The sequence below is a fragment of the Dermochelys coriacea genome, chromosome 3, assembly GCF_009764565.3.
Source record: "Dermochelys coriacea isolate rDerCor1 chromosome 3, rDerCor1.pri.v4, whole genome shotgun sequence".
NCBI classification, from domain to species: Eukaryota; Metazoa; Chordata; order Testudines; family Dermochelyidae; genus Dermochelys; species Dermochelys coriacea.
This window is the reverse complement of record NC_050070.1, coordinates 105,268,480-105,327,008: the sequence shown is the minus strand read 5'-3', so window position 1 is coordinate 105,327,008 and position 58,529 is coordinate 105,268,480. Positions and strand designations below refer to the sequence as shown.

Sequence of the window (58,529 nt, the reverse complement as noted above, 5' to 3'; positions counted from 1 at the left end):
AGAGCATAGCATAGTTTGCATATACAAATATGTGTTTGGAGGAATGTGTGTTTAATAAAACCTGGTTTTTACATAAATAAAACCTCACACACACACTGCTTTCTGTGTGTTCAAAAAGATACATGCAAAGTTTAGCTAGTATTGGATATTTTATCAGCCATGTACATGGTAGGAATGTAGGTGTAGCCATTAAACATTTTAACAGAGTAAGTTGACATGTTTTTTTCAAACCTTTTTCTAGACCGTACTGATTTCCATTATCAAAACATTAAGGCTGTATAAAGTACATGATTCCACCGGGTCATTATGTGTTGGGTGGAACTGCAAGTGGTAGGAAAATATTGGCTATTTGAAGTAATAACGAAAAAAAAAAAGGTTACCCTTTCTGAGGGATCAGGCTGCAGGCTGGGATAGCATTTCATGAGGTGAGTAAATAAAATGTTAACTGCCTTTGTGGCTGATAACCATCTTAAGGAGCTCCTGAGTTTCTTCTGTCTGTTGACGGATTTGCTCAAGATGCTCTATCAATTGACTCTGGCTGAATGCAGATGAAAATTCTGGATCTGAGAACAGAGGAAAACCAGGGTATGATTGTCCAGCCCACATAACTGAAATGGTCTATCCACACACACATTCTTCACTTAAAATTTCTTTAGAAATTAGATTTTTTTGTTTTGTTTGCACATTGGATAGAAAAGTACACAGTTGACTCATTATTCATGATACAAATGCACTATAGTTCCCCGTAAAATCCATCCTATGTAAACAATATCTCCTTACCACACAAGGGAGAATGATGACTATTGTTAGCCATCGGAGCACTGGGCCTTCTGCATCAGTGGAAAGTAGCACACAAACCTTCCCACAAAGGTGAGGAGCTGAGTCCAGTGTTGTATACAGCCTCCCACATAACAGCAAAGAAGGAAACAACTAGGCTGCTGAACTGGCTGACAGTTCCTATTGTTTTGTTTTTTACTATTTTGGAAGCAATTCTTTCACCTTCTTTCTACTTCCCCATCCCCAAAATACTATAAAAATGTTAAGGGGCTCAGTCAATACTAGTAGCCCTAATATATGAGACCTACTAGTTTTAGTTTGGTTTGGTAAGCATTCCTGATCAGACATTTGAGAACAGAACAGTGGTACCTTTCAGCAGTGTACATGCCAAGTAGTTTGAATTTTCTGCATATTGCAATCCTTGTTTTGCATAATTGGGCAGATGTGGAGAAAGGCTTGTTGCTAAGCCAAGTAATATTTTAGGCCCATCAGCCTGGAAAAATGTCCATAAATAAAAAAGCAAAATGGTGGTAAAGACAGACCATTATTCATTCTCTCAGCTCTTGTGCTAAGGATAATAATTTACTGCAAATGAGTGAAAATGTAATGAACAAGCACTAACGAGGAGGTTATTGGGTGTGTTCTTTGTCCATTTTGACATTTTTCTCAGACAAAGAGCAAGTCCGGTTCCATTTGGGCAAATATCAATGCACAGAGTTTCTATTTCCCATTGACTGGCTATACTTACCCAATAAAGCCTGTTCCATTTTCAAAAAGTAAAATGGCACCAGTTTGCCTTTATTTTAAAAAAATCATTTTGGTAAGTGTGTCTTAAAAGAGCCAAGGTAATTGCTGCCCATGAGTCTACTTTCTCTCTTTGATTCAGTGAATAGAGCTAATCCCCAGTAGGCAGTAGCACTGTCAGTTATATTTACTGTATGTGATGCTTTTTTACCAGGCAGTGACTGTATTACATTGATATGAGTGCACTTGGCACAATTCAATTTTTATTTTTTGGTAATTTTGACAGGTAATATCAATTTTTTTTAAAGTTTTTTACATGATTTATAGTTTGTTGTGCAAAATTCTGGGGTTTAGACATTTTATTTTTATTGATTTGAATGTTTACGGTTGCAGGAAGTGATGGGGGAGGGTCAGACAGTTATTATTTAATGACTGTCGCCATTGAGATTCAAAAAGTTAAAACTTTATAACTATTAAAACACAAATTGTCAATATCACATGTCAAAATATACAAAGTAAATTTCCTTAAATCAAACTCCAATAATTTCTCAAGCAGCATTTATCTTTCTTTGCCTATCTGTAAATTATGATTATTATCTCTGCTAATATTTTTTTCATTGGTTTGTGTGTGCACAGCAAAATCGACATTTACTGATAAAAATCTAATCCTTCCAAGCCTGGATATAAGCAGTTAGGAATTAGCTGTGCCTTGCAGTCTAGGTACTGGTAGTGAGCATTGATGAATCAAGGGACATATCTTCCAGTAATTTGCCCAGTGTAGAAATACCCAGCTGCTGAAAGCGAATCTCTTGGTGGTTGAGAAAATTCATGAGATAGCGTTGGACTTCCTCCATGTGGCATTTCAGCAGATACCTCACTTTATCTACATCAATGGGGTAGGGAGAGAGAGGCAGAAACAATTTAAAGTGAACACTTATTTGTTATGGGTTTCATAAGGCAACATTTTTAATCAAATGAGGAATTTCATACTATTTCAAAATGTGTGTTGACTCAGCTATTTTCTCTCCCCTTCCCAACTACATGTTGTGTTCCAATTTTAATAGATAATAAAAGAGCCTCCACATGTTATAAACCCAGTAGTGTCAATGATATTGCAGTTAAAATTGTATGCGAGGTTTCTACTGACCCGGCTGCTGCACTAGGAGCCTGATGTATGGTATTTGTAGAGTATACATGCTATTTATGGACTTCTCAAACTATTGATCAGCCTTTCACACACTCTGACCTAGTCTGTAAATATTTCAAAAGCTCCGTGCATGGTTAGTGCTTGCAGGCAGCATTTGTTTCTCTGGATAAGATTCTTCTTTAGTGTAAGATGTTTGATGTGGGGATTGAAGTAGGTTTGAATTTTTTCCCTTGCTAGAAACTTTCATTCCAGACTCTAATATCTGTCAGGTCAGAGTGGGAGAGAATTTGGAATTTAACTATTCCTTTCATTGGAGAGAGGTGTTGAATAAGATTGAATATTCTTGCTCCATTTCTGTTTTTTATATAATATATATAAATCCTATTTTGCAAGTTGAAAATATCTAAATTTTATGGAGCAAGTATATTCGACACACAGGTATCTATTCTCTGCAGATAATGCAATGCTCTTTTCATTATCCGTCACTGTAATTCAGAGATCACTGACTAAATTCTCACTCTTTCTTGAGTGTTCCAGTTAAGTTTTATTCCAGAACAAAGGTAATTTTGTTGGCTCAAGAAAGCTCTGTTGGTCAGAGGACGGAGTTAAATTAAACTTCCTGAGCCAAATCCTTTCTGATGCAACTACTTTGTAATAAAGTATCCAGCCTCTGCTACCTATTCTCAGCCATATTATATGGACTAAAGTACTTGGTAGGTGGGCAGGGAGAAAGAAGACTGATGATATTTCCTGTCTGGAATATGTTCAAAATTATTTCCTCCCCCCCCCAAAGGTGAGAAATGCCATACACCATCTCATCTTCTTGCCCGTCTTGCTTCAGAATAATCACTGCAGAATGTGCAAGACCAACCAGCAGCTGGTTGTAGTGGTTAGAGCAGGAGATTAAGCACCAGAGCCTCTGTTAGTGTAAATTGCTCTGGTTCCATGGAATCAGTACCTGGAGTTCTATTACTGCCTCTGCCATGAATTTACTATTTGACCACAGCTAAATCAATCTCTCAGAGCCCAAGTTTCCCCTGCTATAAAATGGGGACAGTAATACTTACCTAGTTCACCAAGGTATTTTGAGGCTCAACAGTATTTGTGAAGCATTTTGACATCAGATGAAGTGCGCTATGAAAATGTTAATGATTATTTAGTGAATGAAGGCCAAACCCTTTTTGAAAAGACAGTTGACATTTCACTTTACACAATATAAATGTGTCAGAAATGTAATTAAACTCTATGCATAACATTTACCATGACATATCATGTGTCGGACAATGGAGGCAGCTTGAAATGATGGCTCTATATGTTCCCGTTGCCCAGCCAATCTCACTAGGCGCTTTAACAGGGGTCCATTCATCCATTCTAGCAAGTGTAATGTGAAACCTTCTGGGAGACAGGAAACAACAAAAAGGCTACATAAAGATATGCAAGTAAGCTGTAAAAAAAAACAAAAAAAAACCCAGGGCTTTAGAAATGCATCATCCAGAAGGCCAAAAGCCAGACTGTCTGTCTAAACAGGACAGCCAAACACCCTTTGCACAGCTGGAGGACCAGAATGAATGCATGCAGTACTTTTTTAAAAGCATCTTCTGGGACCTAGTACCCACATCCTCAGGCTGTGAATTTGTGAAAATTTGGCCTCTAGAAAGGCTGATAATTTTTATAATGTGATTCATCTGTTCAGAACACATACTGTTTTATGTGAAGCAAAGCCATTTGGCATGGTTGTCTCAGCCTGCCCAGTCACCACTGGATAAGTGTCCACCTCACAAAACTAACCGCCACCAATCACTGGCCTTGCTGATAGTCACAGCTGGGAGGCAAAAACACTAAATGGTCATGAGACTGAAATACCCTCCCAACCCAAAGGTGCTCGTTCTGGGTCATGGTTGTGGCCTATTGAGGGCAGTGTGGGAAAGCATGTACTGCTCCTCTCGCACCCACCGCTGCCCTCCTGAGAGTAAAGGGCGAGTTTTCATCTCCGGGACTGTCCGTCTGGAACTTCTAACCAATACAAAATCCACATGCAAAAATTAAGAAAGCAGAAGCAAAGTCGCTTTGCTTTTTAGCTGTTTCCTCTTTCTAAGTTGGTCTTTGGTGCTATAAAATTAATTATCTGAAATAAATGGAAATATACATTAGGGTCACAACCAGTGGAATCAGAGTGTCATTACAATTAAACAGATAAGCCAGCTATGCTAGCAATATTAGACAAAGTGAATTTTGATCAGAGCACTTTTTAAAAGCTGAAACAGTTCAAAAGACAAGAATTCAAACAGTAGGGCCTATTTCTCCCACCAGTGGGATCAGTATACACTCACTGAAGTTAATAGCAAAACTATCCCATTGACTTTATTGGGAGCAAAAATGGTTCCCTCTGTGTGCGTGAACACACACATCTCTGTTTGCAATAATGAGAGATGTGTGCACCCTGTGATATCAGGCTGCTTGTTATGGGATTGCTCCCTTACCATGCTTTGCCAGCTCAGCAAGAGAACATGTCACGTAATTAAGAGATTCTTCTTGAATTTCCGTAGACAGGATAGCCTGGAGGAGTCCTTCCACACATGGACTTTCAATGATTCTCTATGAGGAGAAAGATGATATTTAGCTCTTTTACAATGCTTTGCAACTTCCAAGGACTTCACAAACATGAACTAATTCATAGAATACCGAGAACAAAATGGATCAATACTAACAATTGTTACCTGCTTACCCATAATAGACAAGATGCATTGTGCTGGTGGGAGAGAGGTCAAGCTTGACGCTCATCTTGGATTTTCTGGGACCATGCTGATTTCAACAGAGCTCTCACACAAGCTCTCTCTATGGGATGGTCACAGGACCTCAGATCACTTATAAAGCCAAAAAAAATTCATGTTGTGAGTCATTGTGTCAGGATGTGTTTTATTGTAAGGTCATTGTGTGCTGATGTTTTGATGTGGACCAAAAAGTCACCACTGGATAAGCGTCCACCTCAATTCAATATATTGAATCACCATATGCCATTACCTCGCAATTACCTCCACATTTTTGACAACTTTCTGGCATTCAAATGCTCAGATCTATACAAGATATTTTAGGTGTGGTCTTACCAGAGCCAAACAGCAAGGGAAGGTTACTTCTCTGGAGTGTGACATGATGGTTCTCCATATGCAGCCAAACCTTGCAATGTCATATCGCGTTGTGAATTGCTTAAACGTATTTTTGTGCATCTATTTCCTTTACGGTGCAGTGCGGGAAAAATAGCTTTTAAAAAAATTAACACGTTTATCCAGCGAGCCATAACTACCTCCAGGGTGTCATGGTCCTTGGGGCTTAGGAGGATTTAGGACACCCTGTTGCAAAGAACTGTGTGTATCCAAGGGAAAACAATTAGTAAATGTGCCATAGAATGCAAATGCTATTGTGATGTTTTGGGCCATTAGGACTAGACTTCAGTGCATACACAGTAACACTAGCATTCTATGAAACTTTTTAAGTTCTTCCTTGGATACAAGTTCTTCTAAACCCAAGGACCATGAAACCCACTCTCTGCCATAATTATCTCACTGGAAGAAAAACCCATTGGCATGGCTAGGCCACAAGGACAGGTTCAGACCACTGGAAGAGGTTTGAGGAACCATCATTCCAACCTTCAGATCCTGGTCAGATCTGGTGGGTCCTACTGAGTGGAGCTCCTGACGTGCGAATGGGCAGGAGTTCCTTCTTTCAGCTGTGAGAAGGTAACAAGAGAATAGTTGGATTCCTTGCTGCACCTAAAACAATGATAGCGGGGAGAGTTGTGATGGCTTGGTATCTGTCTGTACATGTCTGTAATAACGTGTGACCTCCAATTAACAGCATAACCATCTTTGTGAAATATGTGACCTACATTTTGAGCATGTCAGTGTAGTTTTCCCAGTTTGGACTTTGGTAAGTGCCTAACGGGAGCTTTACAGCATATGAGTTAGTCACATGATAGAGAACACAGAAATCTTATCTAAGGGCAGGATCTGTTCCAGCTTCCCTCTCTCCCATTATGGACCACTGCCAGACAACAGAAGGACCGCAGGAGAGGCCTACCCAGCTGACACACTGGCTGGCCTAGGACTCACAAATAGCTGTGAGTACAGACTCAAGGGAGAGCATGTGTGGGCTTTTTGTTATTTTTCCATAAGATCTGTAACTCCTGAGTGCTTCAAGGATAAAAAGTAACTGTGATTTTAGGAATTTCCCTGCAAAGCCTGTGTTCCTTACTCTGCCCTGTAGTTCCTGGGAAGTTAAACTATAAACTGTGGTGCATTTGGCAAGATAGAACTATAGGGGACATGAGTAAGTGACTGGGGAAGTCTCATCACTGGTTTCAGCACCTAGAGCGGTTGGACTGTGGAGTCCCACCTCCCAAGGAAGGGTGACAGCGAGTCTACATTGTGGAGTGTACCTTAGCAACCTAGACCTAGCAACAGTGTCTGGACTGTGCCCAAACCCTTCTGGTTTGGTAGCTGATGGGATCCAAAGGTTGGTTCCATTACAACAGACTGGTGACCATGCACTAAAAGGGGATTCAGCCAGGTCTGTAACAAGAGTTATCACTTAATCAGGAACTCATAAAAAGGGCAGGCACCCTTTCAGGCAGAAGGACAACTCTTCTGCAGAGTGCAGGAAAAGGCTTTCCAGGGGAAGCGCTCTACAGCTCAGTCAGGGAAAAGGGTTATTCCGAGGCAAAGCAAATGTATATTTAGCCTTTGAACATACGTTTTTGTATAAATTGTTTCCTGGTTGTCCATAGGGTGCGGGGGACCAGGTTAATCAAAACTGCTGCTTTTCAAGTTCAGCCACAATACATAAAGGGGGCTTTTTTTTGTTTTTTGTGACAAAGACCTTTAGCTGGTTTGGGGGCAATTCCTTAGGGTGGACAATGGGGTCTGACACGCTACTATTGAGGTCTAACATTTCAGTCTACATGGCAGACATTTTTTTAAGGTGAACTGCAAAGCTTTTATAAAATTTAATGAGCCCTCTATTCATCAGATAACATGCTTAGACTCAAAATTATATAAACACCTCTCCTTCTAATGTGCAAACTTTGAAAATGAGGATCTTCCTTTACTCTTCCTCCAGGGCTTCCGTTCAGGGGCATATATTTGTCTTATATATTTGGCATATATGGGTGATAGCACAACTACCAAGAACAGCTGTCGTTTTGATGATTTGTAACTTCAGTGGTTGTTGCACACACTGTGATCTACTGGAGTCTAGTTTGGCTGGGTTCATCATACGGAAACTGATTTTCATAATGTGCGGTTGGGGGAAAATCCCTTTTCGGCCCTAACTTGAGATCAGTTTTCTACCTTGAACCATGAGGCTTGTGAAACCTTATAATTTTTGCCAGATACTGTATCTGAAGAGGCTGTTATTAGACATTCAGATTTCTATGTTTTAAGATTGTTTTAATCTTGCTAAGATATTTGTCCCAATGTTCAGCAACAGTGACTTCCATAGGTGTGTATCAAAGTCTTTCTTTCACATATATCTTCCAATTTAAATGAGTGCTCTCTCATGATATGGAAGACAGGAAAGAGGAATGCAAGACTAGTTTTCTCTATATATAATAAAATACATTTTTATTTTATTTTATATTGCAGAGTTTGTCTCATAAGATGTATCCCATGCTCTACTCTATACAGTTAAATGAAGAATGAAAGCAGTGGGAAGGAGAATTTAAGATGAAGGAAAGGTAGGTTTCCAGGTTTGAAATGAGATGAGTCAGTGAGGCAAGAAAATGTGCTCAAAGTTCAGAGCTGCAGAGAAGAAGGCTCTTGCACCAGAACTAATCAGATTATGTGCACAGGCAGAAAGAAAGCTAGTGCAGCACAACTGGAGGAAGAAGGAAGGGCAGAGAGAATAAAGCAGGCACAGAGAGGTCTTTCAAAAATTAGAAAAAAATTGAACTGGATCAAATGGGAAGCCAATGGAGTTGTTTGAGAATGTGCGTAATGTGATTGTATTTCCTTGTAAAAGTAGGAAGGTGGCTCAAGAGAACTGAGTCTCAATAGTAAAGGGGTGAGGAAATGAATGCATGGATGAGGATTTCATCACAGCTGGAGATGCATCAGGCAATGCAGATGGTTATAGGCAACTTGGCAGTTATAAGTAACACATTACTTTATATACCTCTTCTTTTCATTTGAATAATCAATGCTAGCCTCTTTTTAATCTCGGGCTTTTAAATCTCTCCTCAGATGGATGCCAACACCCCAAACCTGTGCTTCTAATCTTCAATGGCTCATCTCTTTAGCTATCAAAAAACATCCTGGCTTACGAGTATGAAGCCGTGGAATTTGAAGGGGCATATGGGATTTGGGGCTATATGTTAATTTATACTGTGTAATTAGAAGACTTATTGGAATGTGGTGCTACAGCCTTTTCCAATCAGAAGAGTACAAATTATACACTTACCTACTTGAAAGTAATAGATACAGAGTAACTCTAAAATTATATGTATTGAAGCATCCTTCATCACATGGGAAGGGATGAGTGTTGTTAGAAGAGTGGTGCAAAAGCTTTGCAAAGCACTGAAGGTCCCAGGAAGAGAGCATGACATCTTGTGCTAGCTATGTTTCTGAATTTCCTCAATCATCGGCCTAGGAGAACTACAAAGTCTGGCTTTGTGTAGGCTTTTCAGCCAGGAAGGAGGATTTAGGAAAGTTTCTGGAAGGAAAAAAGCAGGACTTTGGGAAGGGGTTGAGAGGTACAAGGCGCCATAGGTGCTAGAACTAGTGGTGCTGCGGGGGCGGCAGCACCCGCTGGCTTGAAGTGGATGCCATTATATACAGGATTTACAGTTTGGTTCAATAGCTCTCAGTACCCCCACTATACAAATTATTCCAGCACCCCTGCAAGGCTCTGTTTTCTTTTGTATGGGGTTTGTGTACTTTTTTGGCCTGGCAGCAAGGCAGTGGATGAATGGAATGCTGGGATTATATTATCCAAACGTGGGGAAATCAGATAAATGTTGGACCCCACAAATATTTAACCACAGACATCCATTGTAAAAAGGAAGGATTGTCTTGTGGTTAATCCACTGGACTAGGATTTGGAAGATGAGGATTCAATTCTCACTCAGCCTCAGACCTTCTGAGTGACTTTGGCAAGTCACTCAATCTCTCTGTGCCTGCAACCTCCCTGCTATACATATCCCTAGACCGGTGATACTCAGATTGAGGCTCATGAGCCACAAGTGGCTCTTTAATGTGTCTCCTGAGACTCTTTGCAGTACATGATCTTGAAACACTGTGTGATTTAATTATTAAGCAATCAGGCTGCTTTTACTATGTTGTTATCCAATTCAAGTTGACAAAACAGTACTTGGTCAGTTATTTTGCTGTGAGAATAATGTGTTTATATTATTCTTACAGCAAAATGACTGACTGTGTGTGCGTGTGTGTGTGTGTGTGTGTGTACATATATATTTTGGGTAATGTTGATCACTAATTTGGCTCCTAAATCACTGAGGTCTGAGTATCACTGCCCTAGATGAAAAATGTAGCTATTAAAACCGTGAGACTCTATCACTGGCCTGTATGACAAGTTACATATTTCTTATTCCACAACATTTAATACTGTATAACAAAGGAAACAAAGATAAAAGACACAACTTTTAATGTGGAGCATCAGATCCTGCCCACTTGTACACTCCTGGGAATTTTGCCACTAACTTCAGTGGGAACAGGAGCAGGCTCAGAGTGTAAGACCTTTTTTTGCCTATGATTTTAAAAGCCATTCTTTGGTGTGAGTAATTCTTATCTGATAATGCTAGAAATGCAGCCTACCAGTGTGTAATTCTGCGAAGAAAAACTGCTACTCACCTGTATGTTTTTGCAAAAGCTCAGATTTTTGATGATACAGGCAGTGTGACCAACGATCCCTGGGACTGTTTGATGAGTTAACAATAGCATCCCCAGGTTCTGCAGCATCTCTCCGTGCATTAAAGCATCCTGCAAAGAGCAAAAAACCATTAAATCACTGCTGATAATAACGGTGCTAAAGTATGTGATGTGACTCCATGTTATGTCATGGGTAGGACTACCCCAGCTCAGCTTTCAACTGTTTTAAACTAGCTGTCTGGTAGCAGCAGTTTAGCGCTGTAGTTCTCAAATTGTGGTCCGTTGGCCATTCCCGTTACACAGAACACATGCTGGTGCTCTGTGGAGAGGTGGATGATCCGATGGTACTGGCTGATACTCCTCATTTCCAGCTGACAAATCCCATCAAATATTTAAAAATATTATTGTGCCTGCTAAGCAATAGCTGTAGTAACCAAAGGGAGGCATGTGATTGTGAATGAGAAGGGCAGTGCTCTGGGTAATGGTGAATGGAAGAGGTAGGTCATTCAGCAATCTTTATATTAGATTAGATATGGCCAACTTGATTTGTTTTAAACAGATTAACATTTTTAATCAGTTTGTGATCAGGCACTTTTTAAAATCACATTCCTGAAATTCCTTTAAGAAGACCCTTTTCAAAATGGTATGCTGGTTTCTCTGCTCTCCCATTGATATTTAAGGCCTTTCAGAAAGCTTACCACTTGCTGAACTTCCAGGCTTCTCTAATACCAGTGGAATCAGATCCTAGCTCCAAGTTTGGAACTGTTGGCCACCAAGTCTCCCTGGTATTAATATAACCTTATTGTTTTTCAGTAAGGTGAACTGGGGGGGGGGAGAAGGGGGGAACTCTCACACCGACTTAATCGCCTTTGGATCAGACCCATAGTTGCAAGCAATACCTAAGATCATATTGTAGCTAAAAGGTTAGCAAAGAAAACATTTCTCTGTTCTTTCAGTCTGTTTGCTTTGGGCATTTCACAGTACTTTGTGTAGAGTCAGTAATGTACTTCTTTATTCATACTGTTTAGAAACTGAGGCTTGCTAGTAAGGATGTACTAAATCTTTAACCCTGCATACATACTGAGATGAAAGACATTACTCTGGAGTTTTGGAAATGTCAGGCTTATTGAAGCAGCATCAAAGTTAGATGTCTTTAAAAATCAGTTTAAATTGCATTTTTCCTGATTTGTAGGTTGTTATAAAAGGGGTATTTTATTTTCACTTAATATTGGCTGACATCTTCAAATGCATCCATTCCAAACACAGTCACAAGGTGAAATGCTGAAGCAAAACATGAAAGAAGACAAATCCAAAGTCAGCATGATGGTTAAACTTGGGGAATAAAGTATGACTTAACGAGCTCAGATGTCTACATGTTAGGTTTCAGTTAGGGTGTGGTATGTACAGATATATGCTTCTGAATTTCTCTAGCAATGTCTTTCCCTCCCTTCATAGACACAACTCACCTAATCTTACCTAGCTAGAATGTGCTCAATTAACTGTAAAGACCATTTTGGATACTGTAAGTTTGACACTCTCTCTCTCTCTCTCTTTTTTTTTTTTTAACCTGTGTAACTCCAATTGACTTCAGTGGAACTACTCCCAACTTGCATCAGCAGGGGAGGCAGCTCGGGCCTTTTAATTGAGCACAGACCAAAAATGAACTCTTACAGTACATGATGGTTCCACTGCCAATCTTTCTCATACATGTAGGATATACATTTGATCACTATCCCATCTGATGGCAGGTATTAGAACACTAAATTCTGATGGGCCTGCAGTATTTTGCAATTATATGTGTGAGATCCAGATTTCATTCCAAGTTCATTATTGTGATCCCCTGTTCAGTGAGGGAGAGCCACAGAGGCAGCATTCTTAGTAGAAGATAGGTAAACAGATTCAGATTGCGTATTGGACATACTTCTTCCCCAGACTCAAACAGTTGGAACTGAAAAAAGATCCTAATCCACACTGGTCAGGGAAACCATTCTGGCAGCAACTGTTTTTATCATTTTAATACCTGGCCTTTTTAAAGCACTCTGAGATCCTCTAGTGAAGTATGCTAGCAAGGATAAATATTATTCCCATTTTACAGATGGTGAAACTGTGATGCAGAGAAGCAAAGTTACTTTGTGTCCTAGAACAAGTTAGTCAGTGGCAGACTAGACTAGACTAGTGACTAGAATCCATGTGTTCTGAGCCCTGATCCCTTGCTCTAATAAGCATGGCTTCACTTCATGCTGAAAAGGCCTTTTATTATAACACCCAACCTCTTTCTTAGGGCTTTGGGATTGGACTGCCCTTGACAGAACTGAACAGAATTCTCTTTGCAGTGGGGAAGCTAATACAGTGTTATGTTGCATGCTCACCATGAGTCAATGCAATAGTCAAGCTGGTGAATCACAGAGAGGTTTTCTGTTAAGGAATGAAGGCTCCTTGAAACATTCCATCTGACCAAATCCACAGTAACTAAAGGGCAGATGAATTTTACCCTATTGTATATTGGCTGGTATTTATAATGATTCAACCATTACTTCATTTACTTGTAAATGTTAGCTTTGTTCTGTGGTTTGTTTTCCTACTGCTGTTCCCAGGGAACAGTCCCTCTAATTCACTCAGAATTCAGACCAGGCCAGAGAAGGAAACCTTGAAAAGAGCTGAAAAATAGGCTAGAAAGGGGGAGGGGGAGGGAGGGAAACAAGGGACAATAGATAAGAACCTTGTCTAGATACTCAGAGTTGAATCTCACAATGCAGCAACATTCAACAGTCAGTGACAGTGATGTTTGCTCACTAAAATAAATTTCAAAATGCAAACACTTCTCACCAGAGAATATACCCTTGAGGTGACATTTCACTTCCAAGTGTCCTATCCAAGACCCACATATTACCCTTCCCCTGCTAGATGGTTTGACTGTTTCATTGTTGATGTAATCATTTGAACCTCTGGTCATGTTGGATACTCCAGCTGTGCACAGACAGCATGTGCCTTTCATGTGACTGGGGGTTTGATTGAAATACTTGACACACACATTTTAGAAGCCATGAAGAGGATAGGTTGTATGCATAGCTTGCAGGGGGGGAGGGACGGAGAAGGTTGAACTGCAAGAGGTACTTTCTTGGAAAATTAACAGCTTTATTATTGAGGTAAAATTCTGACCTGATTCCTCACATTGAGTAACACTTTAGTAACCCCACTGACTTCACTTATTTAAGATGTAAATTCTTTGGGGCAGGGACTGACTTTTCATTCTGTGCATACAATGTCTCACACAATGGGGCCAGATCCATGACTGGGATCCCTAGTGCTAATGCAATTAAAATAAATAATAAGCATAATGCCTTTGAAAGGCATCATGCCTCCAGGCACTTCTGCTTGGGCAGTGCACCTCCTCTCCTTTCCCAGCACACTACTGAGTTGTAGGAGGCATAATTTTAACTGTGCAAGATCAATTGATGTACAAAGTACCAGGTCTGCAGTTCCCAGTGGGAGTTTCAAGCCAGCATGAATTTCTTTCAGTAATTAGCCACTAAAAGCCCCCAAAACAAGCCTTGGGTAGTCAGATTATTTTGTCACTACTGTAAAAAGCTACATCATATGATAGGCTTTCATTTTTTTTCTTTCAGAGTAGCAGCCATGTTAGTCTGTATTCGCAAAAAGAAAAGGAGTACTTGTGGCACCTTAGAGACTAACAAATTTATTTGAGCATAAGCTTTCGTGCATCCGATGAAGTGAGCTGTAGCTCACGAAAGCTTATGCTCAAATAAATTTGTTAGTCTCTAAGGTGCCACAAGTACTCCTTTTTATTTTTTTTCTCGACATCCTTAAATGCTAACTGACTTAAGAGGTTGTTAGCTGAAAAATCATATTTTAAAATTTCCTTACTCAAATTACTAGTGACACCATCAGCTATTGTAATGGAAATTATTGTAAAGATGTTGCTTTTCATTGTCTTATACTTTGTTTACTTTTGCATTTCTTTCTGCATGGACAAAGAAAATACCATGGTCAGCGTTTTGTTTTGCTTGTTTTTATAATCTACTTCTAATCAGTTTTGCTTTCAGGTTCCCAGGCATGAGCAATAACATTTCACCGTTTGTGGTGCTGTTTACCTTGAACAAAATAGTCAAATCCTAACTAAGCCCTCGTCTACACTAGGCATTGAGATCGAATTTAGCAGCGTTAAATCGATGTAACCCTGCACCCGTACACATGACGAAGCCCTTTTTTTCGACTTAAAGGGCCCTTTAAATCGATTTCCTTACTACACCCCCGACAAGGGGATTAGCGCTGAAATCGGTTTTACTGGGTCGAGTTTGGGGTACTGTGGACGCAATTAGATGATATTGGCCTCCAGGAGCTATCCCAGAGTGCTCCATTGTGACCGCTCTGGACAGCACTCTCAACTCAGATGCACTGACCAGGTAGACAGGAAAAGGCCCGCGAACTTTTGAATTTCAATTTCCTGTTTGGCCAGTGTGGCAAGCTGCAGGTGACCATGCAGAGCACATCAGCAGAGGTGACCATGATGGAGTCCCAGAATCGCAAAAGAGCTCCAGCATGGACCAAACAGGAGGTACGGGATCTGATCGCTGTATGGGGAGAGGAATCCGTACTATCAGAACTCCGTTCCAGTTTTCGAAATGCCAAAACATTTGTGAAAATCTCCCAGGGCATGAAGGACAGAGGCCATAACAGGGACTCGAAGCAGTACCGTGTGAAACTTAAGGAGCTGAGGCAAGCCTACCACAAAACCAGAGAGGCGAACGGCCGCTCCGGGTCAGAGCCCCAAATATGCCGCTTCTATGATGAGCTGTATGCCATTTTAGGGGGTTCAGCCACCACTACCCCAGCCATGTTGTTTGACTCCTTCACTGGAGATGGAGGCAACATGGAAGCAGGTTTTGGGGATGAGGAAGACGACGATGATGAGGTTGTAGATAGCTTACAGCAAACAAGTGGAGAAACCAGTTTTCCCGACAGCCAGGAACTGTTTCTCACCCTGGACCTGGTGCCAGTACCCGCCCGAATCCACCCAAGGTTACCTCCCGGACCTGCCAGGCAGAGAAGGGACCTCTGGTGAGTGTACCTTTTAAAATACTATACATGGTTTAAAAGCCAGCATGTTAAATGATTAGTTTGCCCTGGCATTCGTGGCTCTCCTGGATATACTCCCAAAGCCTTTGCAAAAGGTTTCTGGGGAGGGCAGCCTTATTCCATCCACCATGGTAGGACACTTTACCACTCCAGGCCAGTAGCACGTACTCGGGAATCATTATAGAACAAAGCATTGCAGTGTATGTTTGCTGGCCTTCAGACAATATCTGTTCTTTATCTCTCTGTATTATCCTCAGGAGAGTGATATCATTCATGGTCACCTGGTTGAAATAGGGTGCTTTTCTTAAGGGGACATTCAAAGGTGTCCGTTCCTGCTGGGCTGTTTGCCTATGGCTGAACAGAAATGTTCCCCACTGTTAGCCACGCGGTGGGGGGAGACAAAATGCGACCTTGTAATGAAAGCACATGTGCTATGTATGTAATGTTAACAGCAAGGTTTACCATGAAAGAATGAACCCATTGTTCTATAAAATGTGTCTATTTAAATACCACTGTCCCTTTTTTTTTCTCCACCAGCTGCATGTGTTTCAAGAATCACAGGATCTTCTCCTTCCCAGAGGCTAGCGAAGATTAGAAGACGAAAAAACACACTCGCAATGAAATGTTCTCTGAGCTCATGCTGTCCTCCCACACTGACAGAGCACAGATGAATGCATGGAGGCAGACAATGTCAGAGTGCAGGAAAGCACAAAATGACCGGGAGGAGAGGTGGCAGGCTGAAGAGAGGGCTGAAGCTGAAAGGTGGCAGCAACGTGATGAGAGGAGGCAGGATTCAATGCTGAGGCTGCTGGAGGATCAAACTAATATACTCCAGTGTATGGTTGAGCTGTAGGAAAGGCAGCAGGAGCACAGACCGCCACTACAGCCCCTGTGTAACCAACCGCCCTCCTCCCCAAGTTCCATAGCCTCCTCACCCAGATGCCCAAAAACGCAGTGCGGGGCCTCCAGCACCCCAGTGGATTGCCCAAGTAACAGAAGGCTGGCATTCAATAAGTTTTAAACTTTTCAAGTGCTGTGTGGCCTTGTCCTTCCCTCCTCCACCACCCCGCCTGGGCTACCTTGGTAATTATCCCCCTATTTGTGTGATGAATTAATAAAGAATGAATGATTGTGAAGCAACAATGACTTTATTGCCTCTGCAAGCAGTGATCGAAGGGAGGTGGGTAGGGTGGTTAGGGAAGTAGATTGAACCAAGGGGCGGAGGGTTTCATCAAGGAGAAACAAACCGAACTTTCACACCATAGCCTGGCCAGTCATGAAACTGGTTTTCAAAGCTTCTCTGATGCGCACCGCACCCTCCTGTGCTCTTCTAACTGCCCTGGTGTCTGGCTGTGCATAACCAGCAGCCAGGCGATTTGCCTCAACCTCCCACCCCGCCATAAACGTCTCCTCCTTACTCTCACAGATATTGTGGAGTGCACAGCAAGCAATAATAACAGTGGGAATATTGGTTTCGCTGAGGTCTAACCGAGTCAGTAAACTGCGCCAGCACGCTTTTAAACGTCCAAATGCACATTCTACCACCATTCTGCACTTGCTCAGCCTGTAGTTGAACAGCTCCTGACTACTCTCCAGGTTGCCTATGTATGGCTTCATGAGCCATGGCATTAAGGGGTAGGCTGGGTACCCAAGGATAACTATAGGCGTTTCAACATCCCCAAAGGTTATTTTCTGGTCTGGGAAGAAAGTCCCTTCCTGCAGCTTTTGAAACAGACCAGAGTTCCTGAAGATGTGAATATCATGTACCTTTCCCGGCCATCCCACGTTGATGTTGGTGAAACATCCCTTGTGATCCACCAGTGCTTGCAGCACTATTGAAAAGTACCCCTTGCGGTTTATGTACTCGCTGGCTTGGTGCTCCGGTGCCAAGATAGGGATATGGGTTCCGTCTATGGCCCCACCACAGTTAGGGAATCCCATTGCAGCAAAGCCATCCACTATGACCTGCACATTTCCCAGGGTCACTACCCTTGATATCAGCAGATCTTTGATTGCGTTGGCTACTTGCATCACAGCAGCTCCGACAGTAGATTTGCCAACTCCAAATTGATTCCCGACTGATCGGTAGCTGTCTGGCGTTGCAAGATTCCACAGGGCTATTGCCACTCGCTTCTCAGCTGTGAGGGCTGCTCTCATTTTGGTATTCTTGCGCCTCAGGGCAGGGGAAACCAAGTCACAAAGTTCCATGAAAGTGCCCTTATGCATGCGAAAGTTTCGCAGTCACTGGGAATTATCCCAGACCTGCAACACTATGCGGTCCCACCAGTCTGTGCTTGTTTCCCGGGCCCAGAATCAGTGTTCCACCGCATGAGCCTGCCCCATTAGCACCATGATGCCCACATTGCCAGGGCACATGCTTTGAGAGAAGTCTGTGTCCATGTCCTCATCACTCTCGTAACCGCGCTGACGTCGCCTACTCGCCTGGTTTCGCTTTGCCAAGTTCTGGTGCTGCATATACTGCTGGATAATGTGTGTGGTGTTTAATGTGCTCCTAATTGCCAAAGTGATCTGAGCGGGCTCCATGCTTGCCGTGGTATGGCGTCTGCACAGAAAAAAGGCGCGAAACGATTGTCTGCTGTTGCCCTGATGGAGGGAGGGAGACTGATGACATTGCTTACAGGGTTGGCTTACAGGGAATTAAAATCAACAAAGGGGGTGGCTTTGCGAGAAACTGAATGGCCGCCTCAAGGATAGAACTCAAAACTGGGTTTAGCAGGCCGTTGATTTCACAGAGGGAGGGAGGGAGGAGAAAATGAATACAAAACAAATCTGGTCTATTTCTTGTTTTGAGCCACTTCATCTATCTTTATACATCTTGCTGGTAGCAGACTGTTCCGTACGACCGCTAGCCATCGTCGCCTCCTGGGTGCTCGGCAGAAGACGATGCAGTATGACTATTGGCCATCGTCTTCAGCTAGCTGGAGATTAAACAGTGCACTGCCGGTAGGACTCAATCGCCATGAGACAAAACAAGGGAAATGACCTGGCTGAGTCACTCCCATGTTTGCCCAGGCGCCCGGTTAAAAGAGCACCCAGGACTACGTCAACGACCTCTACCAGTCATACTGCACTGTCTGCTGCCAAAAGGCAATAAACTGCTGTTGTGTAGCAATGCAGTACCATGTCCGCCAGCACCCAGGAGACAAACGGTGACGGTTAGCTGAATGGGCTCCACACTTGCCGTGGTATGGGGTCTGCACAGGTAACTCAAGAAAAAAGGCGCAAAACGATTGTCTGCCCTTGCTTTTATGGAGGGAGGGAGGGAATGGAGGCCTGACAATATGTACCCAGAACCACCCGCAACAATGTTTTAGCCCCATCAGGCACTGGGATTTCTACCCAGAATTCAAATGGGCAGTGGAGACTGCAGGAACTGTGGGATAGCTACCCACAGTGCAAAGCTCCGGAAGTCGACAGTTGCCTCGGTACAATGGACACAGTCCGCCAACTACATGCACTTATAGCATTTGTGTGGGGACACGCACACTCGACTGTATAAAAACACTTTCTACAAAACTGACTTCTATAAATTCGACCTAATCTCGTAGTGTAGACATACCTTAATGGTTTGTCCACAAAGGGACAATTAAAGCATCTTAAACCCCAGTGTGGATGCTCTCATTCAGAAGTAAAGTGGCTCTATTTGCTTTAGCTTAGTGCTTCTTCAAAAGAGATTAATTCATTTGAACTTTCCTGAGTGTCCCTGTGTAGACAAGCCCTAACAAAATTACTATGCCAAGCCCTGAAGATAAGAAGTAGCTTTCTTTCTTTGACCTGATGGTCTCTGTCTCTCAGCATACTATTCTTGTGTCCTGCCATTGAACTTCCCTCCTGAAAAACCCCTTAGCCCTAAGTCACTAGCCCTGCAATGCTTGGAGTGTAGTGGTCAGTAGAGTGTGGGCTGGAGTGAGTGACCTTCTGCTTATACAGCTGCTCTTCAACACAGAGGACTAAACGCAATGTCCGCTGGGTCCCTTTCAACCCACACAGTCCTGATATTAAATAACTGTCCAGGTGCAGTTGCGGTAGCTAACCCTTGATCCCTTTGGGAAGGCCCTTTCTGCTTTTCTACGGAGATTTGCCCATTGAGTATTTATATCAGTAATTAATTATATGCAACATTAACATTCTTGCCATAGCATTACTTAGTTAGGAGTATTAAAGGTTTTATCCCAGACAGCGGCAAGAACCCCTGCTATTCAGCAACCATCATCCTTACCTGATTGGCCAGGTGTTGGGATAATATCCAGAGGAGTGCAATAGAAGCTTGTTGAACATCTGAATTGCTAGATGCAAGGAGAGAGAGCAGCTTGGGCAGGATGTCCATAACAATGATGTCAGCCTGAATGTTCACTGTTTGGAAGAATGACAAAGCCGCTCAATGAGGGGTAAAATGTTGTTAGAAGGTGTATGGCACAATTATGGTGCTGTCTTCATGAATGTTAGACTGACTTATGGCTGAATGGTGAGATATATATATCCCTGTCCAGGCAGGGCCAAATTGTGTTTTACTAAGTTATAAAAATCATGCTTTATCTAGTCTGTTTCCCTCTACCAACACTGTGTCTGGAGGAGTAGTATGGACCCAGATTTGAATATAGCTTTGAAAGCACTTTGGCCTTGTTTGTATTGGACAACCAAACCATGTTTGAAATTAGTTTAGCTGGAATGAGTTAAAGTTCATGAGGACTGTGTGTGGGGTGTATATGTATGGCAAGACAGAGCCTATCTAAACAATTTTTCCATTGCTTTAGTGCTGCCTGCCACTGCCGGAATGGTACAAAACGATGGAATGAGAGAAGGTTTTGATTCTTTGGAAGAACACTTCCCGTTTTGTAATTTTAAATCAATAAATAAACCATCTGTTTGAAGATGCTTGTCAAGGACAGGCCTAGTTTCTGTCCCAAAGCATCCAAAATGATATTTCTTTTTCCCCTTTGAAAGGAAGCCAAGAAACTGCTCCAATTTGGTGTCTTCAGTCTTGTAAAATAACTGAAGAACATCTCTTCCCAAGAGAGAAAATTTGGGAGATGTGGTCATGTGACTTTAGACAAATTGACAGAGAAGGGAAAGGGCTCATTTGTCGTACCACAAACACACACACAACTTGGCAGTCCTGGAGTAACAAACTTGAAGGCAGGCTGGGAGCTATGGGAGCAATATGAGAGGAGAGGAGAGCACTTACAATTAGTTCCCCACTGACTGAACTAAATTGCACAGTACTAAATAAGAAGTACTAGTGAAGTACTTGTTTTAGATTTACAGTTCAGAGGAGATACAGAAGAAACTGCTCATGAGAATTGCCCTAAAATATTTGTTAAACCAAATTAAAATGACACCTGTTTATGATTTAAAAATCTAATGTGGCAGAATGAAGAAGAGAAGACCCTGAATACATTTCAAAGATCTAGGGCATGACTAGTGCAGGAACAGTAATCGCACTAGCGATGTTTGAGTAATGGATGGGAGAATAGGTGGCATTTGAAAAAGGAAGAGGGAGGATGAAAACAATTGCGATCTACTAGATTCATGTACAACTGGTCTTATACCTCTGCACTATCACAGACCAATGCTTATTTTTAGACAGCTAGTTACAGCGATCAACCGTTGCAGAGAAATTTATAATTAAAATGTACACTTACATAATGGCTTTCATCCTGAAGGCTCCAAATCACTTCATAAACTATATACAGTGTAAATGCCATCATAGAAATACAGCTGCTTTCCTGTCATAGATTCCCAACTATTTCTTTAGGGAAAGATTAGTGGAAATTGTCACTGCATCCTTCATTGGCCAACACTCTTGTGGCTTTTCTGCCACTCAAACAGAAAGCAATGTGCAAATGTTACAGGGTTTGGAAGTAAAACGCCTGATAACTGGTAGGGATAGTTCTGTTCTGTTTAGGTTCTTACACTTCACTCATCATCACTGGTATCTGTTTTGTACTAGTACTTTTCTGGCAGTGTGGGTATCCTCCAGACAGCCAGCAGATGGAGTCAGAGCCTCTACTAAAAAAGAAAAGGAGTACTTGTGGCACCTTAGAGACTAACAAATTTATTTGAGGATAAGCTTTTGTGAGCTACAGCTCACTTTATTGGATGCATTCAGTGGAAAATACAGTGGGAAGATGATTTATATACACAGAGAACATGAAACAATGGGCGTTATCATACACACTGTAAGGAGAGTGATCACTTAAGATGAGCTATTACCAGTGGGGGGGGGGGGAGAAGAAAAGGTTTTTTTTCTTTTTGTGAATACAGTCTAACACGCCTGCTACTCTGAAACAGAGCCTCTACTGAAGCCATAAAGGACAGTTACACTTTTGGACTAGTACAAGCAGTGCAAAAGGCTCCCATGAGCTCTTAGTATGTTCATTCCGTATGTGAAGAAGCCCATCTAGACTTTCTAGACACAGGCTTGCTCTAGAGGACACTGCTGCACAGCAGGGTGTGAGGCTTCCCTTCCTCTTCTTCCAGCCCAAATGTGTATTTTAAAAACATATATCATACATGTAAATAGGGTTTGAATGGCAAATATGTAGGGCTAAATTATGCTTCATGAAAGGCAAAGCCATGCTCAGGAGGAGGTGGCAGTGGCACACTACCTAAGACGCAATCTTAAGAGACGTTCTAAGAACATAAAAACGGCCATATTGGGTCAGACCAAAGGTCCATCTAGCCCAGTATTCTGTTTTCCGACAGCGGCAAATGCCAGGTGCCCCAGAGGGAAGGAATAGAACAGGTAATCATCAAGTGATCCGTCCCCTGTTGCCCATTCCCAGCTTCTGGCAAACAGAGGCTAGGAACACCATGCCTGCCCATCCTGGCTAATAGCCGCTGATTGACCCATCCTCTATGAACTTATCCAGTTCTTTTTTGAACCCTGTCATGGACTTGGCCTTCACAACATCCTCTGGCAAAGAGTGCCACAGGTTGACTGGGCATTTTGTGAAGAAATACTTCCTTTTGTATGTTTTAAACTTGCTGCCTATTAATTTCATTTGGTGATCCCTAGTTCTTGTGTTAGGAGAGAGTAAATAACGCTTCCTTATTTACTTTCTCCACACCCAGTCATGATTTTATAGGCCTCTATCATATCCCCCCTTAGTTTTCTTTTTTCCAAGCTGAAAGGTCCCAGTCTTATTAATCTTTCCTCATAAGGAAGCTGATCCATACCCCTAATCATTTTTGTTACCCTTTTCTGAAACTTTTCTAATTCCAGTATATCTTTTTTGAGATGGGTTGACCACATCTGCATGAAGTATTCAAGATGTGGGTATACTATGGATTTATAGAGGCAGTATGATATTCTCTGTCTTATTTTTCCCTTACTGAATGATTCCCAACCTTCTGTTCCCTTTTTTCACTGCTGCTGCACATTGAGAGGATGTTTTCAAAGAACTATCCACAATGACTCCAACATCTCTTTCTTGAGTGGTAACAGCTATTTAGACTGCATCATTTTATACGTATAGTTGGGATTGTTTTCCAGTGTGCTTTGTACGAGGCGGCGTGGTTCCCCGCCACCCCGGAGAGGCACGAGCCCCTCCGGACACCAGAGTGGGCAGGTCCAGAGAGGTCTGAGCCCGCCCCCCACAGAGCGTCAGGCGCAGGACAGCAAGTAGAAAAGGAGGGGGCCAGAGCTCACTTGGAGAGCAGCCACCGGAGAGGCCAGACACCTCCGGCCTAGCTCCCGGTTGGGAGATCCCGGCGACCTACGGCGGACCCGAGGATTGACCTTACCTGCCGATGCTGACCAGAGCCCAGAGGAGCTGCCCAGCCTGCCCCTCACCAGTTACCCAGAGCACCCCATAGTGTTTGACCCCCAGAGGACACTATCCGGACCCAGGTACTTCTAGAGGGTGGAGTTTGGAAGTAGCCAGGGGACAGCCGACCCTAGTCTGGTTGCAACACGGTCAGAGCCTATGTCAGTGTGTTGCGGTCAAGATCCCCACTGACTCAGCAGAAGGCCTTCTGCCGCCGCTAGGGCCCTGGCCTGGGACGCAGTGGAGTTGGTGGGCCTGCGTCCCCCCTGCCACCCAGCTTTTGGGTGGCAGTCTCCCCCTCTCCCAGGCCTCTATGAGCCGAGGGCCTAGGCTGGTTGTTTACCTGCCTTTGTTCAGCCCCTGCCTAAGGGCCTAAGCCATTGACTCTCTGTTGCCCCACTCTGACCCCGGCCCTGGGCCTGCTAATTGTATAAACTGTTGCTCAGCCCCTGCCTGAGGATCTGAGCCCTTAACTCTCTATTTCTCGTGGACTAATTTCCTGTCAGCAACTGGAAGGAAGTAGCGAGGTGGAGTAGTTCTCCAGCACCCCGGAGAGGGACGAGCTCTAGCCAAACCCCTCTACAGCATTACTTTGCATTTATCAACATTGAATTTCATCTGCCATTTGGTTGCTCAGTCACCCAGTTTTATGAGATCCCTTTGTAACTCTTCGCAGTCTGCTTTGGACTTAACTATCTTGAGTAGTTTTGTATCATCTGCACATTTTTCCACCTCACTGTTTATCCCTTTTTCCAGATCATTTCTGACTATGTTGAATAGGACTATACAGACGCCTGTGGGACACCACTATTGACCTCTCTCCATTCTGAAAACTGACACTTTATTCCTACCCTTTGTTTCCTTTCTTTTATCCGGTTACTGATCCATAAGAGGATCTTCCCTTTTATTCCATGACAACTTACTTTGCTTAAGAGCCTTTGGTGAGGGACCTTGTCAAAGGCTTTCTGAAAATCTAAGTGCACCATATCCACTGGATTCCTCTTGTCCGCATGCTTGTTGACCCCCTCAAAGAATTCAAGTAGATTGATGAAGCATGATTTCCCTTTACAAAAACCAGGTTCATTCTTCCCCCCAAAATCATGTTCATCTATGTGTCTGACAATTCTGTTCTTTACTATAGTTTCAACCAGTTTGCCACTGGACTCAGGGGACTGCAATCACAAGGTGTGATTGCAGCTTGGGTAGCACGGGTATCTGAGATGTGCAGCCACAGCAAGATGCCCTTCAGCAAGTAATTACTCAGGGTTCCAGGTAGGCTTGTACAACCTGGGCCAAAGCATGTGCTGCCTTGGCTATACTGCTCTGGGACCCAGCTATGTGTACTCCAGTCTATGCATGCCCTTATTCAGACTCAATGCTTTGTGGGTGCTGGTAGGAGTATAACTAGCAGTGGGACTTGCTACACTTGAAAAAGCTGAAGGTACTGATCTGTTGCTAGTTACACAGGGATCTCTCTCTCTCTATCCACACCTTGGCCAGACATTTCATCTCTGGGTCTGTGAGCACTGAAGTCAGGGTTAGCTAGCACAGCCCCACAAATTATAGGTTTCTCCTAGACAGGTGTGCTGGAGGGGAGGGGGCTCCCTTTGCCCTGTACTTCACTCAGGTAGGGCATCCATAATTGGGTTCCTAACAAGCAGGAATTTCCCCAACCTGCTGTCCTCTCCCAGAGGGGGGGGGGGGAAGAAAAGTGTTTCTCCCAAACACATTACTCACCACTTGTAGCCAAGTTCCTCAGACAAACACATGCCTGTCTTGAAACCTGGTTGTACCAATAAAAAAAAAAAAAAAGTGAGCACTCCAGTAACTGATTCTGTTGGCTAAAATAAACCAATAAACACTGTCTACAAAGTGTTTATTCTGGGGTTTCTTTTCCAAAAACGGTTGCTAAAGGCCAGTACATACATTTATGAATTAACACCAGCTTCATTTCCCACCCCACAGACCTGTTGATCAGTACCCATTACTGTCAACCAGGTTAGCGTCCAGTGGATTTCCACATGCTGCCCAGAATCTAACAGTACATTCTCAGTGTTGAGCTATCTCAGGAATGTCAAATGAACTGAACAGACGGGGTGATGGAACAATTTGTATAGCGCAGGTGCTGAGAAGCAAAGTGCAAACCCTTTATGGATGGAAACAACTTAAAGTCAGGGGGTGTGGCAGCACCCCCCCCCCCATCCCAGCACCTAGATATATAGATATGAATGCACTGAATTTATTCGCTTTGCTTTTTCTCTGAATTCCCTTGAAATAAATCAATATTCTTCTGGTCTAAGAAAGTAAGAAGTTTCCAAGTAATCATCAGCGACATGAACATTGTGGTAGCTGGACTGGGATAGATGTCAAAGTTGAGATGGGATAAAAGGCAAGACTGACTTAGAGCTATTGTCTTATGTCCCTTATATGCCTTCTGCTAACTTTCAGTGCACTACAGATGTATTTTATAAATCTGAGAATTGCCAGCCCAGAACCTTGAAACACTCTGGGGACCCAGAGTGGCAGATGCTTGGATTCCTCTCACAGAAGTCCTAGTGCGTGTGCAGGAAGGAGTGCTGACTATGGTCTGTGGCAGCCTGTAACTCTTATAATGAGCAAAAACAAATCTCTGAAGGTGAACACTCCTGAAGTTTGGGAAAACCTGGCTCCAGATCTGTACTCTGCAGCTCAGGCCCAACTCTTTGTTTCCATCTTCAAAGCAAAGTGCTATCAGTAATTGTAACTTTGCCAGAAATGTGATAAAATTCTCACATCTAGTAAAGTGCCTCAGTTGCATGCTATGGGATCTACAGTAGTAAAGTGCAGTTTCAAAGCCTCCCCTGTATTTGCCTGGGGCTCCCTAATTACAATGTAAAGCAATCTAGTTGCATCAGAGCTTCTTCACGCTGAGTGTAACGTATAGAATTAAAGAAACCTCAGGAAAATGATCAGCAAATCTGCTGTACAATAACACACCTCCCTCCCATATCTTTTTCACTTTACCTTATCCACAGATGAAGACAGGAGAGAAATGAGTGTCCGCAGAAGGAATCTGTCCCCAACTCGCAACATGGCTTCATGGTGCTGAGAGTTGGCTGCCACATTGCTTAGAGCAGCACAACTATAATACTGACGAGAACAGAGAAGGGGGTGGAGAGAAGATGTCACTGTGACAGTGTTTGTTCAGTACAGTGAAAATCAACAGGAGAAAGGCTTAGATTTTTATTTGACAAAAGTGTGTACTTTTCAACTTCAAGGTGCTTTACAAACATTGATTAAACCCCAAAACACCTTTCTGAGGTAGGTAGGTATTAATATTCACATCTGGCTGACTGGGGGAATGGAGAGAAACTGAGACCAAGATTGTGACGTGTCCAAAGCCACAAGCAAAGTTGGTGGCAGTGCTGGGATAAGAATGCAAAAGCTCGTGGCTTCTAATTCCATGTGCAGGACACACGTCTCTTTGTTTTTAAGAAATGAAGTGTACAGAAAGTCAGAAAGTGAGCTTAATGTCCTTTGGGGCAGATATTGTGGAAAGCATTCATGAGACAAAAATTCCTCTGTCCATTCTATTACAGCTTACTCTAAACGGGGCACTTTTTTTCTGGCCACACCCCTGGTGTCTGAGCCTAGTTAATAGCCCTAAGCAAGACCATAAAGGTACAAAATATCATTTAGATTTAATCAGGGAAGAAATATTTTGTCAGACCCACAAATATAGTCTCATAACGGCCCCTCTTCTACTGGCAAATCTCAGCATTCGGGGTGTCATTTCTGCAAAAAGGGTAATTCAGGTATGACAAGGGGGACTTCCTAGTGCTTTTGCTGTGAAAAGATGCACAGAGGCAACAGTGTGACTGAAAGAGAACAGTGTGTACACATTGGCATAGCCACAAAGTTATGAAATATATTTACATCGCTCTCCTCAGCCAGCGTTATATGACCAGAGCTGCTCAAGCCATAGGCAGAATTCAAAGGAGACTGAAGAATGCAGGGAAGCCAGGGTTATTTAGCCATTGGACACAAAACTCTCTCAGTTTTGGTTTATATCAGTGTGTGTCTACACAGCAGCTGGGAGGGCACTTCCCAGTCCAGAATGACAGACACACACAAGTTCTGCTTGAGCTACTGTGCTAAAATTAGCAAAGTGGCCATGGCAGCATGAGCAACTGCTAGTTAGTCTGTTTCCTGCTAGATATAATGGAACATATTTATACAGCACCCACCATACAAGACCCTCAACAGTCCTTGCAAACAAAGCTAGGAATAGAGCCAAAACCTCCTAACTCCCAGTTCTTTGCTTTAACATGTACGCTATTCTTCCTTGCAGAAATGTTCATCTGAGACTAAAGACATTAGCAATTACTTATATGAGAAATTAGAGTTTGAGATGCTAGCAGTAGCTATGTTAAGTAGACATAAAGAACAAGGATGAAGAGCTTGAAAGAGGCATGTCTCGGAGCTTTGTTGCAACATATAAAAGTTTGCCTCACCCCCATATGAGATTGTATTTGGCAGGCATCTGGAAAATTCCAGGAATCATGCATTCTACATTCGATAGAACTGTTCATGGGGCGAGGCTATACCAGCCTGCACTCCTCTTTGAAGATACTCACTTGTTTTGTTTTATTAGCTTTGAATGATTGTACTGACATATCAAGAGAGATCAGTAGGATCACACCCAGGAGAAAAGCATTCCCCCCTCCCCCTCAGCCAAAGGCATCAATGCCATTACTGAAGGCAGTCATCTTGCACTGACTGACTAGACAGGTACAGCCACATTCAGCAAAACAAAAAATAACCATATTCAAGCCAAATGATGCAGTATATTCTACTGTCCCAAAGTGAGTTTATCATAGAGACTCTCCCTGAAGGAATGGCAAAAATATTGTGTCTGTCACTAGTGTTAATGGACCATATTAATCTATTGTGTAATCTGTACAGCCTCTAAAGAGTTGTAGAAAGGATAAATGTGGCCCAAACTGTTTGTATAATATAAAAAGGGAGGTGCAGAGAAATTCCCAGGAGAAATTAACGCATGTTGGCAGAGCAACCTGTTGTGGGTTTGTTTGTTTTTTTCCTTTCGCTTGTTTCATTGGTTGTTTCCACTTCTTGATCAGGAAAAAATCTTCCACCATAATGTTTGGGTCTTAAAAGGGCTCCATCTTGTCTTTCAAATACCTCCTTGAGCATAAGGAAATTTAAGGGCAGTAATACTGCTGAGGGGATTACAGAAGGGCAACCTCACTGTATCCAACCTTTGATGCTCCAAAACTAATTCCTGACACATGACATTGGGGAGATGGGGTATTAATGCTCAGACTCTCTTTCCTAATAACTGGGACTAATTATGTGGTCAGAAGGTCTGAATTGACATTCCATGAGTGGAAGACAGAAGCTTGTGGAATGCACTGGCTTATATTGACTGCCGCCCTTCTGTTCACGCCTCCTGATGTTGAGAATACATGGCCAAAGCAAAATGACTGGCAAATGAGTACAGCATCAGTTATGAGCAAAATCCCTTCAAGGAATACCATGACTGGCCTCCCTTTCTCCAAGAGGGCTTCCATATGCCTGCAAATTAAACCAAGTACTATCATTTATCCTGCTACATTTTTTATTTTTAGCACTGATAGGAGCCAATTTGATAGAATTACTAGTAAGTGGATGAAGGATGCATGCCTTAGATATAATATATTTAATAAGATATTGAAATAGTAACTCACACAATCTTAATTCAAATTGGCTTGTGGACAGAAAACAATGTGCAGGATCTTAAACTCAAGTCCTTGTACACAACAGGAAATTGCACCTTGCTCAAAGTAGAATTCTGAAACTGTATTGAAAACAATGTTTTTGGAGCTATTTTACTATTTGAACTATTTTTGTTTCCTGTCCAAGGAGATATAGTATAGAAGAAAATTGTCTGTGATAGTTCCAGTTCCTAGTGTAGGCATAGATAACGATAAACACTGGTCTATCTAATTTAGGAAGGAGTAAGAGACACATTACTGAAATAAGTAGATGCCAAGGAGGACAAAGAAATAATACAAATGGGCCCTGACAATGGACCATACGAGTGTGGCTTGAATTTACCTTGGCCCCTCTCCTCCTACCCCACATCCTTTCCTACATCAAGCATAGATCAGTCAGAAGGGAGATTCTATCCCAGTGTGCACTACAGAGGATGGTATATAACCATTTGTAGATATTGGAAGGGTGTAATCACCCAGGCTTATTTAGTGAGATACAGAAAGGTATAATTTGGAGTAATCGGATAAAATAGAGAGAGGGAATAATTAAGATGCATATCAGGAAAAAGCTGTGAATCTGGATGTCTGTGGAAAGTAGTTGTAGAGGTCCCATCTCTTGGGATATCTAGAACAGGACTGGATGAAATACTAAAAAAAATATGTAAGAGACCAGGAGACAGACTGGATGATGTAACAGGTCCTATCCATCTTTAATGTCCATGATTCTGGTTGTTGGCTTTCTCCAGATTATTTTAATACAAAGCTCTCTTCATAGGTGTGCATAATCATGAGATGCTCATATATATCACCCGTTGTGTGCAGGTAGGGAAACCCCCATTGTGAGCTATGCACTCCATACACATAACCAACTACAAGAATATTTTTTTAAATTACACATCTAAAATATTGGAAAACTTTAAAAGGCAAAATAAAAACACGGAGGTACAAGTAAAGAGAGCCAGGCTTAACTGCAACTGGTCTTATGTATGTCCTCAAAGGTATAGCTGATATCTACAAAAAAACTGACAACTGATGGGCAGCTGGTATTCTGATACCTTTGGTTATCTTACTGACCTGTAAGGTCTCATTGTTTTCTTGTGCTCCCCCTGTCTGTTGTACCACTCTATTGTCTCTTGTGTTATTTTCAGATGATAAACGAATTGAGTTTTTACACAGTGCCTAGCACAATGGAGCCCTGCTCCATGATCGGAGTTCTTAAGTGCCACTGCAATATAATAATAAAAAATTAATAATTAACATAATAATTAATGATCCCCCACTAACTTTTTCTGATGCAAAAGGATAACAAGAAAGCATGAAATCTATGATTCTGCTAGAGAGAAGACTGGTATCTTCACAACAGCTTTGTGTGTATTTTCATATTTGCTTTCTCCTATCATAGCTGGACCTATGTTGCATGCCCAAAACAGTGTTTATACAACTATTCAGCATTTCACTATGACACCATTACTTATTGGTTCACTGAAGCAAAAACAAAACAGAAAGTCAAAAGCCCCTTGCGTCCCTTATTTCTCCTTCCTTTCCTCTACTCCCAAAACCCTGAATTCTAATAGTTATGCTTACTCCTGGATTGTATAATTTGCTTTTATTATTTAAAAATTCTGGCTTGTTTTAACTATACCTGTACTTCTGAGTCAGGAGACTCTAACATCAGTATGAGGACAGGGAGGGCTCCTTCCCTGCACAGGACTTGCTGGATCCGCTCTGCAAGATGAGAAAGAGGGCAAATTTTAGTATGTGAAAGGGAGCAGAAGGATCAAGGATCACCCCTTCCCCAGCATACAATCAAATGGATGCACAATCGTGAACTCTTTCTGAGAAAAAGGGACCATTGGGCAGTGCTGAGTGATTTAGGTTTATCCAGATTTACCCCAATGAGAGTAACTTGCAATTAACACTCCAAATAAGACAAAGTCTGTATGGGAGCTAGTGCAGAACAGCAATGCAAAATCGTTTTAGCCATAATGACCTGAAAGCCACCTGAGCAGGCGTTTCCTCTTCTTTTTTTTTTTTTAAGTTAAAGATTAAAATTGCTAGAAGTGCTAAGCAAAGATCAGACCTACTGGTATAAGCCATTTCTTTCAATTTCATATAAAACATCTTTTTAAACAATATTTTGAAAATGTGCATTTGTAACAGTCAACAGGCAAAGTTCTCACCCTCCCCAGTACCTCATCTAAAGGGAACAGATCAGCCACAGCGGTAGTATCTTGGTGCATGGGATTGACCTCTGACATAATGTTTTCCATTGTTTTTGTTTGAGAATTAATGAACAATAATATTGCCTTTTAACATAGAGTGACAAAGCACGCTCCCACTGAAGTTCATGGGAATAATCCCATGAAACAGGATCAGACCCATAATGTTTATCCTAATGTATACCCTGCAACACCAGGGTTGGGATATAAGATACATGATAAAACCTAAACCATGATTCACCATTATTAAGTAATCTTCCATTTTAAGAAATTACCTCGAAGTACCCCGAAGTGGCCTGAATACAGTTCTCCTTTACTAAAATGGTCGCTTCTTTTAAGCAACTGATTTTTGTCAGTTTCCTGAGTCTTGACTTAATAGATTGCACTCAAGTTCAACTGTGTTGATAATCAAGCCCTTGCTAATTACAACCTATTAACAGGTGAGTCTGTATTAGCTGCCAGAGGCCAAGCTTTTTGAATTTAGAGACTCAGCCAAGGTCATCATCATGAATACAATTTACCAAGAAAATGACATATGTTATCAAGATTCCAAAGTTATCCCATCTTATCCCTCATAAAATTAGGCCGTTTCTAGGTTGTTTTGTTTTTTTTAATACTGAAAACATGTCCATTTATTGTAGTGTCCCCATACTCAGTTTCCATTAGCTACAGGGCAGTTGTTTTTGCCAATTTGTAGATAGATCATTAACCTGAAAGTACCTGATCGTGTGAGGTTGAGAATAGCTCCAACTGCATTTTGTTGGACTCTAGGATCATAGGAGTTGGCAAGTGCCAGCAAGAGTATAACTCCCGCTGAGCCGATGGCCTCTCGGTTGGACTCTAGGGAAAACATACCATGAGAGAGAAATAAGAAGAGTGTCTTTTCAGTCTATCTTCACGTGAATCTAATAAACCCTGAAAACGAAGTCTAAAACTAGCTTTATTTGGGATTTTTATCTGAATTTTTACTATTTGTCAAAGTCCCTTAGTATCCTCTGACTGAATCCCATGAGCTCAAAAAGAAAGACGCTAACTGCAGAAATTTTAAATGTCTCAAATGTACCTTATAATCCTGATGTGCTCTAACAAGGTATTCATGATCTTGTAAGTATTATATTAGCAAACAAACCTTTATTCTGTTTGTAGGTAGGATTTCATTAATTTACCAGGATAAACACAATGAACCAAATTCTGTGTTTGGATTATCTGTGCCACCCCAGTGCTTAAGGTTAAGATTTTGTCACGGATAGGTCGTGGGCAATAAACAAAAATCCACTGAAGTCTGCAGCCTGTCTGTGACTTTTACTAAAAATAACGTGGGAAGGGCTGATAGGGGATGCCTGAAGTGCAAGGGAGAGGCAATGAGCCTTGCTGGGGGACAGGAGAGGGGGGCAGGAAGGGGTCCAGCACCTGCCACCCCAGGGGACTCGGAGCTCCAGGGTACTTCACCTGCGGGGACTTGGACTTACAAGTCTCCCCACCACCTGTAGCAGCAGATGGCTGTGGAGGCTTGGAGCTCCAGGGCTGGCAGCTTGGAGCTGTGGGGGCCCCCTGCTGCCTGTGGCAGCTGACAGTAGACAGCTCCAGCCCCACCACCACGGGGCTAACGCAGAAAATGTCACAGAGGCCTGTGGAAGTCATAGAATCCATTACTTCAGTGACCTTTGTGACATAATCTGATACTTACCAATGATGTATAAGGGCGTGAGAACAGAATTTAGCCCCATCAGTGGAATTAAGTAAGGTAACCCTGTTTCACTGTACTTATATTTAGCAGTCTGTAGAATAAGTACTTGACCTATCAGGAGAACAGCGAGGCTGTAAAAAAGGATTGTACAATACTTTTAGGTCCTTGGATGAAAAGCACTATAAAAGTTTGAGAGACAAAGTAGGTGACATAATATCTTTTATTGAACTAACTTCTGCTGGTGAAAGACACAAGCTTTTGAGCTTCACAGAACTCTTCTTCAGGTCTGTGGAGCTCAAAGTCTTGTCTTTTTCACCAACAGAAGTTGGTCCAATAAAATATATTACCTCACACAGTTTGTCTCTCTCATATCCTGGGACGAACACGGCTACAACACTATAAAAGTGAAAGGCATTTATTACTAATTTATAAAAATTCTACTTTGATGGCTATGTCTTATGGTATATTTAATCACTTCATATTCATACACTAAATATTTTGGGCCTTGTACGATGTTTCTTCAACCCAGTCTTGAGAGAATAATAGCTCTCCTTTGTTGTGATGCCTATAAAAAAACTGTTGTGCTGAGACTATTGCCTATCATACTGACCAATGTTGTTCCATTGTTACTTGTACTCCCCCCATCAGTCTATATTCATCTGTTGTCTCTTGTCTTATACTTAGATTGTCCCTCTCCCAATGAGTATGCAATCTTTTTATTCTGTGTTTGAACAGCTCCAATCACATTGGTCCTTGTCCATGACTAGGGCTCCTAGGCACTACCACAATACAAATGATTTGTAATAATAATAACCCATGGTATAACTTAATTAGAAAATTTGGCTGTCTGGAACTAGATAGCCCAAAGTGAATCCTCATGGAGAAAGGGGCAAGAAAGTTAGGTGAGAAGCTGTTCTTTGAATTGCTTTGGACACGGCCTGCAGAAGGGTAGATATGAGTTTGTTACGAGGTCAACTCTTTATGTCCCATTTCACCCAAAGGCTTAAGAGGCCAAAAATATTCTCATTACTTTTACAGTATGATGTGCATATATGCTTTTTCTGCTCTTCAATCAGTAGAAGCAAAATTTCTTTCCTGTAGTTTTATCTGATGACAAATAGTGTGGCATGATATATGCTCTAATTAGTTCAGCAAAAGAAAGATTTAAACAGATTAGGAATTTTGAAACTACCTCCTCTTCCTTTCTTTCACACACTGTGTTGTGAGCTGTGTCTATGAATGTGGGAAGGAAATTCATGTCTGGACAAGGTAATTTTATAAAACCTTTTTCTTTTTTCTTCCTGTAAGAGATGCTCCTTGGGAAATTTTTCAAATCTAGATCCCTTGCTGGGAGGTTTCCTAAGAAAGCAATGGCATTAATACTGTATCAGATTCATTTAACAATGCATAGTTAAAACTTTGTCTTTTTAAAGCTTTGTTAACGCCTTGTCCTTTTAAAACTCTTTGTTACTTGATTTGAAAGGGCCTCAAATCCATGATGGCTCAGTGGCTGAGTGTTCAATGTTCCTGGCCAGTGCTTGGACCCTCGATCACTCAAGCTGGTTTAGTTATCATTTAGACAGAAGAGGAGTAGCATGAGGAAATTAATCTAGAAGTCTCCCACCTGGCTGAGAATGATTGGTGTGTTATCTCTCGTAATGGGAAGATAGAAAGACCATAGCAAATACCAATGATATAGTTATCCCCATAATCAAGAAAGCCATGTTTTCATTTTCTCTAGGGTCATTCACTAAGTTCCTCCACTGAACTGATGCTGTGCAGTCTTGGGTGAAGATTATAACTGTAAGCTTGCGGGATGCATTTATTTATTTATATAACTCATTTTCCTCACTCTTCTCCTCTCCCCACTTCAGTGCTGGCATCACTCATGCATTGTAGCTGATCTCTAGCTAAGTGGCTAATCTTATCATAGGGATGGATGGAGATATGCATCCCACTGAGAGAAAATTAATTTTTTATTCTAATCTCCGTAAGAGCTGCAGTTGAATAGACTGTTTTTATTCTGGACCACCTGCTTACCAGAGTAATGTCAGTTCCTTTATTGCTACCATTGCTCAGGCCCCACTTACTGTGCTGTTAGAAAGGGACTAAGTATCCAGATGTTTCTTCAAGTCAGCGTTGAAGACTTAATAGCTTCCTCCAATTAGCTCCCTGGAATTAAAGAACTCTTCTTGCAACCTACATCTCTTAGTTCCAGTTTGTCAATATAAACCATTTCTGTGCACTTGAAAATTCTCTTGGCACTACAATTCCTAGAGATGCGTGCACACAATTATTGACAACAAAGAAAGAGAGACACTCTGTAAAATTGGATTTATCATCAAAACCATTTTTATACCTGGCTCTCCTTTGTAAGGAAAACACGTGAGATGTTCTCCTTACTCAGCCTAACATGAATGCTCAGGTCTCCCTCAATTGTTGCTGTGAACATTCAGTTCATATTCTCTCTGCTCTGCATTACCTGTGCCTATTGTTTATGCTAGAGGTACTGTTGGCTGTTTTACCTTCACTTAGTACAGTGCATCTCGTTCTATCCCCTTTGCTTGCTTTGGCAATATTCCTGTGTTTTCATACACCCCTTTTGGTTCTTGCACTGTGATTCCTTTGAACCTATAGTCAGATACTATTACTACTTCCAGAATTCCTTATAACTAAGATTTCTGTGTTAATAACGCTCATTGACTTCATAGGCTTACACAAGAGATGAATATGGACCAATAACTTGAGAACCCAGAGGCGGGGGGATACGGATGTGGGCGGATTGGGATGGGGAAGGATGCAGTGAGGGGATGGGAGTACAGCTCCATTCCCAGCACTTGGAGACAGGGATACACATACCTCGAACTCCTGGGTGCTGGCGATGGGGCGACAGACAGACTGTGGTTCGCTGCAGGGCACATGCCACAGCTTGAGCCCAGCCACACGAGGAGCACGAGGAGAAGAGGGCTGGGCAGCATCAGGAGAGGTGCACGCCACATGACCCCTCAACATCTGCCTGCTGAGCGCTCGTAAGTCATGCTCATGCTAGTTTCTCCCCTGCCCTGACCCAGCCAATGGGAGCTGCGCCTGTGGATGGGGGGTGGGGCAGCATGTGGACCCCTCTGGCTGCCCCTAAGGTTAGAGCCATACATGCCGGCCGTTTCCCAACCAGGGAGCTGTGCAGCAGCTAGCAGGGAGCCTGCCAGCCCCACTATGTGGCGTGGCACCACCCCCAAGTGGACAGTCAACAGCCCAGTCAGTGGGGCTGACTGGAGCCACCAGGATCCCTTTTTGATTGGGCATTCTGGTCCAAAACCGGACACCTGGTCACCCTAGGCCCTGGCCCTGGAGCTGCTGTGGCCAGGGAGAGACTCTCCCCTGGCCCCGGGCTGCTGTGGCAAGAGAGGGCTGGGGGGAGTTCTCTCTCCCTGCCCCAGCCCTGTGGCAGCCTGTACCCCAAATCCCTCATACCGGCCCCACTCCACAGCTGCAACCCCAGCCAGAGCCCTCAACCCCCGCACCCAAATCCTCTGCCCCAGCCCTGAACTCCCTCCTGCCCCTCCAAACCTCTCATCCCCGGCCCCACCCCAGAGCCCACACCCCCAGCCAGAGCCCTCAACCCCTGCACTAAAATCCTCTGCCCCAGCCCTGAGCCCCCTCCTATGCTCCGAACCCCTTGGCCCCACCCCCGCCACACATGGACGTAAAAAATTAGTCACATTGTTGCCAACCCCTTTTGCAATCTAGTCCTCCATCTTTGCCATTTTTTTTTTTTTAACCCCTGGTTAGTACTCTTGTGCCATATTATGCTGTCACTTGAATCAATGGAGAGTTCTAGCTCAAAGGTGAAGTAATGTCCAGGACTGATTACTCCAAGCCACTGACTGATAAGATGGGGGGGGGGGGGGAAACAACAACAACAACAATCTGGAGCATCTGCAGAGGACTTCAAATGTGGCTTCAGAGGGTGTTATGTGTACGCTTTCACTCAGAAATCCTATGCTGACCTTAGAAAGAACTGACCTTTTGCTCTCTTTCTTCTTAATGGATTTCATTTCTGCTTATGTTCCTGGCCACTCTTTAAAGCTGGCAATTATTGGATATCTCAGCTTCCTTAGGTATCATCCGCTGTCATATTTATAGACAGATTCACTTTGCTTCGTTGCTTGGGAGCTTATTGCCAGCTGAGGGAGGGTGCACTACAATTCTTAAACTCAGATTTTCTTAGATTTAGAATTGAGTCATTTTTTAAATTTTTAAATGATTCTCTTAAAGGTTGAATGTGCTTCCATGCTAATTTTATTTTAGGATTGTAGAGCACAGTAAGTTATATGAAGAGCGTTATTCAAAGGGAAATGACCGTATGAGTTTTTCTCAGATAAACCCTTTAAGATATTGAACTAATTAGAACTAGGTTATATTCTAGGTACTGAGTTCTTACACCACCCACATCATCATAGTCTCTGAGCAACTTTCAGAAGTGCACTAACTTTGGATGTCAAATGGATTAACTTTATCATGGGTGAATAGTGAAACTTCCGGATGCATCATGTGACTACTCTACTTACAAGTGGTTCACATGCAGGTGTTGTGACATATGAATTGAATTTGTTCATTACAGCAAATAAAGGAAAAAGACATTGTACTGACCTGAGACAGCCAAAGTCATTATGCAGGCACAGGAATTGCACTGGACAGCAGAGTCCCCTGACTCGAGCAGCTCCAGAATTGGCTCAAGTAAACCCATTTGGACGACTAGTTCTTTGTTTACTATTCAGAGCAAATAAAATGGTGACTAGCTAACACATCCTTTATAGGTGCAAAAATTATACCTTCTCTTGGATTCCTTTGGAGTCTGTATATTATTTTATGCAAAATGAATTTAGCATTGAAATAGATTGGAATTTATTGCACCAAAATGCACATGGCTATAATGTTTTATTCGAGACTTCAGGTGATCAATTTTTTTATATTTCTTTACTACCATATACCTGTATATAAACCTGGCACTGTATTATTCTGTAAAGTGACTTCAGATATATGAAAAATTGTAAGAGATTCTTGTTATAGATTCTAGATGAGCCCCATAATTTTTATTATTCATACGCAAATAGTGACACTCCATAACTTACAGCAAGTCACCAAAGATAGTGGGCTAGATTCATACTAGCTTGATGCTGGCTTCTGCTGGTGCAGGGTAATGTAATGGAACGTCTACATTGGTATGGTTCCAAGGGAGGGCAGCAGTGGTACCAGTGCCTGTCTCACCATGTAGATGAAATTCCTGCCCTGCTAACCCATAGAGTGTAGTGAGCTTTACTGGTGTAGGGCAATGTCATCTATAACTCCCTGGTCCAGCCAGAGTGAAGCTAGTCCCGTTTTATAAAGAAATAAGTGAATCTTTCAAAAAATAAATCTCCTTTTTCCCCCAAAGCAGAAAATAAGATCCATCTAGCTGTAACAGAAAAAATAAGCATTATTTAAAAGTCAGACTTTGATTCTAAAACTATATTTGTTGCTGAAAGGACAGCTGCAGTGTTCTCAATCAGGCATGATGAAAACTGAGTGCGAGTACTGGTACTCTAAACATAAATTGGGTCTTGGTGAACAGAGAAATCTGTTTCTGCCAAGAGCAGAGATCTCTTGATATTTAATCACTGTTTCCTTCCAGCAAAAAATTTACGAGGGACAAGGAAGACATCTGCTGAACCTCCATGTCACTGGACTGCAGTAAAGCATAATAGGGTTCCAAATGCTCAGCAGGCAGCTGGGTGTTCACTGTAGAAATGAGGAAATAATGAACAAGTCTCTCCACTCTGTCATTTCTTCCTGTACCTTCAGGCTGAGGTGCAACCATAGTCAAATATTGTGCATTTATATTCCAATGTTACTAAGGAATCAGGCCAAGCTGCTCACTAGCACTTTTAATAATCAGATATTTTAGAAATATTATTGGCCAAACATGGGGAAGGAGTGGAGAAACAGAAATTACTGTTGATGTCTAGCTACCAAACAAGTCTCTCTGCCCCATATCAGATCCTAGTGTGGATGACTATGTGTGCTTTTCAGCAGTAAGAAACATATACTGTAAAGACATCAGGCCAAACTCTCTGCTGATGTAATTTTATTGGATCAAGGGAGTTGCACGTGTGTAGCCAAGGAGAATTTGACCCATTTTCTGATGTACAAACTGTTGAATACTCATCTTATAGAAAAAGTATTTACTCACTGTTCCTCTCCACTGTCCCTACTTTGTCTGTTACCTCTCAACTCAAAATCCTGAATCCTTTCACATCAAGTCAGATGTGAGAAACCTCAATATCCAACTTTGAGCTGGACAGTCTCTGCTAGACAGTTGTGTGCTGACTCCTGCTCACGGACCAGCTCAAAAATTTCCATCAAAGAGCTATTGCACATGCCTTGTTCCTGAACCTTTGCTACCATCTGGCCTCTAGGTTGTCATCTCCTGGGGTTCCACAGTATAGCCCTAATAGGACACTTCCTCTGCTCGCTCCCATGATAGCCTATGCTGTGTAACTTATGGGGGATTCAGAGTACACCCAATTCAAATGTAATGGGCATATCCTGTAAAGGCTGTGTTGAAATTCTACAGAATTGTCATAGTTATAAAGGTGACTTTATGTCTCTGGTAGGCACCAGTATCATCTGCCTATAGTAAAACCAGATGTCACTTGTTCTACAAGTGACTCTGCACATATGAAACTATGACAGCACTTCCTTTGCAACAAGAGATTGAAAAAAGATCTTAAATTCATTAAAGAGCTTAACAGTTTGGGAAAAATACTTGCTGTTTAGTTATATTTATAAAAATCTTCAAATGCACCGGAAGGAGCTTACTTACCGTGCTGACTCATGTGCAAGTAATACAGAGCAGCAGACTGCTGTAAATCAGGGTTTTCTGAAAATGCTAAGGTCCTCAGAGCTTCCAGGGAGTCCTTTCCAAATGGTGACATTTCAAAACCTGTGGAATGTACAATGACAGCACAGATTTAGTTAATCCTGAAAAGGTTTTGTGTATGAGTTCAGAATTCCCAGGGATTAAAAGCAGCAGGCAACCCAAAACACAAACATATGGACTAGCATATTGGAATGGACTACAGCAAATCTACTCTGGTATCACATCTCCAACAGTGGCCAGTATCAAATGCTTCAGAAGAAGGTTTGATAAACCGCATAGTGGATAACCTGGAATAATCTGCCCTAGAAGTTTCTTCCAAACCACTGGCAGATAGTGGTTGGAAGCAAGACCATTTATATCCCTTATACGCCTTTTACCGTCTAATGTAAATGTGGATGTTCTTGTTATAAACCCTTTTTTGAATCTACTATGCCCCTGGTTAAATGATATCTTGTGATCATGGGTTCTGGAGCTTATGTATATGTTGTATGAAAGTATTTCCTTTTCTTGGTTTTAAATGTATTTTCATTAAGTGTCATGTTAGTATTATGAAAAAGGGATAATTGGAATGAAGAAATGAGCTGTAATAGGACTTGCCTCACACTCAACTTCCACCAGCCATCTAATAGGATGGTTGCCCTTAAATATAAAATTAGTGTTCTACAATTACCACCTCAAATACTGCAATATCATAATTAATGCAAACTGTAATGGTTTTGCACCATTCTTGCAAAATACTATAGTACATTTTTATAAGGCTGGAGTGGAGTGGAGGAGAGTAAAAGAAATGCCCAGCAATAAAAACTGCTGAAAAGGAAATACATTTCTAAAAAGTGCATCCTTAGTTCGTGGAAACCACTGCCTCAAGATTTAGTTTTAGCTAAGAGGTTAGCACAGTGCAATAAAGGATTAAGTATTTATATGGATTACAGAACTATCTATTTTAGGCAGGCTAGAAGAGATATAAACTCTAATGCTTCAGTACATAAACCAGCCACTTATTCAAGTCATTAGAAGCTGTTGACACTTCAAGTGTAAAAAACTCCTACCTTCCGGATTAAGTAACTGGGCCTCTGACAAGCATTGGTTATTATTAATTTTGGTTATTAATGAGCAACCATTATACAAGAAAGATTAGCCAATATTTGTAGATTAAAAAAACTTTTAAAGATTAAATTCTGCTGCTGGAAAGTTGAGTGGCTGAATCGCCCAGTTGTCTATGTATCGCTGGATAAGAGGATGCCCTTAATACAGATCTTGCTATGCTGCACAGGCTAATGAATGAGTTTCATAACTTCATTATCAAATGTGAAATCTGTACTCGGGTCCAAATTCTGCCCTCAAATACTGACTCGCAGATCTCAAGAAGATAATGGGATTTGTAATAGGACATGTGAGACAGAATTTGGCCCTCAGTTTTTATTCAGTCCATGAAGTCAAAACTCCCATTCTTTGCGAGTTTTGCCTGATTAGAATCTGAAGACTGGATCACCCCTTCCTGAGGTAGAACCTGCAAGAGAGAGCCAAGGAAGGAGAAAAACTCCAAGGTTTCCCCTGTGGAATTTCCTCATATCATTCTGTGAGGACAGCAAGATTTAGCCACAGCATGAACCACAGTTCTACTCAAACAGGTTGGCTCTTGGGAATTCATCAAAGCTGCAGAGGTACTGTGCCTCCACAGCAGCTGTAGGTCCCCTGCAGCTCTGCCCTGGCTGCCTAGCATCAAAGAATCTGCACTGCTAAGGACTCCTCAGCAGGTGCCTGCCCCTAGGTCTCCTCTTCAAGGATCCCATCAGAGAGGAAGAGGCTTCTCAAGAAAGGTAATATAACTGCTTCTGAGTATATTGAATTTTCTCCTATGTTTCTACTAGGTGCTGAGAAACTCCAGCCTACCCACTTCTCCCCACCACCTCCCAACCCTCATTCCCTGCACCTAACACACAAATGGATCCTAGGACCTGAAGACAGTCCTCTGTGACATCTAGGGGAGGTGGAAAGAATACTGCTGCAGAAATAGGTGTCCCTTCTTCTGCATGTGAAGGAGGAAATCCATGCCCAGAGGGGCCCCTCTACCCAAAGATACTATCATGCTGTGAATAAAGACTTAGAATTTGACCCATAGTTAATGTTCAACCATTAGTGAACTGCATCATCAGGATGGGCCCACCTGAAGGTATGTAGAATGTGATACTGATTAAGACTAGCATTATCTGAAGCAAATTCATGCATGTTCCAGATAAATAGTATTGCAAAAATTAATCTGAAAAATTTTTCAATGGTTGATCATCCTAGACAAGGTTATCCCTGTCATACAAAAAACAAACACCTCTACTGGCCCCTCTGTCAAGATGTATTTATGTTGCAAAAGAAAAGAGTAGAGATAGTAGCATTTTGTGCCTTGCTAGATGCACATTAATGGAAATAGAAGGCTCATATTTTATAAATGCAACACCAGCATATTTTGAATAGCCATTTTGAGATGAAGACTATAATGCAAAGCACTGTACAGAATTAAGCAACAGCACAGAGAAGGGTTGGGGCAAAGGGAGAAAGACATGTTTTTATCTTGGATTTTTAAAGAATGAGAATTAACAAAGTGGACAGATACAGGAAGGTTTTCCTTGATTGCAGGAATTGAAAAGTAAAATGTTCTCACATCATTGGTGGTGTAACAATATAGAGAGACAGAGAGGAGACCTCTGCTAGAGGAACAGAGGGATCTGGGAGCAGAGACGAGAGCTAATCTATGAAATTCAGAAAAGCCATAAGGAATTTTATACGTTTTGGTAATTTTGAACTGATGAATAGGAATCCAGTGAAGCTGTGTAAGAATGATGTGGTCACACATTTTTGTACACATGAGAAGTCACACAACTGAATTCTATATATGCTGGCCTATGGAGGGATGAGCCTTCACCCTGGACAGGCATAAAGAAGGGAGTTGCAATAATTATGGTAGAAAGAAAATGCTGCCAATAAAGCTGTATATTATTAATATGGGTGATAGTTAAGGTTAAAGAAAGAAATATGATGACCAATGGGAAGAAGACAGAAAGAGCACCTAACCAAGAATTTAATCGTGTGGGATTCTACAGAGGCAGGGAGTTGGCCCAGGGAAGAGCCACCAGTTTTGTAGAAGTGGAATTAAGACCGGAGGGAACTAGAGATGTCTGTGTTGTTTTGTAAATGGAATGGACCACAGAGTTCAGCTTAAACAAAAAAGAAAAGTCTTCCTAAGCAGGTCATTAACTACATGAAGAAAGTGGTTTCCATGCTATGACAAGAGTGAAAGTATAAAAGCCACCAATTGCAGCTAACATGAAACAGCATCAGCTATCCTTTCTCCACATCCAATTTCACAGCACAAAAGTAGTGAAATGAAACCTTTCCTATCAATTCACAGGCTAGCGTCTACAAAGAGTGGCTACAGGATAGAGAGCTGAAATAGGACTTGAGAGACCTGGGTTCACATCCTAGCTTCACTAGTAGACTCCTGGGGACCTTAGGCAAGTCACTCTTATCCCTGTACGTCAGTTTCCCTATTTGTATAATGGAGAGAATGGTACTTGGTAGAGTATGTTAAGATCTGAAGATGGAAAACAGTCTTATAGCTCTCATAATAATATAATCTAGTTTTCTATGGACATTCCCCTTTTCTTCTCTAAACTAAGAAAATTCAGAATAAACTATTTTTAAACATAAAGTCACTAGGAGCCACAAAATGTAAAGTTAAGAAAATGCAAAATTTGCATATCAGTATTCAAAAAAGTATGTAATATTTTAGCTGCTAAACTCCAATGCTAATTATAACGTGGGTATAATGTGGCTAAAGTATCAGACACATTTTCAGTGGAAGGGGCAGTGGAAGAAATGGTAGAAGTGGCAGAAGCATGATGCACGCTGGTTATTCTGCACTGCTGGGTAGTTTATAGAGAGCATTGATACTTAGGATATGTCTACACTATGAAATTAAGTCGATTTTATAGAAGTCGATCTTTAGAAATCGATTTTATATAGTCTATTGTATAGGTCCCCACTAAGCGCAGTAGGTCGGCGGAGTGCGTCCTCAATACCATGGCTAGCATCAACTCACGGAGCAGTGCACTGTGGGTAGCTATCCCACAGTTCCTGCAGCCTCTGCTGCCCATTGGAATTCTGGGTTAAGCTCCCAATGCCTGATGGGGTAAAAACATTGTCGTGGGTGGTTTTGGGTACATGTCGTCAGTCTCCCCTCCTTCCCTCCCTCCAGGAAAGCAACTGCAGACAATCATTTCATGCCTTTTTTCCTGAGTTACCATGCAGATGCCATAGCAAGGCAAGCATGGAGCCTGCTCAGCTCACTGCTGCTGTTGTGAGCATTGTAAACACCTTCTGCATTAGTCTGCAGTATGTGCAGAACTGGGCTAAGAGATGCCAGCATGAGGATGATTGTGAGGAGGATATGGACACAGACATTCCTGAAAGCACAGGCTGTGACATCATGGCGGCAGTGGGGCTGGTTGATACAATGGAACGCTGATTGTGGGCCCGGCAAACAACCACAGACTGGTGGGACCACATACTGTTGCAGGTTTGGGATGATTCCCAGTGGCTGCGAAACTTTCACATGCTTAAAGCTACTTTCCTTGAACTTTGTGAGTTGCTTTCCCCCGCCCTGAAGCGCAAAAATACCAAGATGAGAGCTGCCCTGACAGTTGAGAAGCAAGTGGCAATAGCCACTGTGGAAGCTTGCAACGCCCGACTGCTACCGGTCAGTCGGGAATCAGTTTGGAGTGGGCAAATCTACTGTGGGGACTGCTGTGTCCAAGTAGCCAATGCAATCACTGACATTCTGCTATCAAGGGTAGTGACTCTGGAAAACGTGCAGGTCATAATGGATGGCTTTGTTGCAATGGGGTTCCCTAACTGTGGTGGGGTGATATACAGAATGCATATCCCTATCTTGGCGCCAGACCGTCTTGCCAATCAGTACGTAAACTGCAAGGGGTACTTCTCAATGATGCTAAAAGCACTGGTGGCTCACAAGGGACATTTCACCGACATCAATGTGGGATGGCTGGGAAAGGTGCATGATGCTCGCATCTTTAGGAACTCCGGGCTGTTCAAGCAGCTACAAAGGACTTATTTCCCAGACCAGAAAATTACCCCTGGGGATGTTGAAATGCCAATAGTTATCTTTGGGAACCCAGCCTACCCCTTGCTCCCATGGCTCATGAAGCCGTACACAGGCAGCCTGGACAGTAGTAAGGAGCAGTTCAACTATAGGCTGAGCAAGTGCAGAATGGTGGTAGAATGTGCCTTTGGACATTTAAAAGCTCGCTGGCACTGTTTGCTGACTAGGTCAGACCTCAGCACAACTAACATTCCCATTGTTATTGCTGCTTGGTGTGTGCTCCATAATATCTGTGAGAGTAAGGGGAAGACATTTATGGTGGGGTGGGAGGTTGCAAATCGTCTGGCAGCCGATTTTGAGCAGCCAGACACCAAGGTGATTAGAAGAGCACAGCTAGGCGCACTGCACATCAGAGAGGCTTTGAAAACCAGTTTCATGACTGGCCAGGCTATGATGTGACAGTTATGTGTGTTTCTCCTTGCTGCAAACCCGCCTCCTTTTTTTATTTTAATTCCCTGTAAGCCAACCACCCTCCCCCCTTCAATCACAGTTGGCAAAGAAAATGAAGTAACTATTATTTTGAAACCATGCATTCATTCTTTATTAATTAAAAAAAAAAAGTGAGATAACTGACAAGGTAGCACGGATGGTGTGGTTTGGGGGAGGAGGGAAGGACAAGGTCACATTGCTTATTGTAGCCACATTACAAATCAAAATTGTTTGAATGACAGCCTTCTGTTGTTTGGACCATCCTCTGGAGTGGAGTGGCTGGTGCCTGGAGCCTCCCCCACACGTTCTTGGGCATCTCGGTGAGGAGGATATGGAACTTGGGGAGGAGGGCAGGCAGTTATACAATGGATGCAGCAGGGGGTCTGTGCTCTTGTTGGCTTTCCTGCAGCTCCACCAGACGCCTCATCGTGTCCGTTTGCTCCCCCATTAGCCTCAGCATCGCCTCCTGCCTCTGCTCATTGCGGTCATTTAATGCTTTCCTGGCCTCTGCCACTGAATGCCTCCATGCATTAAGCTGTGCCCTATCAGTGCAGGAGGATTGCATGAGCTCGGAAAACATGTCATCGTGAGTGTGGTTTTTTTTGCCTTCTAATCTGCTATAACCTCAGGGACGAAGATGATAGGGGGAGTATAGAAACATTTGCACCTGCAGGGGGATAAAAAGGGAGAGTAAAATTTAAGATGATACATTTCTGAGACCAAAAGGGAGACTCTTTCACAGTGAATCAAGCAATTCAAGCAGACAGCACATGTGCTTTAGGTACAAGGTTTCATTTTGCCTTTTATATTGAGCGCCTGACGGTATGGTGACACATCACACATGCTGGGCAACAGAATTCAGTTTCCAGGCAGCCATGGTAAGCCAAAGGGCATATGGGATTGGCTTCTTACCCCTTCATAACATGTGGGAATGGTTTCAAACTGCAGTGCCCTCCTTTCCCATAGCAAGCGATGCTGGTTGGGTTTCACATTTAAAAGGAGGGACTGCAGTTTTCAGGTGGATGTGCAGCATATACTTCACCCCATCCCACCGCATGACTATTCTCTGGGATGATCCCTTTTAGCCAAACACAAACAGCCCAGCATGAACAGGGTCCTTTTACTGTTCCCTTTAAAAAATTCCCCTGTTTCAACTAGGTGACCATGAATGATATCACTCTCCTGAGGCTAACACAGAAAGATATAGACCGAATGTTGCTTGAATGCGACCAAAACCCAGGACCATTCGCTGCCATGCTTTGTGCTGCAATGATTCCAGACTACTTGCTGCTGGCTTGGCGTGGTAAAGTGTCCTACCATGGAGGAAGAAATAAGGCAGCCCTCTGCAGAAACCTTCTGCAAAGGCTTTCAGAGTATCTCCAGGAGAGCTTCATGAAGATGTCCCCGGAGGATTCCCGCTCCATCCCCAGACACGTTAACAGAGTTTTCCAGTAGCTGTACTGGCCACGAATGTATCCCAAGTCTTCAGGGCAAATCAAACATTAAATACTATTGCTTTTAAACCCTGTACTGTAGTTACAAATGTGCACTCACCAGAGGTGTCTTCTCCGGCTTCAGGGTTGGGGATCCCGCCTTGGGAAGGTATTGGCTCCAGGGTGATGAAAAGGTCCTGGCTGCTGGGGAGAACAGATTCACTGCTTGCCTGCTGCGCAATCTCCTCCTCCTCTATCTCGTCCACAAAATCCTCCTCCCTGTTGCATGAGACTCCCCCCCTTGCAGGTGTCCACGGACAGTGGTGGGGTAGTGGTAGGATCCCCCCCGAGAATGCTATGCAGCTGATCATAGAAGTGGCATGTATGGGGCTGTGACCCAGAGTGACCATTTGCCTCCTTTGTCTTTTGGTAGGCTTGCCTGAGCTCCTTAACTTTCACGCAGCACTGCTGTGTATCCCTGTTGTAGCCTCTCTCCACCATGCGCTGTGCGATTTTGGCATGTATATATATTAGCATTTCTTCTTTTTGATCGGAATTTGGCCTGCACAGATTCTTCTCGCCATTCAACAATCAGATCCAGTGTCTCCCTTTTGGTCCATGCTGGAGCTCATTTGTGATTCTGGGCAGACTGCATGGTCACCTGTACTGCTGAACTCACCATGCTGACCAAACAGGAAATGAAATTCAAAATTTCCCAGGGCTTTTCCTGTGTACCTGGCTAGTACATTGGAGTTCAAAGTGCTGTCCAGAGCGGTCACATTGGAGCACTCTGGGATAGCTCCCGAAGGCCAATACTGTTGAATTGCGTCTGCATTACCCCAAATTCGACCCAGCAAGGTCAATTTTAGCGCTACTCCCCTCGCTGGGGAAGAGTACAGAAGACGATTTTAAGAGCCCTTTAGGTCGATGGAACAGGGTTGGTTGTATAGGCGCATTCATTTTAAAATCAACCTAACACGGCGAAATTCGACCTAATCCCTTAGTGTAGACCCAGGCTTAGTATGCTGATGTAGCTTATGTTAAGGACTGCTCCAATCCTCAACTCCCTCCAAAAAAACAGTAGACACTGGTAATGTGAGCCACCTTTGCCCCTTCTCAGCTCAGCTACAGTCCACAATCAAGGCTGCTACCTCTCTGGACCATCACAGATGGCCCAGTCACTACTTGTGACTCTCAGTAGAAATAAAAAAGAAACAAGAAGCAACAACGCTCACCTGATGCAAATCAAAGTTATTGCATGGTGGTCTTTGTAGAGAAACAAGTCGTCACGGATATGTACAGTCATATTACAGAGACAGTATTTGAATATCAATTGGACCATATTTGTGGCTGCTTTTCTGCTTGAATAGCTAATTAAGGACAGTGTTAAGAATCATGAGCCTTTCTAGCTGCTGGCTCAAACAAAGGTGTTGCAATAATCTTTGTTTGTGGTGTTAGTCCATTGCTGAAGCAAAGATAGCATCTTTCAAACAAGGGATTAATATACTGCACCAAAAAGAACAAGGGAGTGTTGTTATAGTCAGAGCAGTTAATGCAAATTTCATAATAAATCATCCTTTGTCTTTTAGCTCTTTGAGCTGAAATATTCCATGCTTGGTCACTTCTAGCTGTGCTCTCAGATATGCTAGTTTCATTCTGATGTACATAAATGGGTATTTGACTCTATAAAATCTTAGTGAAATAACTAGTGGGAAATAGCATGCATGTTAAAAGCATTCAAATCACCTTTATCATAAGCTTATTTTCTATCACTTCCTAATGCATATAGAGGCATAATAATGCACCATACTGATGAATTTCTCACTCTGTTCCCCGTCCCCGCATACTCTGTGATGTCGCACTTTACTGGAACACATTCCAGGCGTTGGGAGCAGGAGTATGGCCAATGGGTCCACAAAGGGTTAAGATCCCACCAGCTAAATCCCCAGTGCAGATGGGGCACAGTAGTCTGTGGACACTACTGCAACCAATAGATTGCAGTAGCTGCTGCTGCAGGCTGACTGCACAGATAGCCTGCACTTTTCCTCTCATTTTGGGGTCAGGAGAGGCCTTTCCATGTAAAGACTATACTTAAAGTTTTAGACCAGGAACTGGATCACCCATATTTTGGGGGTTCTAACACTATTTTCTGTGACAAATGGAATGTCATGATAAATCTCAAGCAGCTTGGTACTGCTAAAGAAGACCAGTAATAGACATTCTTTTATTAATGATTGATAAGAAGCTGTACTTGCATCCTTCTCTTCTCTCTTTGTTTCCACATTGGCCAGGGGATTTTAAAAAGTGCAGTGAATTTTTGAAAATGTGGACAGACAGGCAATGCATTGCCCAAGGAACCATTCCCACCACATATGTAGCTGCTATTGTCTATGAGTAACCCTACCTTATTTCTGTATAAGGTGCATTGACATAAAAATACAAACAGAGGTTGGATCCTTTGGATCCTTGCCTTCCCCTCAACATTTATCTCATAAAGATTGGATGATCCCTGCAGTCTTTCTTGCATTCAGTACTGCTTGTCTTCATTTTGAGCATATATGCCTATTGTCTCAACAAAACAGCCTCCTCCTTTTATCCCCATCTATCAAGATGAGTGGAAACTATGGTTTGTGGGCCTGATGATCTCATGAGGTGCAGAGGGCCCTCAAATTCCACTGAAAGTTGAGCCACTTCAACACCACACACAAAGTGTCCTCTTAGAATCAGGCTGCATTTATGTTGTTTCGTAGGAGCACAACAAGGTCAGAAACAAATTCAGGGCAGAGGGGTAGGAATGAGTGTATTCTGATAAAGGATAGTTCTTATAAGAATGTTTTAGTGCACAAATCCAACTCCTGTACATAAAAACACAGAGACCCTCATCGAGATGACTAGCTGGTAAATGAATAAATCAGATAAAGTATGTGATGACAAAGATTATGTGGTAAACATATGAGAAAATTAACGTGAATCTAATTGAATAAAGTGGATCTGTTAAATGAATATATTCTGTGAGTATGAAAGCAGAACAGTTTTATCAAACACTAGCACCCTCTAAAATCCTGTAACATACATAGACTTAATTTGTAGTTGTATGATTAAAGAATTGGATCATTCTGTTTCCAGCACTGTAACGCCAATAAATGAGAAGGGGAGACGAGGCAAAGATTCAGATCCCTCCCACTAACCAGATAAACTTTAGTCTTAATTTCTAGAAGACTCTGAATTATGAAACATTTTTTTTGTGTACAGATCAGGTTATGCATTTGTAGGGTGACCAGATGTCCTGACTTTATAGGGACAGTCCTGATTTTTGGGTCTTTTTCTTATATAGACTCCTATTACCCCCCCTCCCCACCCCCGTCCCGATTTTTCACATTTGCTGTCTGGTCACCCTATGCATTTGTAGCTCTATCACAGTGGAAAGCTATTGATCAGTTTGATGCAGCTCTTTATTATGCCACTTGAACCCTCAGTTTCACAAATATATCATATATCTGGACCAAACTCAGGATAGCCTTCTAGGGGCACAAAGCTCTAAAGATATAGAGCAGGTTGCACAGAGGAGCCAAGAGGCCAGTGAAGAAGCTTGGCAACATGTGACCTCCAGAAGAGGTAAGCGGAATGTCCGGGTTCCAGTAACACAGACACAGGTAACACAGACACAGGTAACTAACCGCTTTCATGTTCTCTCCACAGGTACCAATGCGGAGAGTGGACCAGATGATATGTCTGGGGGGAGAAAGCAGAAGGAGACTCCGCTGGTTGGGAGGCATGAGATGCGATGTCCTGAGGTTGGGGGTTCCACGACCACCACTCCCAAGAGGAGAAGGCGGGTGGTGGTGGTCGGGGACTCTCTCCTCCGGGGGACTGAGTCATCTATCTGCCGCCCTGACCGGGAAAACCGAGAAGTCTGCTGCTTGCCAGCGGCTAAGATTCGTGATGTGACGGAGAGACTGCCGAGACTCATCAAGCCCTCGGATCGCTACCCCTTCCTGCTTCTCCACGTGGGCACCAATGATATTGCCAAGAATGACCTTGAGCGGATCACTGCGGACTACGTGGCTCTGGGAAGAAGGATAAAGGAGTTGGAGGCGCAAGTGGTGTTCTCGTCCATCCTCCCCGTGGAAGGAAAAGGCCTGGGTAGGGACCGTCGAATCGTGGAGGTCAACGAATGGCTACGCAGGTGGTGTCGGAGAGAAGGCTTTGGATTCTTTGACCATGGGATGGTGTTCCATGAAGGAGGAGTGCTGGGCAGAGACGGGCTCCATCTTACGAAGAGAGGGAAGAACATCTTTGCCAGCAGGCTGGCTAACCTAGTGAGGAGGGCTTTAAACTAGGTTCACCGGGGGAAGGAGACCAAAGCCCTGAGGTAAGTGGGAAAGCGGGACACCGGGAGGAAGCACAGGCAGGAATGTCTGTGAGGGGAGGGCTCCTGCCTCATACTGGGAATGAGGGGCGATCAACAGGTTATCTCAAGTGCTTATATACAAATGCACAAAGCCTTGGAAACAAGCAGGGAGAACTGGAGGTCCTGGTGATGTCAAGGAATTATGACGTGATTGGAATAACAGAGACTTGGTGGGATAACTCACATGACTGGAGTACAGTCATGGATGGTTATAAACTGTTCAGGAAGGACAGGCAGGGCAGAAAAGGTGGGGGAGTAGCACTATATGTAAGGGAGCAGTATGACTGCTCAGAGCTCCGGTACGAAACTGTGGAAAAACCTGAGTGTCTCTGGATTAAGTTTAGAAGTGTGTGCAACAAGAGTGATGTCATGGTGGGAGTCTGCTATAGACCACCGGACCAGGGGGATGAGGTGGATGAGGCTTTCTTCCGGCAACTCACGGAAGCTACTAGATCGCATGCCCTGATTCTCATGGGTGACTTTAATTTTCCTGATATCTGCTGGGAGAGCAATACAGCGGTGCATAGACAATCCAGGAAGTTTTTGGAAAGCGTAGGGGACAATTTCCTGGTGCAAGTGCTAGGGGAGCCAACTAGGGGGAGCGCTTTTCTTGACCTGCTGCTCACAAACCGGGTAGAATTAGTGGGGGAAGCAAAAGTGGATGGGAATCTGGGAGGCAGTGACCATGAGTTGGTTGAGTTCAGGATCCTGACGCAGGGAAGAAAGGTAAGCAGCAGGATACGGACCCTGGACTTCAGGAAAGCAGACTTTGACTCCCTCAGGGAACAGATGGCCAGGATCCCCTGGGGGACTAACATGAAAGGGAAGGGAGTCCAGGAGAGCTGGCTGTATTTCAAGGAATCCCTGTTGAGGTTACAGGGACAAACCATCCCGATGAGTCGAAAGAATAGTAAATATGGCAGGCGACCAGCTTGGCTTAATGGTGAAATCTTAGCGGATCTTAAACATAAAAAAGAAGCTTACAAGAAGTGGAAGGTTGGACATATGACCAGGGAAGAGTATAAAAATATTGCTCGGGCATGTAGGAAAGATATCAGGAGGGCCAAATCGCACCTGGAGCTGCAGCTAGCAAGAGATGTCAAGAGTAACAAGAAGGGTTTCTTCAGGTATGTTGGCAACAAGAAGAAAGCCAAGGAAAGTGTGGGCCCCTTACTGAATGAGGGAGGCAAGCTAGTGACAGAGGATGTGGAAAAAGCTAATGTACTCAATGCTTTTTTTGCCTCTGTTTTCACTAACAAGGTCAGCTCCCAGACTGCTGTGCTGGGCATCACAAAATGGGGAAGAGATGGCCAGCCCTCTGTAGAGATAGAGGTGGTTAGGGACTATTTAGAAAAGCTGGACGTGCACAAGTCCATGGGGCCGGACGAATTGCATCCGAGAGTGTTGAGGGAATTGGCGGCTGTGATTGCAGAGCCCTTGGCCATTATCTTTGAAAACTCGTGGCGAACGGGGGAAGTCCCGGATGACTGGAAAAAGGCTAATGTAGTGCCCATCTTTAAAAAAGGGAAGAAGGAGGATCCTGGGAACTACAGGCCGGTCAGCCTCACCTCAGTCCCTGGAAAAATCATGGAGCAGGTCCTCAAAGAATCAATCCTGAAGCACTTAGAGGAGAGGAAAGTGATCAGGAACAGTCAGCATGGATTTACCAAGGGAAGGTCATGCCTGACTAATCTAATCGCCTTTTATGATGAGATTACTGGTTCTGTGGATGAAGGGAAAGCAGTGGATGTATTGTTTCTTGACTTTAGCAAAGCTTTTGACACGGTCTCCCACAGCATTCTTGTCAGCAAGTTAAGGAAGTATGGGCTGGATGAATGCACTATAAGATGGGTAGAAAGCTGGCTAGATTGTCGGGCTCAACGGGTAGTGATCAATGGCTCCATGTCTAGTTGGCAGCCGGTGTCAAGTGGAGTGCCCCAGGGGTCGGTCCTGGGGCCCGTTTTGTTCAATATCTTCATAAATGATCTGGAGGATGGTGTGGATTGCACTCTCAGCAAATTTGCGGATGATACTAAACTGGGAGGAGTGGTAGATACGCTGGAGGGGAGGGATAGGATACAGAAGGACCTAGACAAATTGGAAGATTGGGCCAAAAGAAATCTAATGAGGTTCAATAAGGATAAGTGCAGGGTCCTGCACTTAGGATGGAAGAATCCAATGCACCGCTACAGACTAGGGACCGAATGGCTCGGCAGCAGTTCTGCGGAAAAGGACCTAGGGGTGACAGTGGACGAGAAGCTGGATATGAGTCAGCAGTGTGCCCTTGTTGCCAAGAAGGCCAATGGCATTTTGGGATGTATAAGTAGGGGCATAGCGAGCAGATCGAGGGACGTGATCGTTCCCCTCTATTCGACACTGGTGAGGCCTCATCTGGAGTACTGTGTCCAGTTTTGGGCCCCACACTACAAGAAGGATGTGGATAAATTGGAAAGAGTACAGCGAAGGGCAACAAAAATGATTAGGGGTCTAGAGCACATGACTTACGAGGAGAGGCTGAGGGAGCTGGGATTGTTTAGTCTGCAGAAGAGAAGAATGAGGGGGGATTTGATAGCTGCTTTCAACTACCTGAAAGGGGGTTTCAAAGAGGATGGCTCTAGACTGTTCTCAATGGTAGCAGATGACAGAACGAGGAGTAATGGTCTCAAGTTGCAATGGGGGAGGTTTAGATTGGATATTAGGAAAAACTTTTTCACTAAGAGGGTGGTGAAACACTGGAATGCGTTACCTAGGGAGGTGGTAGAATCTCCTTCCTTAGAGGTTTTCAAGGTCAGGCTTGACAAAGCCCTGGCTAGGATGATTTAACTGGGACTTGGTCCTGCTTTGAGCAGGGGGTTGGACTAGATGACCTTCTGGGGTCCCTTCCAACCCTGATATTCTATGATTCTATGATCAGGAAAAGCACTGTAGCTTTATCCCTATACCACAGCACTGAACTGCACAAACCCAAGTTGGAACAAACTACATCAGTAGTCCATTGTTATTATGTAGAAAAAAATCACCCCAAATAACTGTCCCTCACCTGTTTCAATGTGCTGTAGAAATTCTCGCACCATCTCCTTTTCGTGTGGCTGAAGGACAGGTTTGTATAGCTGTCTGGCTTCAGAGCTCTTTTGTTTTAGACAGGAACATTCACTTATCAGAATCAAATATTCCTTAATGTTCTGTATCAGACTTGAGGACATCCTCTTCACAAGGGACACGAAGTCCTGAAGCAACTTCACACAGTTTTCACACAGCTGAGCCATTTTTACTTTACTTGTTCTGATATCAACACAAAGCCAGAGAGAAAAAGAGAGAGATTTGGAAAGAGTAGCTTCTTCACACCTTCACCACTTTTTGCATTAACTTGTTGCTTCTGTGTTGGTGTGTGTTACAGATCTTGATTTACCCAACACTGTCATAACATTCCAGAGCCACTGCAAAACTGCTAAGTTATTTCCTATGTGCAAACTGCATGGTACAACAAAACTTAACTGTCAACAGTATGCTCCTTGTGAGGTCTATAAGATGTTAGTTTAAAGGCTGGAACAAAGCCACGTACAAATCACTGTTTCTCTGCATTAGTTGAAGAAAAATAAAGCGATCACACAAAACTGTTCCATAAATAACAAATGAAATTTATTGAAACAACTATCAAGTCTTCACAACTCAGAGACCAGTGAAAGCCTCTGGAATAATGGACAAAAAAGGCTGTGGCTATGTAAAGTGACATCACAGCTGAAGGCAAGGCACCACCTTCTCCACATCTCTTTTGCCAATAGGAAAGGTATACCAAAAAAAAAAAAATCAACAAACAGGTTTTTCCAGTTTCTACTAAAGTTTAGACAGGAACAAAGGCACCATCTGGCTAGGAAGATAGTTCATAACTGCTTCAAATAAAATGTCCATGAAGAATGAAAAAACTGAGAAAATGTGTAAATCCAAATATCAGAAGTGTGCTTAGAATTATATTTTATATCCTGACAAAGAAAATCTGGGCAAAGATATGTGGAAAAATAGACTATATGTAAATCAAAAGTGATCAAGCCTCATCCTGAGGGGAGGCAAGGGGAAGTCCAATTTCCCCTTGTTTAAATTAACTACTTTATTTATTTCTCTGTGCAGGAAGAGAGAACAGTTAGGCAGGAGAGTGCTTCCCCCCTCCTCTCTATTCCTTTATGCAATTTCACTGCTCTAGGTGCAAGTGCCTTCTCCTCTATAGATACATTTTTATGAAAGACACCATTCAAAATAAGGTATGATATTTTAAATATTCCAGAGGCTTCCTGTAAAATCTAAGCCGATTCTAGACCTCTTTGTTAGGCAATGAATTTGTGCTGGTGTGCTGAGTGGTCACTTAAGCCAGGCTTCCTATATCAATGTATTTAATACATCTGTCATGGATACATATACCACTTAATTTGAAGCATTTGCTTGTAAGCTTTAAAGACTCGTTTTTTATACTTAGGGTAAGAGTTTCAAAAATTCCTAAATCACCTAGGAGCACAAATCACTCTGACTTTCAATAGAACTTATGCTCCTAAATCTCTTGCTTTTGGAAATCCCTCTTTGTCCTTATACTTAAATCTATCAACAGTATCTCACAGTTTTTATTTGGTTATTTAGGGATATAGCTATTTGGGTGATATTTAGATCCCTAAAAATGTATACCATTCAGTCCAAATCAAGAGCTACACATGTCTCCCTATATCCCCAATAGATGTGGGCCTCCCTGTACCTTTTAGTTAGCCTTTATGAGGAAGACTTTTAAAGGCAGTGTGTCTCCTTGCTATTCAATCCAGTGATGTCTTCTGGCTACTTCCTGCAAGATGTTCAAGGACTGTCCAGCTGGCCCATTCTCTTCATTACTGTTTCTTAGGGGATGGGGAAGCAGGGTTAGGAATGTCTGCCTGCTCCCTTCTCACGTCTGCCAAATCTACCTTGTAAGGATCTTCTAGGAGATGGGCCAGCTGCCCAGTCACATATTCTGCAGCAACAGAACCCAGAGACTCACTGCTATGTTCTGCTGCTGCCCCCACTGGGCCTTCAAACTTTGCAATTAGGATGTATGTCCAAGAGAGCAATGTGCGGTGGTATAAAAACCCCTCTCAGAATCCATCAACTTCTGCTTTTGTATCTAATTCAACCCTGGTGAACAGATGTGTCAAGTTTCACTCATGTAGGATTAGTTTTAAGGTCATTTTTAAAGTGTCTATGTGAAAAAAGCAGCAGGATTTTAAAGAGATACAATAATGTATTAATTAATATTTGCTTTTATATAACACCTTCCATCTGAAGATTTCAAAGTGGTTTACAGAGAGATAAGGTAGGTAAGGTAATATCTTTTATTGGACCAACTTCTGCTGGTGTAAGGTACAAGCTTTTGAGCTACACCGAGTTCTTCTTGAGGTCTGGGGAAGGAAATCAGGATGTCTGACCTAATACAAGTTGGCACACAGATTGTTAAGCATAAGGGGTAACATGCTGTAGGAGGCCAGTTGAAAAGAAGTGGACAATTACAGATTAGATTGTTATGCATAAGGGGGTTGAAGTGGGCAGTTAAGGGTAGCAGGCAGTCTGATGCATTACATATTGTTGTAATGAGCCATAAAACAAGAGTCCCTGTTAAGTCAATGGTGATTGCTGTGTAGCGAAGTTATGAATTTAAGTTCCCAGACTCAACATTTGAAGGTGTTGTGAGGATTTCTTTGAAGATGACTATTGAAACTGCAAATATGAAGTGATCACTTTGTGAGAAATGTTCAGCCATGGGTGATATGTTGGTTTTTTTTTTTTGGTCTTTTATCATTTTCTGTGATTGTCTGATTTCACCCACATAGTTGTTATTGGGGCATTTGATGCACTGGATGAGGTACATGATATTGTGACAGGCATATGTGGGACCCATGAATCTTAAAAGGTGTGTTGTGGCTAGTGCTGATCATCACAGCAGTGGAGATATGTCTGCAGGTTTTGCATCCATTGTTCTGGCAGGGTCTGATGCCGGTTTGAGTTGGTGGGTCCTGGTCTGTGGGGAGCTTGCTTCTGATGATGAGCATGGCAAAGCTGCCGTTGTTTAGGCCAGAAGAGAGTGTTCAGGAAAGATTTCTTTCAGGGTGGGGTCCCCATCAAATATTGTTGTAATTGTTTCAAGATGCCTTGTATGGATTCCAGTGTGGGCTCAGAGGTTTTTTGTTTTGTTTCTTTCCCTGTATTGAAGGAGGTTCTCCAGGTATTTGGGTTGCTCATTCCATGGTGAAATCTATTTTTTTATATGAAGTGCCCTTGTTTAGTAAAGGCAATTTTAAATGTGTTTAGGTGTGTATCCCGGACTTTCTCTTTGGAGGAAATTCTGTGGTTTCTGAAGACCTGGCTGCAGATAACAGATTTTTTGGTGTGTCTGGGAGGGATCAGTGGAGGTAAGGGTGAGCTATGGGTTTCTTGTATATACAGTAACTCCTCACTTAATGTCGTCCGGGTTAACATTGTTTTGTTGTTACATTGCTGATCTATTAGAGAACATACTCATTTAAATCTGCACGATGTTTACTTATAAAGTTGTTTAGCCTTGGGGACTTGGAACTAGGGTGGGCCGGCAGCCCCCCATCAACTCCCCTTCACTCCTCCAGCACCTCCTGCCCGCCAGTGGCCCTGCAGATCAACAGCTCCTTTCTCCCTCCCCATGCCTCCCGGCTGCAGCAATCAGCTGTTTTGTGGTAGCTGTTAGCTGTTTCAGGAGGCTCTCGGGGGAGAACTCTAGGGGGTGGGGAAGGAGTGAGGACATAGCACATTGCCCCCCGTGCCTCCTGCCAGCAGCAATCAGCTGTTTTGTGGCATTCAGGAGGCTGGGGGAGAGGAGCAAGGATGTGATGCACTCGGGAGGAGGAGGTGGAACAGGGGAAGGAAGAGGCGAGACGGGGTTTTGGGGGAAGGGGTGGAGTGGGGGCAGGCCTGGGGTTGAGCATCCCCAGCACTTTGGAAAGAACAGCAAGAGGAGCAGCCGGACGATCCACCCTCTTTCATCCTCTGACCCCATCACCTCAACCAAGCTTCACAATCATCATTGCTGAGTA

The 58,529-nt window shown here is 42.9% G+C and overlaps 1 protein-coding gene across 1 annotated transcript; it reads right to left on the bottom strand.

Moving 5' to 3' along the window:
- Window positions 1–300: 300 nt before the first annotated feature.
- LOC119852519 (vacuolar protein 8-like) lies at window positions 301–56,664 on the bottom strand. The gene is made up of 14 exons (XM_038393722.2): window positions 54,497–56,664; window positions 39,954–40,073; window positions 38,750–38,869; window positions 37,742–37,861; window positions 32,125–32,244; window positions 30,828–30,910; window positions 26,436–26,561; window positions 25,170–25,215; window positions 19,883–20,016; window positions 10,528–10,656; window positions 5,149–5,263; window positions 3,929–4,063; window positions 2,281–2,404; window positions 301–565 (listed from the first exon to the last, which is right to left on the bottom strand). The coding sequence occupies exons 1-14, from the start codon at window positions 54,720–54,722 to the stop codon at window positions 442–444; spliced, it is 1,722 nt and encodes a 573-aa protein (XP_038249650.1). The 5' UTR covers window positions 54,723–56,664; the 3' UTR covers window positions 301–441.
- Between the last annotated feature and the right edge of the window lie 1,865 nt (window positions 56,665–58,529).

Bases quoted from the DNA above. Each gene is read 5' to 3' on its own strand.
- LOC119852519 (XM_038393722.2), bottom strand. From the start codon at position 54,722: ATGGCTCAGCTGTGTGAAAACTGTGTGAAGTTGCTTCAGGACTTCGTG. The intron at 20,017-25,169 runs GTGAGTAATGTG...TCTTCCAAACAG, and splicing joins GAGGAACTTGGCTACAAGTG to TGAACATTCAGGCTGACATC. The intron at 2,405-3,928 runs GTAAATGTTATG...CCATTGATGTAG, and splicing joins CCGACACATGATATGTCATG to ATAAAGTGAGGTATCTGCTG.